The following is a 72,089-nucleotide window of genomic DNA, read 5'->3' as shown; positions in this document are numbered from 1 at the left end:
GATGAAGTGGGACTGCTCTCGCACATGCGCATAAGGGGCGGTGCACACTCACGCAAAACTCGGGTCTGATCCGCGTAGTGTAGCTTTACGCTACAAAACAGGACATCTGTGCGCACAAATTTCTGATGCTGGGGACGTTAATATCATTACGAGAAGACGACGACAAAGTGTTTCCTTCCCTTGCCTCGCGAAAGGGACAAGATGACGATGAAGTGGGACTGCTCTCGCACATGCGCATAACGGGCGGTGCACACTTACGCAAAACTCGGGTCTGATCCGCGTAGTGTAGCTTTACGCTACGAAACAGGACATCTATGCGCACAAATTTCTGATGCTGGGGACGTTAATATCATTACGAGAAGACGACGACAAAGTGTTTCCTTCCCTTGCCTCGCGAAAGGGACAAGATGACGATGAAGTGGGACTGCTCTCGCACATGCGCATAACGGGCGGTGCACACTCACGCAAAACTCGGGTCTGATCCGCGTAGTGTAGCTTTACGCTACAAAACAGGACATCTATGCGCACAAATTCCTGATGCTGGGGACGTTAATATCATTACGAGAAGACGACAAAGTGTTTCCTTCCCTTGCCTCGCGAAAGGGACAAGATGACGATGAAGTGGGACTGCTCTCGCACATGCGCATAACGGGCGGTGCACACTCACGCAAAACTCGGGTCTGATCCGCGTAGTGTAGCTTTACGCTACAAAACAGGACATCTATGCGCACAAATTCCTGATGCTGGGGACGTTAATATCATTACGAGAAGACGACAAAGTGTTTCCTTCCCTTGCCTCGCGAAAGGGACAAGATGAAGATGAAGTGGGACTGCTCTCGCACATGCGCATAACGGGCGGTGCACACTCACGCAAAACTTGGGTCTGATCCGCGTAGTGTAGCTTTACGCTACAGAACAGGACATCTATGCGCACAAATTTCTGATGCTGGGGACGTTAATATCATTACGAGAAGACGACGACAAAGTGTTTCCTTTCCTTGCCTTGCGAAAGGGACAAGATGACGATGAAGTGGGACTGCTCTCCCACATGCGTATAACGGGCGGCGCACTCTCACGCAAAACTCCAGTCTGACCCGCGTAGTGTAGCTATACGCTAGAAAAAGCACTAGACGCCGCTGGCGCATGAAGCCGGACGTCGTTTTTCTCACGCGTAGCGCTTGACCACCACTTAATGATTTTGCCGCGTTCTGTCTGGCTCCGCATTGTGTCCTCGTGCATTATTGTGTATTTCAAAGAAGTAGAAGTTACTTTTCATGGGGGCTCAACGTGACGTATTGTTATTTAGCGCTTCCTAATAATTAAATGAGCGATCACAATACCTCGACATTTATGTATTATGGCCTGTTGCCTGTCCGCTATACTTTCAAAGCTGGCTAAAATGCTGAACAGAGAAAAAAGTGTTGAATGCAAGTTGTGGGTAATAAAGCGGTCGAAAAAGGACAAATTTTGCACGCTTCATTTTTCAAGACTGTGCAGATAAGTTAAAGACGCATGCCAGGTCAACGTAAATGTTCAGTTATTGCCTCTGTTGTGATGCAAATGTTGGCAAAACACGGCGAAATGTTATACTGAACTAGAGGAAATAAAGAAGGTTTTATTCTTGCTCTAAAGTTCTACCCATGTCTCTACCCCTCCAGCATGATCTGAGCTTACTAAATTAAAGCAAAGAATGTTTACTAGCACGCAGAATAACTGGAGAAAGGCCTAGAGAGACACAAACAGTGGCAGTGTATGAAGCGTTTTGGCGTTCCCGAAATTGTGTCCCATAAAACGCATAAGAACTAATGAATAAAAAAAATAGAAGGTGCACAAAATGTCTTGCCAATGTTGCTCTCTCGCTGGCTTGCGCATCTATCTGATAACACATTCTAATAGTTAAGGAGTGCCTGTTTTGCCTTGTTATAGTCTCATTCAAAAACTTTGGTTCACGCGTACGAATCTGCCTAGACTACATGTCCATTAAACCCGGGTAGGCGAAAGAGCAACATGTGTGTTATTTGGTAAAATTGTGCGACGGAAACCTAAAATGCAAAAGCATCACGCAGCCAGGTGACGCGGAGAGGCCTGTGGCTAACGTTTCATTGCTATGCAGCCAAGGCTATGGGGCGGAGCTTTCGTCGCGGTTTTAATATATCAAGTAGTTCTGACATATCTAGACTAAGGCATGGTTACGGTATCGGTACCGTCTTTACTTGAAATGAACGTTTAGTTTTCAATCCCCCAATGGCGCGGAATGTCTTTACATCACAGAATGCCTAAGTGAACGTATTGTTACGGATGGGATGCATTTATTCACAGATAAACGCGCGTGATTGCGGTGGACTTGAGCAGAACATGCAGCCAGGCCAACGTCCCTAGCGCTTCGTCAGCCTCCTCTTCTAACCACACAATCTTTCACTTCTTTCGTAACATTCGCTGCGTAGCGCGTGGCAGTATATTAGCGGGCAATGAAAATTTCACCGTACGTATGTACGTTTTCAAAACAAGCGCTTTGCGAAAGCATACAGAAATCGGAGGGCGGGCCTTGTAGAAACAGCCGGCACGCATCGCGATTCTCGGCAAATGACGCAGCCTTCCCATTTGGGCGGCCGGGTGTACTAATTAAAAATACAGTACATTATTGCTGTACTTGCTTGTGTTGTAGTACAACCTTGACGTAATCATAATGCTAATATGTTTGCATGGGTACAATATTCAAGAGCCCGATCAGCGATATTTTTGAATTGACTTTATTATGCAGCGTAGTGAGCTCATGGTTTCGGCTCTGTAGTTTTGGCTGCATAGCGACGATAAGTAATCCGGGAGCATAGAGGGTAGGGGGCGATGCGACAAAACAGTGTTGGAATCGGTCTAGTACAATAGGGGCGCTCAAATATGCTATAAATATTGTCCACATGTCTATGAAGCGAACTTCGTATGTATTCGTTGCAAGGATGACCGACTTGTTGATGTCTAAATATGTCTCACTTTATAGCGTACATCGTCTCATTTTGAATTTTTAAATTCCATTGAATATCACCATGTCCCTATCTACATTGCCTGCTGATATTCGATGTGTGTGAAGCCAGAGTGATTTTCGCAAGTCGCTGTCACTATTTCCTCAACTTTTGTTCTTTTAGTTAACCGTTTGGAGCAGACAACTATGCTTTGAACAGCGTTCTGCCCTCAAACGAAATAAAACGGAACGAGAGTCAAGAGTAAGGAGGATGGTGTACTGAAGAGTAGGGAATAATTTACGATCCATCCGAACGGTGCGTTGGGCTTTAAACATGTGGAACAAATGGTAAATTAGAGTCAGCCAGCGGAGTTAGCGCGGTACAACATACGGGCTGTATTTTTAGACGTGAGAAATTACCGAGAGAAATGTTGTTGCTCTATTCAAGGCGGAGAGAAGAAAAAGTGTACTCTTATTCAGCGTCAGCATTTCCAATAGAACACAAACGCAACACAAAGAAAACACTAGAGTGGAACACAAAGTCAAAGTCCCTACACTTCAAAATATCGAGCAAAGCGAGGTTGGGTGTTTTAAGTTAAAAAAATAATGAATGAATAAGATTACGACGGCACGAAAAGAGAGTACGCAAACTATAGCACGCCTATGAACTGCCACGAGGAAGTGGCTCAGCGAGAATACAAATGAAGAAAACATCAAAGAAAAAAACCTGTCCTTGGGAAAACATGAAAAAAATAGCCGCAGGAAAAAACCCGGAACAGCACGATGACAAAGGTGTGCAGCCCATTGCGGTGTGTAGCGCAGCTGGAGAGCTGTACTACCAGGGCCATAACCACAAACAGCAAGCGCTTTCGACGGCATCATTAGGTTAGGCTTGGTTATTTGGTTTGTGGCGTTTAACGTCCCAAAGCGCCTAAGGCTGCGAGAGACGCCGTAGTGGAGGACTCCGGAAATTTCGACCATCTGGGGTTCTATAACGCGGACGGTTAGGCTTGGTTGCATAGGCCTGTACCTAACTAGAGAAGTTTATGTATTTTATTTATGTTTTCTACAAAACACAGTACATTTTTGAGGTGTTTTAAAGACTGTGTAAAGGAAGACAGCACCGGTTTACTTTTAAGTATCTATGCGCTCGAGTGGTACTGTTATTGCCTCAGCGTCAGCCTTTGCTACTACAACAAAAACAGTTGATAAGTGAAAGAAAAATTGAGCTGCCTTCTGGATAAATATTTGTTCGCTAAAATTTGCCCCTTATTCTGGATTATATAGCGGAAGCTAAAGCGGAAAAAATGCATCCAGGTGAACTTAAGGTCTTATTGAATTCAAGTTTATTTTCTGTTTTCAGAATGAGGGAGCACGGACATAAGACCAGTTGGCCTGAGACGTCCGGGCACCTATAACAGTGGCAACGGTTAGCAACACATGTCAAATATACACAACCGTGATAAAATTATGGCAACATAATGCAAGGGATTCGTGACATAATGCCCACAAAATTAGGCGGAAAAGCACCGCATTAGAAAATGTGGCCGTGGTATACAACACAAACAAAATATATATTCCCATACATGACAATGCAATGACATAAAAATGCAAGTAAATTAGCGCTACAACGTCAATGGAATACAAGATAAGCAATAAATATAATATTGGTTATAAGATTATACAAACTAGGTGAACAAGCACTGCACGCAAAATTACCACCTTTTCAAAGTCATTATTTCCGAGAACCGCAGCTGAGTAGAACGACTTTTCCCACCACATCGTTGGCATCATGTGACCCTTGTTGTTTTATTGCCATCCTCTGTAGAAGCAAGGGCGAGTATGAACTCAGGAGGGAAAGAGAGTAGCTATTTACCTTGAGGAGGAAATTAACATAATCGATTCCGAGGAGCAATTAGCATAGTCTAACAAAATATTTTAATGTAAAGTTGCAGCTGCCGTTAAATATCCATCTACAAAATTCGTTATCTTGTCTTGTTGTGGGGCCATCATCAAGTTATAAATGTCGAAATGCGCCACCTGAAAACGCCCGGTCACCTGCTCACCAATGCCGTCCGCAATTTTAAAGGAGCCCTTTTTCGAGGATATTTATTAATAACGTTCTGCCCATTTCACTATTGAAACATAGACGTCATTGTGCCAACTGAAGCGCATGTTGCTCAATAACTTATTTATTGATTTGCGGCTACGTCGGAGCATTGAAAAACTTGGATTTCGGTGGAATGACGTTTACTTTTTAAAGGAGCTGAAGTACATATACGTACCTGAATTGTTTATTTAGATCGGATATGAAAACAAAACCTCGCATAGATGCTTTTAGCAGGATAGACAGGAGCATGCATGAAAGGTGACTTGTTTCGAAAACTTTAGCATAGGCTAGACTACTGTGTAGCTCTTGCTCCGCATGAGGTGCAACTTTTAATTATTGATTGCATTTTTTGAAAATATTAACATTATAGGGGCAGTTTGCGGCATTTTCTGCATGAAGTGCCCATCAAATGAACGTAGACTCATGATGAAAGGAAGGCGCGACTACTGCATGCGGTGATTCGTTATTGCGGAGCCATTTTCACTTGATCTGATATGATGTTTCCTGCATACTTGTCTAGGCAATCTATACAGGCCTTATTTGTGGGCATCGATATACGCACATACTATACGGCTGCTTAAGAATGTTTTGAAGTTTGATGAGTCCTTGTTTATAGGTAAAGCATGTGCCTTTCTTCTCCGTTATTTACTCAAACAGCCAGATGTACGGTAGTGGAATGATTAGCACAGAAGTTTGGTGTGACCGCAGGAGCTATTTGTTTTCCCCAACGGCATTAAGGAGGTACTTGTGTACCACTGCTGAAAGTTTCACATATGTCGAGAGGACTGGGTTGAAAAGCGATATGCTACCGACTAAGGCGAACTAGGGAGGGGGAAGAATGACGGAAAATTGTTCTAGAAGACGAAGACTCTGATGTCAGCAGTAAACAAAGAGTTTGCAAGTTCTCGTATTTGGGTTAGAGCACTGCACGGGCAGTAATTATCGGCCCGGACCAGCCCGGGCCCGGCTGCCTTTTACGTTACCCGCCCAAGCCCGGTCCGGCCTTCTCCGATACAAACCCGGGCCCGGCCCGACCCGTGGAAACTATGACCTACCGTGACCGGCCCGGCCCAATAAGTGGGCAGGCCCGGTCGAGGCCCGAAAAACCAATTTATGCGCTAAACGCGGTTCAGATGCAGATGTTTTTGTCAGTTCCTATTTCCATGAAAAGATGCCCACGTTTGTATAAGCGTGGCGTGAAACTCTAATTCCTAGTTCACTGGCGTTGGTTATGTTTCTGTGTCCGAAGATTAGATTTCATGGATGCAAATTTGCCGAACCTAATGCTATATAAGTTGGTTTTAGTTCCGGTACTGCTAGGTACAAATTTTAAAAGAATATGCCAAACAACTTTTGAGTTCGAAATCGGTTCACTGCTAAAGGCCACGCGATCACGTGATCAAAGAAGCCTGCGAAGCCGCTCCTCAGTCAGATGTCTGTACGGTGGATTTCAGTGTGTATATTTAGGGGGCGGAGGGGGGGGAAGGGTTCTGCTGGAAGTCCTAGTTTTTATTGATTAACTTACTGAAAGACAAAATTTATTGAGGGCAAAAACGCACCGAGTGCATTCAACATTCCAGTCACAGCCTCAGTTGGCGTTTGGTTAAAAAGTCTAATAATATAATGTATTCCTCACTTCTACGCGCCGATAGTTGTTGCGTAAGTCCACTGTTATTGTGATATGGGCTTCAGTTATTCTGTCAGCCGGCAGCAATTATCAAAAAGCACAACCTCGTTTATTTCAGCTGTAAATGCGGTCTCGTGCTGCGAAAATATTAAATATGAAGCATCGCAGTGTCACGTGATGTGCGTGCACACATACCAATTCTCACAAATTTATTTGGACATCTCCGCTGGTCAACAATAAAACAGCAGTGCCAAAGAATGCTCAAAGGGCAGTTATTAAACCGTAGTAACTTGTAAGTGTAGAAGTTTCATGCTCTGTGCATTCTTATAGTGTAGTTCTTTAAAGCCTCCTGTACACGTATACTCCTATATATGAAGATTTGGGTCTGTCACGGTTCTCGTCTTCACAGGTGCTCTTTGTTGCGCTCGGGAACTTTGATAGCCAATCAGATGTTCAATGGTCGATTAATGCAGATTTTTCTTCAAATTGCTTGCGGATAAACTCAAACGCTGAATGTCCTGCAGTCTCCTGCAGAGCTATATTCAACAGGCACTGCCTTCCCCTCTTAACTACGTAAAAGAAAAGCAATGGGTATTCGGTTAAACCAGCCGTTGATTGGCAGGTCCGAGCCTAGCCGAGGCCCATCCTTCTGCAGGCCCGCGCCCGGCGCGGGCCCGCGGCTTTAAAGCCTGTGCCCGACCCAGGCCCGCCAATAAAGTTCTCTACGCGGCCCGGCCCAGCCCGCGGGCCGGGCCGGGTCCGGGCTTCCGGGTAAGCACGAGCCCGTGCAGTGCTCTAATTTGGGTGCGCTCCGCCAGTCTAGCAGGGAACAGGCATTTTTTTTTCTTTAAGAATTGGTGCGCAGTTGAAGTGGGCAAAATCTTAGGCGTGCAGGTGAACTCGTCACGTTGAAGATTTGCTAAGTCTTGGTCGCGTATGCGAACGCTTCGTCGCCGCGATACTTGCGGAAATTAGCGGCGCCAATTATCTGGTTCGTTCTGTGACTTTTCGTTCTGTTCTGCGTGCTTCAATTAAGAAAAATATTTAGCAGTCGTGAGAAAGAAAGAACAGGACGAAGTACAAGAAGAAGAGCCGCAAACGACCTAGCGGTAGGAGGAAAATGCAGGAGGACTCGCTCACCAGTAGTTGACGCACGCCTAGACCGTAAACTCTGTCAAAGGGTCGACACCGTGGCTGCCGCAGAAGGGGGCGAGGGCCTGCCATGTTTCGGGGGCGAGGAGGCAACGAGTGTGCGCTGGTGGAGAGTGCTCGTATTTTGAGCCTAAAAGGAAAGCTCCACAAACTTTCAGGTCACGAAACACCACTGCCGAGCACGTGGACGCTTTCCGCTAGCGAGGAATGGAGTAGAGCGCTGAATGGCACAAAACGGCGATGAAGTGTGAGCACGAGAGAAGCCTAAGTTTTAGTGTGTCGACAACGCAACAGTTTAGAGCGCGTTCTCACACTGCAGTTGCTGTTATCGCCAGAAAGCGCAACCAGAGTCCTTTGACTGCTCTTACTGGTGAAAACATCTCACTGGTGTATTCACACATGAACAAAAAGAACCGTTGCGAGATGTTGGAATTTACTCGGGAGCAGCAAGCTCGCGTAGGGCCATACAGAAAAATACCCATCTTGCTCCCAGAGACAGGCTTTTCTGTTAGCAGCAAGCTAAAGAAAACTTCTTTTGGCAAAAAAAAACGTAATTTTGAATTAAAAGCTGTGATTTTCTAGTGGCCATTCACATTTTCTACAGGATAAATGTTTCTGGGTGTTCTAAGGTCATATGCTCATTGTCAGCTGCAATTCACTCCTCCAATTGGGACGGCGTATATTGAGCATTTTTCGACAACGCGGCTAACGACCGGGAGGGCATTGAAGCTTCGCATTAGGAGTAGAATATCGTAACTTGGCCTAAATGTTACCCTATTTTAAAGGAAAGTGCATGCACGCAGACGAGGAACCCCAAAGAGAGCCGGCAAGCGTGAACCATAGATGCTAGCCCATCACGTATTTCAAGGTGAGCCATAAGTGTCCACTTCTCTGCTTCCGACCGCCGTCCACCGCGGCGACCAGTTTACGGAGCAACGAGTTCAATATGCTGTCGCGTATGTTGTACATTATGGTATAAAGGCTATGTGGTTGCTAAAATGCTGCATGGGCTAAAATGAACAAGGTGGTGCAAAGCACAACACAATGGAGTTACTGTCTGTGACGTCAGTGAAGTACTTCTACAAATATTGTTATTCGGCGCATTAAAGCAATGTCGAGGTGATTGGTCTTTTGTTGAGCTAGTCGGTAATCTATATTTACAGGTGGAATAGCCCCTACAGGTGCGAATATAAGGATGCATTTGTCTTTTTTCTTATGTCTGCGTGTATATGTGCTACGGTACCTGTATAAATAGTCTAGAAGGATCCTACAAGGCGGACGTGACTTTTATTACGGGAATGAGTTTCAGCAGCGCCCGCCTAAGCACAGCCGTACGGCTACAAAGGAAAACTACACAGCTGTATTGCTGCTCAAATTCGTCTTTGGAACGCTCAAAAGAAGGCAATGGAGCGTATATTCACGCAGAACCCACTTAGTAAGGTCTCAGATGAATGCGAAAAAGAAAAAACAAAAACGTGCACGTGTTCTAGTCATTAAGGCAAAGGAATAGACGACATCCGAGAGTCGCGAATAGTTGTCTCCACTTTCCAGATGCGGTTCGTGCGCGTTTAATTTTTTCGTCACAGTTGCAAATGTGTCGCAGCCATGTTGGCAAGGGAAACGGAATCACACGAAAGCTGGTCGTCCAAGCATGCGTTTTCTTTTTCATATTTATCGAAGAGGTAAAGAAGTGCAAATGCGCGCGAAAAGGGGCTTGCTCGCCTTTTGTCTTCAAAGCGTCCCATTGGCACATTTGCGCTGTCAGAAAGCACACATAGGAGCGCAACCATATTTTACCCCTTGAGTGCTCTACGGCTCCTTCGTTGTATACACCCTTTTAGGGCTACAACTAGAGCACATTAGGGGCGCTTGTCTAAGAGAGCAACGGGCAGCTGTGACAGCTGTGGGTGCTCTCGCCTTCGTTCTGTTTGCAGCCTTCTATAAACGTTCTGCAAGAACCGAGTTGGTCTCGCGTCTAATCAGCCGCGTTGTTAGCTCATATTGGAGCGCTTTTCTGTTGGTATTAACGCCGGATCGACCAAGGGGCCTGAATACCGTACTTCCTAGGGACTGGCTAGGTTCTGTCATCTCAAGAGTTGGGAACTGGAGAAATATACCTTGTTTCGGGCGAAGGACTGGGGGTAGGATGTACAGGAGGAGGGCAGGAAACCAGTTGTCTAGCCTGAAGGAATAGGCAGAAGGACTGCACAGAGAGGAAAGCTATGAAGTGATAAACAGATAATGAAACGGGAGGCCAAGTGTGAGGCCTTACTAAATTATTTTTCTTTCTTTTCTTGCTCACTGCGTTGAACGAGGTATTTCGCATATCGCAGTTAGATTTCACTCGATTGTCCAGAGAGATCCGCAGTGGGGCACGGAGAATCTACGCCCCGCAGAAATTTTCTAAATATTCGCGACTGTTGTAACAGAATGCCCTGAGCCAAGTTGCCCGTGCACTGTATAAGCCAGTGCATCCTAAAGAACGCAGAAGCTGAAATTACACCAGAGAAATGCGTGCAGTGTTCCTCAAGTACTGCCTGCAGCTTCAAGAATACAACTTTGATTGAACGATGCCGACACACTTCATGATTGTGACTCCGGTTATCGCTGAGTGCACGCGTCGGTATCGCCTTCCATCGGCTATCTTTGTAGGAAAAAGAGATAACTTAATTCTTCTGGAAAGGGCCTGGGCTTCTTGGCTTCTTCGCTCTCACCTTTTTCAATAACTCTATCGTTGCACGCGGTCGGACGGAATCAGGAGAGGAAGGCACGTGGTAGCCATAGTGCTCGAACGGAAATCACCCCAAATGTTCCTAAGAAACGAAACACCGTCCTGCGCACGCTCATTGAGAACCTGCGGCTCCGACTGTCTGTGCTGATGTCTGTCCATAAGAAGAGACATAATTTCTTTTAAATATTCCAACCCCTCAATTCAATATTTCGACTTTAGAATTGGAAAAGACTCCATGACAAAATTGCAGTCAATTGATCACTTGGATATAATTACGTTCTTGTGCACTTTGTAGTTAATTGATTACCTTCGAACAGTAAAGTTGTCTGTAAATAAATTATATTTTTCTCTAATTGATTAATTGTAATAGATTATTTACAACAACAACAACAATAATAAATAATAAATAAAAATAAATAAATAAATAATTAAATAAATAAATTTTTAATATGCGCAGGAACAACCATCTGGTCTTCGTGCTGCAGCACAAAAAAAAGAAAAAGGAACAAAAATGAAAATGCACAAACATGTTTACACACACAGAGAGAAAACAAAAGAAGAAATAAATAACGCATGATATGAAACAGAAGAAAAGTATCACGGAAAGAAAGCAGTTAATGAGTAGCATCACATATATACACAGTGAGAGAATTGTTGAGCACATCAGGAAAAAAAAAAGAACGGTAGATAGAGAGAAAAAAAAACAGCAAATAACTGACATTGGTTATAGTAATATAGAAATATACACAAAAAACAATCATTCCAGGCGCAACAAGTGCGTGGTACTTAAATCACAGGCTAGAAACACAGAATAATACAATAAAGGAATAGAATTGAACACGGGACAGTAAGATTCGAATATAAAGTTTAAAGTTGAAATATAAGTAAGAAACAGATAAAAAGCAGTTCAAGGTACAAAGAGGATTGAACAGGAGAAAAAGTAAAAAGTGAAGTAAATACAATGTTTTAGGCTAGAAAGTGGGAGTTATATGTGAGAAAGTACTATTTAGAATACTACGCTACGAACATCCAATATAAATGGACAGAGCGAGTTTTGGAAGATGTCAAGGTGAGGACAAAAAGAGTTAAATAACTATTGCATCCTGTCCAAAGGGGAATGGGATTAAAGAGACGGAGAAACTTGAAATGGTCTGAATTCCCTCATGCTCTTTCTCGGAACGCGCAGTAGGATGTGCTCTAAGAGCTGAGGGCACATAATGTGGCCATGAAGGAGTTTGTACAGAAAAATGATATCAACTCTGATACGACGGCAGTGAAGAGAAGGAAGATTCAGTTGGGCGCTCCTGGTAGAGCGAGAGGAGGAAGTTGCGCAACGAAAACGATAATGAAATATCCGTAAAAAGTTTGTTTCTACTCTGTCAACCTTGTCCAAGTTCGATTTGCAAGTGGCATTACAAACAACCAACGTGTACTCCAAGAGCGGCAAGCATATGGACAGGTACAGTTTAAAGAACGGAAGTGGAGTACGGAACTCTCTTGAAAGTCTGCAAACGAATCCCAGTGTGCGCATTGCCCGCTGAGAAATGCGCTTAGTTTGAGAGGAGAAGCTGAGGGTGCTGTCAAAAAGTACACCAAGGTCATTAATTTCATAAACCCTGTCCAACCGCACAGAATTCAAAGAATAATGGTAGAGAAAGCTATGTGTTTTACGAGTAAAGGAGACAACCCTAGTTTTGGAAGAATTGAGGGTAAGTGGATTCTTCGCTCACCAATCAGAAAAAGCAGATATGTCCGATTGCAACAACAAGCAATCTTGAAAAGAATGTAATACCTTGAATAGTTTTATATCATCAGCATAAAGAAGAAACGAGGAATTCTTGATCGCCGAGGAAACATCGTTAATAAACACGGAGAAGAGAAGCGGGCCTAGTACAGAACCCTGAGAAACTCCACTGGTTGGTTGCAGGGTAAACGAAAGAAGTCTGTCCATTGACACTGACAAAGCAGAAGCGATCAAGGAGATAGTTGCGTAGGAGGGCTACGAGTGAGACGTCGACGCCAGAGAGTAGAAGCTTTTCAAGAAGTAGTGAGTGAGTAACAACGTCGAAAGCTTTGCTCATATCACAGTACATAGTGTCAACCTGACCCCTCTGAAGGACTGCTGCAGAGGCATACGTCATAAACGTGACTAGGTTGGTAGAAGTAGAGCGACCCGACATGAAGCCATGTTAATTCGGTACTATGATATGTTTGAGATGGAAGGAAAGTACGTTGTGAAAAGCTAATCGAAAAGCTTAGAGGTTGCACATAGAAGAGAAATCAACGATAATTGGAAACATCAAATTTGTTTCCAGACTTGAAGACAGGAGACACGCGTGCCATTTTCCACACGCGAGGAAAGGCAGCATTTTTTAAACAATTATTAAATATAGCAGTCAGTACTGGGACAAAGATATAACTGAAGGCTTTTATTATGGCGGCTGGAATGCTATCAGGTCCAGGAGACAAAGATGGTCTCAGACGCTTAAGACTCTCAGTTATCAACTCCTCGTCAAAGAGAATGGGATTAGATAGTGCACCAGATGGGAGGCAAACGGAATCACAACGTGGATGTTTGTAAACGGAGGAAGAATGTTGGGCAAAATTGTCTGCAACATCCCGAATTTCCGAACCCTGAGAGTCAACTAAGCTTATACTCAAATCTGATTTAATGGAACGCTTGCGAACGTAACGCCAGAACTGACTAGGATGATTTGAGGCACTCCTCTCTAAAAACTCAAGATAGGAGTCGTAGACCCGCTTGTATAAGCGTTTGCAAAGAGAACGCAAGCGGCGAAACTCATCTGCCCAATTGTGAAACCCAGGGCGTTTCGCTTTAAGATGGGCCCGTTCCTTATGTTTTAACGCCGTTATTAGTTCCTTTGAAAACCAGGAAAAGTACTTCCTACGCGTAGGAGTATGCAAAGGTATGTACCGACGCATACCATCAAGAACTATTTCAGTGAAGCGACTGACTTGTCCGTCTGAATCATTAATGTCATTTAAAAGGGACCAGTCGACGGAAGAGAAGAAATTGAAAAGACCGACATAATCACCACATGCATACGCGAAACGGGGCGAATTGCTCACCCGATCTGAATTAGTAGAAGGTCAGGCATAATAATAATATTAAGTCAATTTTTTCAGTCAATTTTTATTTAATGTGCGCAGTAACAAGCTTATGGTCTTTGTGCTGCAGCACATATACGAACAAAAAAAATGCACACGCAAGCTTTACACACACAGAAGACAAAAGAATAAATAACTAATGCATAAAGTGCACTTTAGACAAAATGAGTCAAGGAGAGAATGAAACCAACGAGTATAGCTTGTTTTGTGGAGCACGCCACACAAACATGCAGCCCCCCCCCCCCACACACACAGATCAGTTCAGTTCAGTCGTTCAGTCGTGTCCGACACTTCGTGACCATATGGACCATATCACGCAACGCTTTCCGGTCTCTCACTATTTTGCTAACATCACATAACCTCCTCTGCAGCGTGTCGAGGATGCCATCTACCCATCGCGTTCGCTGCCTACCCCTTCTCCGGTGACCCTCAACATTTCCCAACATCAATTCTTTCTTTAGCGACTCCTCTCGTCTCATCAGATGACCAAAGTAGCTGAGCTTTAACTTTAGAATTTGACCTTCCAATGAGCAGTCAGGGTTTATGGTCGACAATATCGACTGATTTGATCTTCTGGCAGTCCAAACAACTCTAAAGGATCTCCGCCGGCCCCACATTTCAAACCCGTCAATTCGTCGGCGGTCAGCCTTCTTCAAAGTCCAACTATCGCATCCATACATCAGAACTGGAAAGACCATAGCACGAGTTATACGGATCTTGGTTGGCAGACTAATGTCTCTGCTCCTTACTAGGCGGTCAAGGCTAGCCATGGCTCTCTTTCCCAGAAGCAGGGGTCTCCTAATTTCATGGCTGCAGTCTCCTTCCGGGGTAATCTTGGAGCCCAAGAAGAGAAAATCTGTCACAGCTTCCACTTCTTGTCCATTGATGCTACAGGACTTTTTAGGGCAAGCCGCCATGATCTTTGTCTTTTTAATGTTCAGTTTCAGCCCAAACTTCTCACTCTCTTCTTGTACGCGCATCAGAAGTCTCTTCAGTTCCTCTTCACTTTCTGCAATTAAATTGGTATCATCCGCAAATCTAAGGTTGTTGATACATTTTCTAGCAATCTTCACTCCAGCTGAAGACTCATCCAGACCGGCCTTCCTCATGATGCAATCAGCATATAAGTTAAATAGGCAGGGCGACAGTATGCAGCCTTGTCTCACTCCTTTCTCAATCCGAAACCAATAAGTGAGACCATGCCTAGTTCGGACAGTGGCCTCTTGCCCTACATTCAGGTTCCTGGGGAGACAGATGAGGTGAATCGGAACTCCCATCTCTTGGAGAGCTTGCCACAATCTGCTGTGATCTATGCAGTCAAAAGCTTTTGCATAATCAATAAAGCAGAAGTAGATGGCTTTCTGGAACTCTCTTGCCTTTTCCATGATCCAGCGAAGGTTGGCAATCTGGTCTCTAGTTCCTCTGCCCTTTGCGAAACCCAGCTTGCACATCCGGAAGCTCCCGATCCACATACTGCTGCAGCCTACCTTGGAGGAGTTTCAACATCACCTTGCTAGCATGCGAAATAAGGTCGATACCCCTCCCCTCCCCGCACACACACACAAACGATAGAAAAAATTTACAAAGAACTATCGTTGACTATGGTAATATAGAAACATGAAGAAGACAAACAACCATTCTACCCAGGCAGCACCAGCCATCAGCACAATATAGGAGATTGATTGGGGATTACTGGCTCACAAGTGGCCCTATGGTGCCAATTAGCTACCAATAATGTGCAGCCGTGCTATAACATAATCAATATTGGCTTAGTGAACTTCACCCATATCCGTTATTGGCACTCAACCGGCTTAACGCGGTCAATAATGCCCATGCATATTGAACAGCTTGCCATTATTGTATACACAATGAGACAACCTGGTCATTATTGGCCAACCAGCGACAATGGTTTGCCAATATCTTCCACACCATGGTATAACCTCGTAAATATTGTCTGGTCAATGACAACGGCTTCTCAATATTGAATTTATCTAGGCATACAGTGGTCGATAATGTCCAACCAACTTTGGCGGCTTCTTAATATTGTAATATCTTGGTTTCTACTGGTCGATATTGTTTAATCAGCCTCGATGGCTGGCCAGCATTGCACATATCTTGGCATAGGTTGCGCAATAATGTTCTGCCAATACGGCTGTCTTGTTAACATTAAATATATATTGACATGCATTGGTCAATATTGTTATGACAGTCATACTGGCCTGCCAACAATGTATACAAATCAGCTTATAGTGGTCAATATTTTTGATGGACTGTGATGGCTAACCAGCATTGGACATATCATGGCATAGCTTGGTTAATATTGTCCGGCCATTATGGTTGTCTTGTTAACATTGAATATATCTTGTCATGCATAGGTCAATATTGCCCCACCAGCTTTGGTGGCATTTCAACATTGCATATATCTTGGTTTATAGTGGTCAATATTGTGTAATGAGCTTTGATGGCTGGCCAGCATTGCACATATGGCATAAATTGGTTAATATTGTCTGGCCATTATAGTTGTCTTGTCAGCTATAAATAAATCTTGGCATATATTGGTCAATAGTGACCCGCCTATCATGGCGGCCTGCCAACAATGTATACAGATTGCATTATATTGTTCATTATTGTTCGATGGACTGTGATGGCTAGCCAGCATTGCACCCTAATGGCATGGGTTGGGCAATAATGTTCTGCCAATATGGATGGCTTGTTAACATGAAATATATCTTGACATAGATTGGTCAATATTGTCCCATCAGATTTGGTGGCATTCCAGTATTGTATATATCATGGTCTCTAGTAGTCAATATTGTCTAACGAGCTTTGATGGCTGGTCACCATTGCAGATATCAGGCGGCGGCGGTGCTAAAAAAACAGTAGAAGCAGCTCTGACCGACACAGACCTTTTTCAATGTGCATGTATTCCAATATTACAGTGGGTTTGGTCTAATTTTGTCTCAACTAAATTTTTCGCTGGCCCGGGCATCAGTGTACGTTCAACTGTAGAAGATGTTCATACGCCATACGTAATTTGGGCCACCATATATATAATGTTTTTTTGGGATTAATGTACAGATTGTCTTAAAATTGACTGAGCTGACCACACAAAATGCACAGAAGCGCCCATCACAGAAAACATAGAATATATTTTTCTGAATATATTTTCCGTGATTCATTAATTGTTGCGGATGACCTGCGATTATATTTGACAATTTTGGTAGAGTACTCTTTTATTTACGATTTTAGGCACTATAATTGTTATATAAACTTCTGCATATAATATCTTCGAGACATTTCCTGCAGTCTAGAGGGCCGGATGTCGATCACGCGTGGACGTAGCCAACACAGATAGTGTTCCAAACTTTAGCCAAGTATTGAAAAAATTCTGACAGCACGGGAAAACTACACTGCAGAAATTTGCGAAGGCGAGATTAATGCTGCTGTATACGGTGCATCACGTATCATATTGTTATCAACTAAAAGCAGCGGCATTACCATTGATACTGTCATCATTGTCATTATCACTAATTGCAGCGTCATTCTCGTCGCTATAATCACGGTAGACAAGGAGAATTACATATAGTGCTAGTTTCGCGATCCAGGGTTTAGCGCAGTTGGTTAAAGTGCTAGTTAGGCTAGGAGTCCGATTCCCGGTGGACACGATTCCTTTTTCTGATCTCGTCAAACCAGGATGATTGAAAGTGATAGACACATCAGTGCACAGATCCTGAACACATCTCGGCAACAACTCTCGCGCATGGGATTTCGTTCCATGGGCCAATATATACGCATATGAGTGCACAAGCATACGCACACGCTCGAGCACACATCTGACAAGCAAAAGTTTAATATATTCGTGTCCGCAAAAAAGCTCCTACGCAGTCAAGAAACGCAAGGTACTCAAATGCAAAGAACGCAACAGAACGTGTGAGTCGCTTGAACAAACACCAGTGGCTACGTTTGGATAGTAAACGCAGAAACGATCGAATATATCCTGTGAATCCACATCCTGTAAACGATTGTCCATGATTGGAAACAAGCACGCGTAGCATCATTATTTCCGCCTTTTTTTACGCGATAGAAAGAAACCCTACATATGTTAAAGCGATAGCAGAGGTGCGAGAGATCGATCGCGCTTGCCAAACACGCACTGCATGATTCGCCATTATGCTAGCGGTTTCCGGCATTCAGCATCAGCACCGACTATACCACGCCTCAGTACTAGCTGTTCTTATAGACAGATATGTCGGGCTGCTTTCAAGGCCTTCGAGATATAATACCTACTAAGAACAAATTTGCATCTTATTCCTGTACTCTTTAGCGCTCGCTGTGAGCTTCAGCAACAGACAGATAAAGACTGAACGACTTTAGCCATCGGTGTAGCAGCGCATAAAATATTTCAACTCAAAGAAAAAATACAAGTAACATATATTCTACGCTATGTCTAGCTAATTCACTTGACAAGAAAAGAAATCTGAACTGTACTGGAATGGTTCGTATTCTAATGCGACGTAAATAGCACACTGCCAAAACGTTGTGTGCATGTGGAAGATAATAAAAAATAATCAACAGCACTACATGTGGCAAGGCAAACGAAAAAAATAAAAATTTAAAACAATTACCTACAGTGCAATGAATGCGCGCTCATGTGTCGCCAGCAGATATGGTAACAAAATTGAAACTGCATAATAACGATGCTCTCTATGGAAGTTATTTTTATTCAAAAGCTGCAATACATGGCTCATAATGCTGCATTTGACTACAGCTTTTGACAGCGTTTTCCTAAGCACCGATCAGAAACTATTCTTCAGGCATTCTATGCCTTATTATCCAACCATATAATCACCGCACCGAAGGCGTTTCCCTCCAGAGAACTAAACAATTCTATCCCATCGTGTCAACCAGGTAGCTAATGACAATTCATATATATTAAAAGTAATGCGAGTGCGTTTTTTAGGCAGTTTTGGGGCATTTTTAGAGAACACCACTCTCGAAGAATTTAACACATGATTGAGAATTAGGTTTCCTCTCTGTAATATTCTGCCGCTTTGACAAGCGCAGCGTCCGCGGGCTGAAAGATGATTTTACCGCGCTTCTTTCTGACGACTACACCTTGTCCCAAGTTCGTAGATATAGTTTCAATGTTGACCCTTGCTTTCTTTCTATTCTTTGTTTACTGCCAATTTAGTTCTTCAGATCTTAGCTCGTCGAGTATTTTGTATTTCTTGCTGCTTTATGTGCCCACGCTTAGTTCTATGCGGAATTTTTTCTTGCTCTAAACGTCGACCTGATTTGAAAAAAAAAATAAAACTGAATAACATGAGAATTTTAACCTTGAAGTACCCGTAGTTATGGTTGTTTTCGCTTTTCTTTTCCTTAATAGGAATACAGCAAGTATACGGGCTTCTGCATCGCTCAGTTGCGCATGATGACGTTTCAAGAGCACTCCGTCATGAACCTGTGTGCCATCTTTAGTAAAAAAATATGTCCATTTGTTCGAACCAAGAACAATTCCGTGAAAACTGAAGATTGTTTTACGTATGTGATTATTACTTAAACGCATAGGTGAAACGCCTTTCGCATTAACCAAAAAAAATGTAGCGAAATTATCACGCCACTGAAAACGTTACCCAGCCAGCAGCCGAGGCGACCAAATAGCTCCGAACGCACTTCTGGTTGTTTTAGCGAAGCCGAGGGCAAAACTCTGCGCATTCCTCCTCACAAGCTTGGCGCGAAGAACATATGGTTTCCATTCTCTCGTCCTTTCGTCGCCTCTCCGCCCGAGGGCCTTGACTAAAGCAATTTTCCGAACCGCTTTCAACTTAACGTCCTTTTCAAGCCTTTTCAAGCAGTCATCGAGAAGGGACAGAAACCTTCACTGCCCTTTCTTTCCTCCCGGCTAGGCATGCGTTGCTCACAATGCCCCCCACTCTACTCCCCCGCACTCTTCCCTTCCTTCCCGCCAACTTCTTCTTCGTCTAGGATCTGTGGGATATTCTTAAGGGGGGGGGAGGATACCGGACGCGGGTTATGCCGGCCTAATGTCGCGGCGGCACTCTTTTCTCCGGACACCAAGAGTGCCGCCGCGAATTAAGGCCGGCATAACCCGTGTCTGGTATCCCCCCCCCCCCCCCCGAGAATAACCCAAAGACCCCTACCTACCTACCTTGGCGTCCGGGGGAAGGGGAGATGGGACGTAAGGAGTGGTGGAGGGAAGCCAACTTTCCTGGCTGGCAGCCTTCTGCGCTGGCGCGGTCCTACGGGACCTCTTTCATTTCTCTCACCGCCTTTCGAGCTTTATGCCTTCTCTTTAGACAGATCTCAAGCAAAAAAAAAAAGAAAAGAGAGAAAGAGAGAGATAGAAAACACAACGACCCTTCTGCCCCTTTCCAACCGTGCTTCGAAACTCGACACAAGCGGTTGATTCAGAGGTGTCCGACCGGCCACACAATCCCCACCCGCTCGAGCTGCTCGAGCTCCGGCAGCTTTGGACAACAGAACCGAAAACCCAAGCCTTGTGAAAGTTCCCATTCGTTTTAATGACCATGCCTGAAAGAGGATATCTGTGAGTACCACCAGCATTTTAAGTTGTTTGTTCATAACTGAACTGAGCTTTCTGAGATTATTTCTTGCTTTGTCTCGTTGTAAGATCGCTACTTTTTCTTACCAGGTGTAATAAAGCATCAGATCACTGGGATGTACTTTGCGTGGCAACATTCATTTTGGATTGCTGCAACTGAGGTCTGCGAATCTGCGCTAGCCTTACGGTAGGATACCTTTTTTTGCATGATTTAGTGCTGTATGTTGTCAGCCTTGATCATCATGTCAATAACCGATATGCTTGCATGAACGGAAAGCCATTTATTTCGACCGCACCACGCCAGTCAATTCTGAACTGTATTTTCAGCGCACAATTTTGTATGTATAAACTCTGGTCACAACGACTAAATTTACGGCGCAGACATGGCCCATTTGTATTGCGAAAGAAAAATGTGGCCCTGTAAAACATGATGCGTGTTTTGTGTGATTTTCAGGTTACAACTTCATCGCGCGTGTTGTGTCTCTGAAGTGATCAATTTCTTTTACATACTATATTCAAAACTCATGGTTAAGTTGAGCTTTATGCAACATGATTTTTAGTTGCAAGCGAATATTTAATATTGTAATTTGCCGTTATGAATGAGCGTTTGGAATGGTCTAAACGACTTGTAGCTTATTCACGTGTTTGATCTTTCTCCTGCGCTAATCTCGAGTAGTTGAAGTGTCATAAAATAGCCAGCAGGTGCAGTTTTACTATCACTTGTAGAAAACTAAAATCGTCCGGAAAGATCTGCCGACTCACTTATTCTTACTGCTAAATTTGATTATTTGCGAAAATAATAAAAAAATCTTTTCGTTCAAAAATGCACTTATCCACAATTATAGATTGTTATATCGCGCAGAAAAAAGGGGCTTGCTTTAAACATGACTCGTTATCTTCTAGGTGCAAGAGCTTCTACTGTCCGCGCGAAGAACTCTATGAAAAAAAAGTTCTGAAAAGGAGATTCTTATTTACAGTTGCTACCATAGTTCTTATACTTTACCACACGTACAAACTTCTTTCCACAACAAACGTGATGCTAAGCTACGGATTTCTTTATTTTTTCAATTTGAGCATATTATACAAACCCCAAAAAATCTGCGCAGTACGTTGTTTTGGCTGCAGCTTTGACAGATTTTAAAATGTTCTGTTTGCAGTAATTATGCGATGTACACTAATCTAAGCAGCCGCGGTCGGAGTGCGGCTGCCATTTTTTGCGTCTCTTTTTTCTTTTGTAGTTTCTTTTAGTTCTTGCGGCAATCTACCCTAACGAACTATTCAAAGGAAAGCTATTGATTTGAAGCATGCAGTTATGACGACGTCTTTCTTTTACAGGTGTTCGATCACAAAGGCACTACAATAGAAGGGGGCAAGCACTTACTACCGTTTAACGAATAGATAACGGCAAATATCATTTTGTTTGATGTTTCAAGCGTCAACAACACATCCACATGGGAAGCCGTGCCCTGCCAGATGTCGCAACCAATGTAACCAAGTTTATATGGCCAGCCTCACCGAGTATGCAGCTTATTTCAACCTGAGTAAACCACACAAGAAAGTTGTCTGAGGGCCAACAGGTGGTGCTTTATTTTGCATTTTTACTCCACGGTCTAGCTGCACTTGCACTTTCCAAACGTTTTCTCTCTTAATGGGATTTATGAATGTTGCTTTTATTTCCAGGTGCCATCTGCGAAAGGAAATACATTGTTATGCACGCTGCTCAAGTCCATATCTTTAAAGGCTGCTGGGAGCTGCTGCCCCTACAACCAACCACAAAAGAAGCTGCGATGAACTCAGCGCCTTCCTCCAACCTGGGACCTGAGAACACCTTGCCAAGGGGCGCAAAAACAGGAGGAGCACTGAAGTCTAATTTCCATGCCATGTAACCCATGCGCACCTAATAAATCACCATGCGATGAACCTTTCAGCTGTATTATTTTCTGTGCATGGTTATTATCAGCATGCTTTATTTCAATAAAAAGCTACATGAAAACATCAGCACTGCATACGCATGCGATGGCTTTGTAGTTGCCTATTAGCCATAGCACGAAACAGCAACTATCTGTAGTACTGATTATTGAAACATTCAGCACTATAATGCGCCGGATTGCCAATTGCTGTGGCTGGATGCCAATAATGCAAAACCACTAGGCAAGATTGGATTGGAAATATTGTGTAGCCGATAAATCTGGCTGGATGCCAGTTGTGAATATCAGTGAATAAGCATAGAAACAAGATATTGGATGGCCAGTTAGCTTGGCGGGATAGCCGTGATATAACAACCAGTGAGTGAGCTTGGGTGGAAGATATTGAGTAGCCATTGAGTGCCATTGAATGCCAGTAAACAAGGTAGTATGCCAATACTGGTTTTGATAGGAGAGACACTCAAATTGGTTGGCATATATCTTGGATCTTTGTGCGCCCCATCAGACGCCAATATTGACCAATATTGGGACCAATATATCCCAATATTGGACCAGTGGCGGTCCATTGACGGCGTGTTGCTTGGTAACTGATGCCACGAACTGCATCTTGACTTTTATCTAAAACCGTCAGGTGAATCCCGATCCCAAAAGGGCTTCACAAGTTTTTTTCCAAATATTACAAAGGTATTTTTAATTCTGGTCAGCTACGCCTCACTGCCGTCCTTCTAGAAGCGTTTTGTACGCTTAACTTGTATTAATTTCATGTTATAAGTGCGCACGCCGGCTACAATGTTCTCTACATTTTCGTGGCAACAGTTTTAAGCTTAGGATCGTCATAAATATCGTATTTTGAGGTGCTATACTTACAACTTTTAGGCTATGCACCATTACGCTGCTAATTGGATACATTCACATGCACTGTGTGTGCCTTTCAATCTACACCCACCGATATATTTCTCATTTTCGAACATGTAATCATTTTGTTTAACCTGATAACATCCTTTGTGCGTGCGCGTTGGCGCCTTTGTGCTCATGGCTAGATAGGAAAGTTCGAGCGCCTCATTCAGTTTTTTCCCTCATTGCGATCCATTATGTTGACCCGAGACCTCTCGAACGCCGGCGGAGGCCTTGTTGACATCCCGCTCTAGACAGCATCTCAACACAAGCACGATGCTTTTCCCATTCAGTATGAACACATGTCTAAACAAAACAAACTTTGGAAAATTTCACTCGGGTATTTTTGTTAGCAAAGTATAAAGTATTATTTATCGCCTTGCCTTTCCAAAGGCGGTTCATAATGATTCCTAGAAATATGGGATATGGCAGACTGTGTTAGCACCCAGGACCTGTAGTGTTAATCCACTTCTCAATCAGGGGACTGTGTGCAGATTGTTGTTTATGATATCCAAAGTTAGGTCAATTGCTGAAGCATCTGAACTATCAGGCGTGAAGAATGTGCCATGGAACAGAAATCACCCGTGTAGTAGCTCAGCTTGAAGGCTGCGCATGTCGAGCAGTGTTCAGTCCGCTTTCCTAAAAGAAGGAGAGGCAAGATGCAGCACGTTCTGTCTGGAGAACATTCGGGTCTGGTCGGAGCGTGGGTCGGAGTGAGTGCGCAAAGTGAATGCCACCATGTTTTATGCTTGCTTGGTGCATAAATTTCAAACAAGAGGGGCTCTGCTCTTGACATCCCAAGCGACCTTTTCTGAGCGTGCTCCCTTGGTAAGACACTCGAACAACAGCGGTCATTCTCTGTTAGAGAAAAAATGTGACCACAGAAACAACTGCAATATCTCAGATACGGTTTCAAAAAGGTCAAGTCAGCTCATTTTAACAATCCGGTGCCATTGTTGCTTAAATCAGCATGTTCGCTCTGGCCGAAATGAAGTGATCCAGTTACGTATAGGCCATCGTGTTTCTGTCCAGTCTTTGTTTTTACTCGGCTGTGCAATAGGCTCGTCTGATTGAAAAGCCGTCGCCGTAGCCCAGACTCATAATATCGCGTTAAATGCAAGTCCGCAAATATATCGGATAAAAACACGCACGTATTTTCAAGTCAAAATTGTGACGCGATTGTTCTTTGTGCACGGTTCAGGGGCATATTGTACCCGTTACATTTCCCATTTAGCTTCCATCTTGCTAGTCTATTTGGAGGCTAGTTTGTGATAAGGATTAGGAAAGTCAGCATATGTACTTTCGATTCTACGACCTTAGTTGCAAGTGTAGTGTCCACTGAAAGCTAGGACACCATACTCCGCGTTCCTTTCCTAAAACAGTAACTTACGAAAAAAAATATTTTTCAAAAATCATCAGATGAAAAGGCAGTGTTAAAAGCGAAGATTGAGCGTACAGGGTTGACCACTTCAACCAATGACATGGTCACTGCATTCAAAGCAACATTGCTCATATGCTGACGCGTATATCGAAGCAAAGCGATGTAAGCACAAGTGGATACGGACGTAATGCTTCACATGGCCTACGACGTAGCTTTATTTCAGTGACCATGTTCTAGGTAGAAGTGGGCGAGGCTGTACTGGCCCCTAATATGTACGATTCGTCATTGCTTCCGGATACTATTGAAACGCAAAGATCTCCTGCACCATATTTTGTCAGTCATCGGGTATGATAATATGACCTGCCGTAGGAGGAACACCGGGGGTGTATTGTGGCATCTACCACGCGACGCGGTACGGCTGCGCCGGAACCTGTAGCGCCAGCTATGGCCATGTGACGAACAACGTGACTCGCAGCTAGCTTAAAAGGAGAGGGAGCATGTGGTTGGATGTGCATCTCACCGTGGAGATTTTCGGTGGCCCCGACAACCAGGGCCGGCCTTTCCTCATTCAGCGCCTTGGTTTGTTTTTTTGTTTATCCTCTAAAACTTTCACTGCCCACCTATAAATTTAGCCTTTGTGCCATTTTCTTTGACAAATCATCTTGCTTAAAACGGTGTTTGGAAGAAGACATGTGCAGCCATTGGTTGTCATAAAGAATATTAGTTTTTCTTCAGTCTTCAAAAAGGTAAGGAAGAGATTTCAAAATAAAAACAAACTTCATGCACTTTAGCGTAATGACAGACTCAGCAAATCAAACTCTCTTTCCGAAGTGGCTTCACCATTGCACGACATTTTGGCCACAGTCACATCCATGCACTACACATAAAAACCATAGTAGCATCAGAATTATTTACTCCAAAAATGAACTTTTGTCCACCAATTTTTCCTAGCATTCATAATTACATTCATTTCTTTTGTACAAAACTAATTTTGCAATCGGCCAAGTCATTGAAGAGTCACAGCCCAATCACCTGTTCTCCTCAAAAAGACGATCATCAAGACACCTAGTCGACGTTCAGATTCGTGTTCGAGAGCAAAATCACGGCCGCTCGATGGAAGCGCACTGGGTGCGGCCTGCCGCCGTCAATGGGCAAGCGTGTCCTCGGGGAGTTTACAGTTGCGCCCGCTATTTCTGCTGAGGGCGCCACTGTTCGGGGACACGTAGCCGCCGGGGTCGCCGGCTCTGAGCGCGCGGTTTGCTTCCTTTCTGGACGCGTTCGCCTCGTGTCTGCGTGGTAAACGCAGACTTTTTGTGTGCGCGTGTGCAAGCACGTTAGCGTTAAGACGGGATGCGTGTGTTTTTTAAGGCGAAAGCCGTTCTAGGCTCATGGAGCGAAAATCTGTGCGCAGAAGCTGTGGCTGTAATCTGTGCGTCGCATCTGCGCACTGGTTTGTCAGTCGCAAAAGCGGACGTGCAAGGAGGGAGATTAAGAATTAAAATGATTGATGGTGATAGGTAATCAATAAAATTTATAAATAGACATTGATAGAGGTAATGACTAATGCTAATGAATAATACGGGTAATAATGACAAACGATTTGTAATGACCAGTATATCAAACTATGACATGTAATGACCGCAACTGATTAGAATGAGTACAAGTGCTTACCGATGTGTGATAATGACTATAATAGCTAGGCATGATTCGTCATTACTGCTAATGACTACGAAATGACCAATATGTGAAAGGATGATACGTAATGACCACTGCTGATTCTAAACGAGTAACCTGCTTAGTTATGAGTGGTAAGGGTTACAATGACTACGCAGGAAGACTCATCATGACTGGGAAACGACCAATATATCAAACGACGACTTGAAATGACGAACTGTGGCAAACGATGAGAGGCAAACAATAGGACAAGGGTAGGCTTTCGCCGTCCTCCGCTTAAGAGACATCTAAGAGACCCTCAAATTTTATCTGCTGAGCTCGCTTCAGACAAAGGCAGTAGCAAGGAGTGGAAATGCACTCGCTTCCTCTGAAATGAAAGCGGCGCTGAGGTTAAAAAGTCCAGATGCTGAAGCATAATGCCCTATCAGCTGCCATTGAATTTGCTACAAGGGACAGCAGATTGGACTTGTTGGTGATTAATTATAAGTTAACAGTGAAAACAGCGTGACGGGAACACACGAGAAGAGGACGGCACAATTCCGCGCTAGTTGTGTCGTTCTTTTTTCCTGTGTTCCCGTCACGTTGTTTAACCTCTTTAGTTACCAGGGAACTGGTCAGTGAACTAGGATTTTTAACGATGTGTTCTGAAGCATATGAACACGATGAGATAGCACCAGAAGCTTTTGTCGCAGGTTATGTTGCGAGGACATATCAGAAAACGGTACGAAGCGTTTTTTTTTTATATAAGCATACAATTTGTTCTAAATTTTGCTGTGCTAGTCTGAGTGGCCTTGCAAGCATAGGAGCCTCTGCATACAACATATCTTTATACTCTTGAGACTGTTTGAGTCGATGTGATAAACTGAAAAGCCACATTCCACAGAAAATCTGGCTCCCGCTCTGTCGGCAGAAAGTCGGGAAAATACCTGTCTGGAAAGAGGCACGTTCGTTGGTGATATGGCCAGACACCTTTGGCGCAATGAGAACACATGACATGTTCAATGTGGCAGGAGCTGCCAAATCAGAGAGAGTCAATAAGATGTAAGGGTGAAATGGGAATTATTGAAAGTGGGACCCTTAGATCCTAAGTCAGGCACACTATGCTCCTATAGGACACGTTCGTACGGCTTCGGTAAAGAGGGGCTTTATTTAGCTATGTGTAGGGTGCTACTTTATATAATGCGGTGGCTTAAAGCTGCATTCTAATGATATGCGACAGAGGCAGCAATTACGGGATACGATGAATACGCAGGTAGCAAAGAGCGGGTACTCTAACGAGGCTCTGCAAGGAGATTTAAGAACCCCAAGATTTGTTTATCAATACGAGGTTGTTGCGTAATTTATGCGATATTTGGTAATGGTTTTTAGGCGACATGTGAGTCGTGCAACCTGTTGTAGGAAATACGAGTCAACTGGACCAGTTAAAGGTTGATGAAAACCAAGGACAATGGAGGCTTGATGTACCCCGCAAAGGAAGTAATCAAGCTTTGTCAGCTTACGAGCGCCTTCATTAACAGGATGATGAAGTCTGAAGAGGTCCGGCGAAGTAGCAAGCTGTGTAGACTTTTGATTTCATCATTGTTTTCTCCTTGTACACAGTACCTGCAGCTAATCTATAAAAACAATGAGCGTGTCCATGCTGAGGCGTTATGCAAGATATTGTTAAGTTGCGGCACCTACTGATAGCGAGCTGGGCTGGAAATGTCAACTCATCAGTCGAGCGACATTTATGGCTATGGCATAAACTCTATCAAGAAAGGGTTTCCGTCTGCGATTGGTAATTTTCTTCCTTTTTTTGTGTGGCCATTTAATTAGCGCACTCGGCCGCTCGCTGAATCTCGGCTGCAGTTGCGCCCTGAAGCGTGAACATTCTTGTGATCGCAACTAAGAGCTTCACAACAGGAACACTCGATGCGTGTTCTTCCATTGAAAATTACAAACCAGCAAAAATTGTACGGGTTTGAGAGCAGCCAATAAAAATGGTAATAAAAAGTTTCGGCGCATATACGTAGCACCTTGAGGCAGACCGGCTCTGTGAAGCGCGCTTAGTTCGGTCATGCAAAATGCGGGAAGCCATGACGGATAGCCTTCTGGCGTAAAAAGTTTAAGGTCTCCAACTGAGTCGAAGATCGCAGCTTATCATGTAGATTTAACCTAATAAACATCTTCATATTTCCAACGTAACATTTGTCAGAATGAGATAGAAAGATTGGTTACATGTCGCATTTTCACAGAGGTTGCTCACAGTAGGACAATATATTTTTATTGGATAGCGTTGTCAGCTTAGAACAGGTTGACATCAATTTGTGTATTAAAGCTGTATGCAGGAATGAGTAAATGGTAGGAAAATGACACACGGAATTCGCGACATAGTTAAGTGGTTATACATTAGGCTACCATGGCAGCTGAACAGCTTCGAATTGTTCACAGCCGGGTAACATTTTCGTGTGACAAACAACTTGATACGAATGCAACATCACGGTAATGCGAGCTCTCCACCGAGTGGCCTTGACCCACCGTCGCATTAAGTTTTTCGGGATACACTCCAATATACATCGTTGCCGAGCAATCGCTAAGTTCTGACATGGTCACACTAGACATGACAGTATTTACTAATTCGTGTTGCCAAATTGTGTGAAGCGAAGTTCTTATATCCTTAAAATAAAAGGCTTCTACCACGCCGACGCCTCCCTGAAAGCGCAGCCAGGCGCAGCTCTCCGCGCGCGGCTGTCCCCGAACAGTGGCGCCGCGGCTGTGGCGACGGGAAGTAGGCGCCTCCCGCCGGTTTCGGGCGACGTAGCAGGCCGCACCTAGTGCGCTTCCATCGAGCGGCCGTGGCAAAATCATGTTTTTTGTTTTTTCGAAGCTGCGCGCTCCAGCGATATGTTTCCACCATAGAGCATGCAGAAAGGAAAGAAACGACAATCATTAAAAAGACGCGTTGAAAAGAATTTGAAGTGATAGAACAAAACGCAATTGAGACCTGCATGGATCGATCGCACAGTGACGTTTTTCCCTCCTTCCCTCCCCCTGCCCCTGCTACCTCGCGGAGCTATGGCGAGCAAGTGCCGTGAAGACATTCCAGTGTGCCACACAAGAAAGCGGAAACCACGCCACGTCCCTAGGCCTCAGCAGGTGAACCCGTTTTCCATTCCTGGCCCTCATTTTGTGGGTTCTACAAACAAACATATCGCCTCCTTCACTTTACAGGGCACATGGCTAATTTATTTTGTGAAGAATGAAAGAAAGGGGGAGAGGGGCCGGGGAGGGGGGTGCTCCAATTGCAGTTCGGAGCCCCTTCATGCTGGCGCCCTATGCGACCGCACTGGTCGCTCACCCAAAAGGTCCGGCACTGCTGACAACGGTTCCTTTATCGAGTAGGCGGCAGGTTACTTCAGATCACCAGACATATTTGGCTCGCCGAGCTGCTTCGGAGGAAAAAAAACTGGTGTAACTCTTCTAAAAGATTAAGACAGAGAACAAACATCCGTTGCTCCTGGCTACGCTTAGTTAAGATCAGCAATATGTCTACACCCAAGCGCAACAGAACTTCTTCTGTGTTGTTTCATTCAGAAGATGTAAAGCACAGTGCTTGCCTTCGCCCCGTTTGAATTGTTTTCTGAGAAGGCAATTAAAAAAATCAGGGGTGGCGCAGTGGCTACGACGCTCGACTACTTTTCCCAAGGATGCCAGATCGAATCCCGGCCTCGGCGGCAGCTTTTCGATGCAGGTGAAAAGCAAGACGCCCGTGTGCTTTGCGATGTCAGTGCACGTCGATATTTTCGGAGCCTTCCACTACGCCGTCTCTCATAGGCCTAGTTGACTTGGTACTTTAAACCCCACAAAGCAAACAATGCTTTTTTTTCGCGATTGGTGTGACAGCGAGCTAAAAGCATTTCATTTTCAATACTCACAGACTTTTCAATGCTTACTACATGCGGCATTATTGCCTATAAGGTGGAGGTATTGAATGCACTGCACACCAACACCAGCTAAGCTTGGATGTGGCTGCAGGACAAGAAGGTTAGTGCCGCCAGGCACGAAATTGAACTTTGCGTGGTCGAGATTAGTCCTATACCCTCCGCAGTGGTGTGCATGGTAGCCAGTGGAGGAGGATTTTGAGGCAATTTTATTTCTTACATAAATCGCAAAGAAATATCCTACCATAAAAACGAGGGGGCGGACGAAATCTCAAATGCAAACGCCCATCCCAATAAGATATCATTCATATTTAAAGAAACTGAGAAGAATCTTACCCTTTCCATGTAATGTAGAGGTGGATTGTTTTTCCTTTTTCACCATAAATGTTTTCGCAGGAAATAAAAAACGCGAGTAAAGCGCATGAACGTAAGTATGGCAATTCGGACAAAGGCAGCCACAACAGTTCGGTTTATAATGAACCTATTTACAAATGTCAAATCCTAATATATTGAATATAAAGCACAAAATACATACGTAAAAATGCTAAAAAAGCACCTACTTCTCTATAAAGCATAGTTTTTTTCAATGCTCCGGCATAATGTCATACTATCAAAAAAGCACGTTAGGACCATCATTCCATATCAACGCAGCAAATGAACAATATTTTAACCACCGGTCAAAGCCGTCATTAAGTGACACTACGAAGTCCTTAGTGCCAAAACGGGCACCTGTGACCGCTCCACATGGCCGTGTTGACGGGGCATCTAAACGTCCTGGCGAAAGGCGCAAAGTTCACCACGACCGCCGCATGGCGCTCGCCGCAATGTCCCAGCGCCCAGATCACGAAGAAGAGTTCGGCGTTGCTGTATTCCGGGTGCAGCCTCACTTCGTCCCACTTCCTCTCGTAGCCGCCGACTGTAGAGCACCAGCAACGGCTCAAGCACACCGGACTCGAGGGCTGTTTCCGCGGATAAGGCGTGATGGAAGAAGAAGAAGAAGTGGAGGTTTCCGAACGTCTGAAGCTAGCGCTCTTCCACTTTTCTGGATTTTATATCGCTGTGAGCTATTTGTGATCTCGACATCCTTCGGGATGGCGGGCGCACGACCCCTGCGCCCACCCGCCACCATCGAACAGGCTACAGCGTACTCGACGGGTCAACTTGACGTCGCGGACGTGGAGCTTCCAGACTCGGCAGATGACTCCACCGTGACAGAGATGGATTCCGACAACAGCTACACGCCTGTCCAGTCGCGCCGCCTGAAAAGAAAGCTGCGCCGAACATCAGTAATGAGTGAGACACCAAAGAAGAACGCTGAAAAGCAAGGGATCTTCTCCGTGGCCTTCGTACCAACAACGGCAACGGCGAATCTGAATGTGATAAACAGACAGCACCTGACGCAGTTTTTCGACCAGCTGGTTCCCGGTGAAGTTGACGAAGTCAGAATTAATCCCTGGAAGAATGTCCTGACCGTGGATGTCAAATCCCAGGCAACAGTGGACAAGCTGAAAGGAATTGGTGCGCTAGGCACCATGGGAAAAAGACTACTGCAGGTGTAATCAGCGACGTTGACCCCGAGATAAGTGAAAGCGATCTCTGCACGCTGATCAAATCTACGGCGCGCATTGTGGATGTTCATCGATTCGGCCGCTCAAAGTGCGTTAAATTAGTCTTTGAAACTGAATCCCTCCCATCCCACGTTAAAGTGGGCTATGTGAGGCACCCAGTTCGGATGTATGTTCCAAGACCTGTTCAGTGCCACAAATGCCACAAGATCGGACATGTGAGCGCCGTTTGTCGAAACGAGGTATCCTGCCGTCGATGCGGCGGTACGCATCCTCATGACGCATGCGAGACGGAGACTGTCAGGCGTTCTAACTGCTCGGGTGCCCATGAATCGACGGCTAAGGACTGTCCTAAAATTCGGGATGAAAAACGTATACTAAAAAAGATGGTAAGAGATAACTCGACTCATCAAGAAGCGGCCGCGTCTATTCGTCGTCGCAAGCACCGTTCCCGACGCCGGCACAAGGAATCGGAAGGCAAGCCTAGCCTGGATAAGTCAACTTCAGAGTTAACGTCAGCTCAGGTGCCACAACAGATTGAGTCTAATCCCGCTAAGAGTACTCTTGCTGTAATGTCGCAGACAGTGTCACATGCCAAGGATCAGACAGAGGCTGTTGTATTACCTACCGCCTCTGATGCTGAGTGGCCAGCTCTACCATCAAAGGCCAACGCCAGGCCTAATCCCAGTTTGGTTGCCACACGTACTGAAAATTCCGACAACCCCGACAGCCAGCAGGTAAAAGAAATGCTGAAACAGCTGGTTCGTTCAATGCGGGTGCTGCTCTCCAGCATCAACACGCAAACAGCAAAGTTTGCTGTTCAGTTTTTGGACGCATTTGAGCCGCTCTTGGCGGCATTGCAATAATTCACAATGGCACAACAAACTAACCCCACCTCTGTGACGATGCACTTGCGCCGCAGTGTTGTGATGCAATGGAATGCCCGAGGCCTGCGTGGTCGGCTGAGTGACTTCCGACAGCGGGTACAGAAGTACCGCTTTCCTGTGATTGTGATCTGTGAGCCCAACATGCCGGCTGCTTTCCGCCTTTCTGGATATGTTCTGCTATGGTCTAGAGAAGCAAACGAAACAAGCAAAGTGCTGGTATGTGTACGCCAAGACATTGCGCACGTCCGCCATGCTCTGCAGCCCCACAACACGAACCACTACATTTGTTTGACGTTAACCCTGAAAGGACGAGTATGTTCTGTAATTGGCGCTTATATTCCACCGAGGGATGGCTTGGACAAATCATATCTATTTTCAACAATCCAGTGTTGTGCAGCTCCTCGTATTATTGTGGGGGACTTTAATGCTCACCACCCTCAGTGGGGTAGTGCAATAATGAGCAATAGAGGAAGAGACCTGGCAGACTTTATGCATACGCAAGATCTCGTCAATATAAACGACGGCTCACCGACGTTTCTACGCGGAACAACCTACAGCAGCTGCTTGGATGTGGCGTTTGTTTCCAGAAACCTCCATCCCTCCGTTTCTTGGTGTAGTGATGTGGAAACACATGGGAGTGATCATATACCAACGTACATATGCATCAAGTGGTTTGCACCTGCCACTTCACCTCGTGTGCAATACACAGACTGGCCCGCCTTTAGGGCAGCGGTGGAGACTTCCAGCGTGGACCTCCCGTCACCATCTCAAATAGAGGGACTCATTACTTCCTCTCTCAGTGAGAACACTCGCTATGTTAGTGTGCCGGTGTCAGTGTCCAGCATCGACGTGGAATTCGAGCGGCTTCGCGCGATCCGTCGGCGGGCTGAAAGGAAGTACAGAAGAACGAAATCCGCGCAAGATCTCGCACTTTCTCGCCGAGCTAAACGTCAAGTTTTGCGTCACCTGGAGAGGTTAGGACGACAACGTTGGAGACAGTTCTGCTCATCACTGGATCCCCGTAAGCCCCTGTCGCGTATCTGGCATGTTGCGAGAAGCTTGCGCACACCTCCGCGAGAAAGGCACCCTTTTCGTGCCCTGGCCCTTTACCAACGCCGCAATGAAATTGACGTAGCTGAAGATTTTTGTAAAATGGTTGTGGGCACAAACCAGGCACAGTTACCAATTTCAGAGGTTTTTGCACCACCTTCGCCGAATGATCAATACGACGTGCCCTTTACAATAGCTGAATTAGACGCCGCTCTTGCTTCTTGTCGGCATTCATCTGCACCTGGTCCGGACGGGATTACTTATTCAACCTTATCGAACCTAGGCAAGGATGGTAGAACTGCACTACTTAATTATTTCAATGATATATGGGTTTCTAGTACTGTTCCTGAACACTGGAAAATTAGCCGCCTGGTTGCTCTTTTGAAGCCTGGAAAGCCTCCTCTCGAACTTACCTCATACCGGCCAGTTGCCCTAGCAAGCTGTGTTGGAAAAGTTATGGAGCGCATGGTGCTGGCAAGACTTGAGTGGTATCTAGAGAGTAATGATCTTTATCCTAATATGATGACTGGATTTCGCCGCGGACGCTCTTCCATTGACAGCGTCATCGACCTTGTGGCGACAGTACAACACGAAAAGCGTCACCGTCGACTAGTAGCTGCTGCATTTTTAGATATAAAGGGAGCTTACGACAACGTCCTCCATGAAGCTATTCTTGATGGACTTGACGACGTGGGAGTTGGTGGCCGGCTGTACTTGTGGATTGTAAGCTATCTCAGCGGCCGTTCTGTTTACATGACTACGCCTGAAGGAGATACTACTCACTTTCAGGTCGGTCGTGGAGTTCCACAGGGAGGAGTTCTCAGCCCAACTTTATTTAACGTTGCGCTAATTGGCCTGGTGAGTGAACTGCCAACTAACATCCACATAAGTGCATATGCTGACGACATCTGCATCTGGGCCTCTGGTTCGACGCGCCCACAACTACGTGCGAGACTGCAACGAGCTGTGTCATTAACATCGATGTACTTACGGCGTCAAGGTTTATTTTTAGCGGCAGAAAAGTGTGCAGTGATCGCGTTTACGGGAAAATGTGTCAGCCACTACCCGATTACCCTTCATGGAGTCGTAATACCATACGTCTCCAGGCACAGATTCTTGGGAGTAATTATTGACCACCGACTATCCTGGTCGAAACATATTGCTATGGTGAAGAAGAGGCTAATTAATTTTTGCCATGTACTTCGTTACATAGCTGGCATCAAATGGGGTCCAACTGAGCGCTCCTTAATACGCCTTTACGAGGCTCTGTTTGTTGGCTACATCCGGTACAGTCTCCCAGTACTCTCTAGTATGAGCATTTCCTGCTTGCGGACTTTAGAGAGCGTGCAAGCGCAGGCACTGAAAATATGCCTTGGACTGCCCAGATGCACCTCTAACAAAGGCACAATTGAAGAGGCACACGCTCGCCCAATGTCCATATACTTGTCACACGAACCACTTCGTGTATATTTACGAGCACTTACAAGACACCGTTTTCACCCACTCAGCAAGATTCTGGATGAGAGGCCGGACTGCAGTTTTACAACTGCACTCCGCTGCCATCAGTCGCAAATACCGACAGGATATGCCCTCCCATATCATCCCACCCAACCACCATGGACGATGGATAAACCTTTTGTGCACCTCCGTGTTCCCGGAATACTAAAGAAATCAATGGTACCAATTAGTGGACTCAAACAACTTACTCTGGCACACATCTGGTCAGAATATCCCAGTTATATTCACATATACACTGATGGATCTGTGTCAGCACAGGCATCCGCTGCAGCTGTGGTCATACCAGCTCGGAAAACGACTCTGCATTTCCTTTTGGGACATACCTCTACATCAACCGCTGCCGAACTTGTAGCCATTCGAGAATCTATTCGCTATATATGTGGGGAACCACCTCAAAAATGGTGTATATTCACGGACTCGAAGACTGCATTACAAATTTTGGAAAACTTCTTACGCCACACTGCCTATCAGTCCCTGGCACTAAACATTATGGATCTCATCACATCTGCCCAGCTGCAAGGCCACACGATAATGTTTCAATGGATTCCTGCCCACTGCGGCCTCCATGGGAATGAGCAGGCCGATGTTGAAGCGAAAAGCGCTCTCATCAATGGCTTCCAAACAGCTGTGCCTTTTTCAAGAGCGGATACGACGTGTCTTCTAAAGAGTTATATGAATATTGCTACAGCAGCTTACTGGGCTCAACCAGACGCCCGACACATCCGTCTAAGAAGGCTTGATCGAACATTTAAATTTTATGTTCCGCGTGATATTCCGCGTCATCAGACATGCTTGATACATCGACTTCGTTTAAACGTGGCTTTCACGCGCAAATACTTACATTTAATTGGACAGCTGGACTCACCGGAATGTTTAACTTGTGGCATCCCAGAGACTGTGGACCATGTATTATTGGTGTGCCCAGAGTATGCGAACGAAAGAAATGTGCTAGCTGCTTCCTTGAAGCGTTTAGACAAGAGGCCTCTGTCGGAGGAACTGCTGCTGGGCGCTTGGCAGGACAAGGGGAAGGGCGTCCAGGCAGTGCGCGCTCTTTGCCGTTATTTGAGCGCCAGCGGACTTGATTCACGTTTGTAAAGCAAGCTGCTGTGTCTGTATATATATTTCATATGCCTTCTCCCACATCGTCACCCATCATGACCTTCTTTCTTCTCTCCTTCCCCTTCCCCAGTGCAGAGTAGCAGGCCAGATTTGAATTATTCGGGCCAACCTCTCCGCCTTTTCCTTTCAATAAATCCATCTATCTATCTAAGGCGTGAATGTCTGCGGAAACGCAGCAATGCCAGGGGAATATTTATTTGAAAAAGTATGTTATTCGTGTTGATTGATTGATTGATTGATTGTATCAATGCCAGGCGCAGCGCTGACATCAGCATTGTCATAAATCAAGTGCTGTGTATTGTACTGTTCAGGCACGCACCCTCTGGAGAGCCAGCGACGTCGACACCGGGGGCGACGCAGTTGACGAAGGCCTCCAGGCGTCGCTCGTTATGCCTTCGGCATGCGTATGGCCCCGTGCGCGTAGGCATGAGCTCGCGCAACAGGGGCCGGCCTTGCAGTGGAACCAGCACTGGCTCGACGATAGGCGAGGCATCTAGAAAGAGCCCCAGCAGACCCAGGGGAATCATCAGGGCATTGCGGTCTTCCAAGTAGCTAACCTAAGGAGCACCGAAAACTTGGATCTTTCGCCCCGGAGTACCGCTCAAGACAGCGATAGCGTTAAGCCCTTTCTAAAATGTGTGCATCGGCAGACATTCGACACGTAGTTGATGCATGATATCTGTATGCGGCATACAGTTCTCGATTAGCGTTGACCAAACGCACATCGTCCAAGTGCAGGGCAGAGAGCTCCATTAACTTAGCTCCTTCACTTTTCCATTTATGGGGCGAATGACAAGAGCCCTGTAGGAAACACCATGTGTGCATCCAGCTATGACAGCGCTGCAACGTGATTTGTCACCGCGGCTGCGAGTACCTTCCCTTGCTGCTTCAAAGTGGGCTCATATGGTGGGCTCTACTCAACCAGAATATCGGGGAGCACGCTCTAACGTAGCCTTTTAAAAAGCTGTTGTTAGACCACACAGAATGCTATAGACAAGTGCAGGACAAGTATATATCCTAAGTTGCAGAAGAAGAGGGGAAACCTAACAAGAAAGTAACGAGGAACTCCGAGCGGGGCAGATTAAAATCTGCAAACGCTGGGGGAAGAAGTAAAGGATTAGAGGGGGATTATTTTAAATCCCAAACAAAACCACGCTCTATATCTCTACAAAAGACCAGATTACAAAGTAGACACTATAGGGTAAATAAAGAGACAGAACCTTGCTATTTAAAGCGAAGTCTCGGAGCAGGAGTGGGGCTGTTTCTATAACCTGTGAGAGATTGCCGAAATTAATAGGTCAGTAGAAACGATTTAAAATATTTGATTAGCTTCTCACAGTAGTCTAGTGGTCGATGCTGACCAAACTGACTCTTTCTGAATCATCAGGATCGAGAGATATCAAAGGTGATGCGGATGAATGTTCAGCTAGCGTTACCAAAAAACGTTTCGAAGATTGTTTATTAACGCAGGAACATAACGTATGGGCAAATAGTGCGAATTCAAAACCAGGTCTGATTCAAAGCCGGTGTATTTATTTGGGTTTAGAGGAACAGTGCCGAAACCCGCCCCCACCTCGTTTCAAAGGGACAGCTGCTAATCCTTTCCGTCAGTACATTCTTGCGTCCGAGAAATTAACACGGCGGGCTAGGCCACCCCGATGTCTCAGACCATCGTATAAAATGTTACCGATGAAAAGGTGTTTCTCAACACGGTCTCAAACTTATATCAAAACTTCGGTCTTTCAAAAAACTGTCTACTTTCACCCTTACCAAGATATGTAGACTACCGCGCGGTACCCCTAATGAAAAGCGAAATTGCGAGTACTTTAATGGCAAAGCGCTGAATGCAGTATTGAGCTAAATTCGACCTAACTATTTAAGGCATTGACGAAGTACAAGATAGAAAACACAAAACAAACGCTAAAAATAACGGGTGCACGTGCATTAGCTCTCAGTGTAACTCCACTGAATTAATCTTATTCGAATATGCGGTCTACTTCGAGTGGAATGTTGTTGCTTAAGAGGAAGCAGGGGAGACAATTATTACTGAAAATAAACTACTTTCTCCCTCAACTGATTACAGCAAGCGAATGGCGTAACCTCGCAGACTGCAAATAACAAAAGTCGTTTGCCCTAATCTGCAACAAGAAACGTAAAAAATATAAGCTTTAGTTTATTCTATTTTCTTCGTTTGCAGGCTTCTAGCATTTTGTATCTATGGTGCGCGTCGCGCCTTTATCAAAATATATCATTCACTTTGGATTGAGGCCAACTTCGGCTTGCATCACATTCCCCATAATTACACAGCTCTATTAATACATTTACGGCATGTTTGTGCCCGGCGAACCGCGCGTAATGCATACTGCCACCATCAATGTGTTCCTCATGGCCTTAAAACACCGCATATAGGGCCTTCACAGGGGTTAGCGAAATTTGTGCCTCAGGGCAACTTAATAAGTATCAGCATGATCCTGGCCGGAACTGCCCTCTTTCTGTCATTAAAATAAAGTGGTGTTGCATGTGAAACGAACAGTTTTGGTTTTGCTGCAGTTTAGGACTCTGTGTAAGCTTAACCACTTTTCTCCTTGCTTCTAGCGGTCAGCGTTCGATTAAATGCCCGTCTCTCACTCATGCTCAAAGATTTATGTTCTAAATAAGGATTCAGAAAACTACATTCCCAATACCAGCATTAATGCCCACTGGACCGATACAAAGAGATCGCAGAAATCGGAGGTTTCTCGAAACTCGTTTTGAAAACACTTAAACTGTAAGGTTTTACACCTAATACTGTAACGTGCCCGCCACGAGTAGATGCTAGTATTTGGCACCAGTGGGCCCGAGTCTTTGGTCACGAGGGCCTCCATCGCACTCATCTGCTGAGCGACGAGCTGCTTCGTCACGTCCCTTTACAGTGCTTCGTCAATGACTTGACCTGTCGAGTTGACGCTGTCTGTAGATAGCCACGTAGGCACCAGGTGACGCATCACCTGCGAAAAGAGAGCTGATCTCAATTTGGGCGCATCTGGTTTACCGCTCTTCCGGTACACAGTGGCCGACCACGAACTTAGAATGTTAACCTGACTGCTATGGGTTGCGCGGCATATATGCTGTTATAGATTATACTATCTGTACTTATAAAACATGTTCAAAATATTTGTGCTTCTCACGGGGTTTCTCAACTTCCATATTGCCGCTGTGACTACTTCTATTACAGTGTGGTTCATCTTCCGCATCCGCGATTACTCTCTCTCTCTCGCACCTATCTTCATTGAACATATTGCGCGTCTCTTCCCAAGCCCCCCCCCCCCCTTTCCCCAAAATTAATCCATGTGAATAATAATTTAGTCCCTGCCTTCAGCGCCCTTCCTATGTTGCCACGCTTACCTCTTCAGTAGAATAAATATGTCCTAAATATATGGTAACTTCAAGTTTCAACCATCATTCTCAGGCCTCAAATTTTATCGGTTTTTATTTTTGCTTTAGAAATCACGTAGGCAAATCAGCTACCGAATTTGGATGCTGATACTGCTATGTGTAGAAAATGTAGGACAAAAATCGCACTTTTTCTTCATTTCTTGCCTTGTATACCAATATGCTTGCTATAATTAAGAACGTATTTGCTGCGTGCATAGTATTTCCTCCCTTTTTGTGACGTCAACCCTTTCTATTATTTTTACTTTCGCAAAATATATTAGGCACACAAAAGTGCAGTGGTTCTACTTTACAACTTCGCAATAAACTATTATTCTTTACTGGATGTACGTTTCTCGCCCTCCCCCCCCCTCCCCCCCCCCCCCTCCTCCGATTCTATCCTTGATCTAATGCCGTTTAAGAAGCCGTCAAAGGGACAAAAATATACGTTGATAAGGCAATATACAACACGGTTCAGGATATATGCATAATAACATTTTTAAAACGTTCTGGAACCAAGAATAGCTTTCGTGTAGCGTGAGGTCCAGCATTGCAGTTCGGAATTGCGTGATTTTCTACTATTCTTCTCGGAAATAACACTAACTCCTTATATTAAGGTTAAGTTTTATTATAACTGATTCTGAAAACCGTGGTACAGTAAACGACGTGCGGCTCTTCATCAAATTCATATTTGGTGAATGCATATCGCGTTTCATGACTGTAAAAATCATAAAAGTCTAAGCTTCTAAATTCCTTTTAACACCAAGATACACTCCAAGTAGAACAAATTTTGAAAAGCTGAAAGCAAAACAGAAGCCCAACGACGGAGGTCTCACTTAAAGCTAATTGTCAAACAGATAGCGGGGGAATTTGAATCAGGAGATTGTGAAAAAAATGGTAAATTATTTCAAAGCATTCCTATCGTCCATGTTTAAACTTTAAATCTGCTGATGTGTCCAGAAGGTAGAAAATTTCCTGTGCTAAAGCATAGTCCAACTCTTTTAGTGAACCTGTACGAACAGCGGTGTGCAAAATATGGCAGATTCTGTTCGATAAGCCTTTCACAGCAGCTGTGGTACCTTATAACCGGCCGACTGACTGAATAGCATAACTTAGCAAAACCAAACCCGTTTTCAAATTACCGTATGTATTCATTAACCTCATTGACTTGTAAAATATTGTTTCGTACACATTGATAAGCTTATATTTGTTTCAAATAATTAAGAAAGATAACCTACTCAGAGGCCCCATGGCTCTACGTCAAGCAGATCAATGAGTTGACGACTTCTCCAAAACCTTGATATCATTGGAGCTAATTACGACGAGGAACGCATATTTTCATAGCAAATACTTATAGAACAGACATTACGGTACACGGCACGATAAAAATGTCTCACGTCGCAAATAAGAGGAAGCTGTACAAGCTTGGTTACATACAGCAAAATATAACTTTTCTCACCTCGATAAATAACGGTTTGTTTTGGTTACGACTTTTAAGGTCCCAAAGCGACTCAAGCTGTGAGCTGAGGCTATTAGAGACGCAGTAGTGGAGGCCTCTGGAAATCGCGACCACCTGGAGCTCATTAACGTGCACTGATATCGGCTCTACCGAACAGCGACCGCCGCTGCCGGGAATCGCTCCCGCATCTTTGGGCGCAGCCGTCAAGCGCCCTAACGACTGCACCAACACGGCGAACCAGATAACATATTATTTGATAACATATTATTCTGGTAATGAAAATAGTGGTGTTAAGGCGCTATGGCATGTACACAACACGTAGCTCAAGAGGCTTTGTGTTGTTTACGTGCTTATTTATTCATAAATTTGTCAAGCAAACCGCTGGCAGTTCCCTTGGCCAAGCCTAACCTATCAACGGCTGGTGGCACTAAAGGCATGTCAACAATATCAAGCCCACCTCAGTAACAACTGCAAATGTCTGAAGAAAATGCACACTATTGTTTTCTAGGTACTTAAGTGCCATTAAAACCCAACTGCTGATAATTGTTTTCTTCATTGTATCATCTGTTGTCTCCACTTATATAGTGGACAATACCGAACACGTTAATATTTCTGTTAGGACTGACCACTCGGAGAGCTAAGCACCACATGCTTCAATGGTGATTTAATTTTCTAAAAAGTTATCAGCGCAAAATAATTAACACAGGGAGAGTAACAAGACTAGGTTATGTACCATGGAGCATCGCCCAAAGTCGACTGGAATTATCGCCAACTCACTCACTTCTACGCACTTCTCTCTGCGAATTTACACTAGTTATCTCCATATTTATTTTTTTTCTTCTAAGGTTATAATTACCGAGGAACCATGGGCCGTGGACGCTTGCCTGCCGCGCGTCCCAGGCGAAGTGAGCAACGGTGTTCTGGAGTCCGTCCACCGCCTCTAACAACGTCGCTCTGGCCACTTGAACCGTCCTGCTCCTGAACACACCCTCGATGACCCGAACGCAGGCTTGGAGCTGAGGCTGTGGTAGCTCCTGGTATGCCTTCCTCACCAGGGGCACAGACTGCATCAGCCAGAATGACAAGGAAGTTTATTGCGTTATATCATGTTCGCATCTCTCACGGTCGCTTTATTCTGACTGAAGAAAATTTATTGAAAAACATAAAAACCCAAAACACAGGAACAATATGTGAGACAAAAAGTACACATTACTAAACATATAAGGCAGGCAATAAATAGGATACCGTAGGTATCTGGCCATAATTTGTATAATAATAGTGCGAGCACAACAAACTCGTTATTCTCATGAATTAGATGCACTCGGGTGCCACGATAAATGTTTATACTTCCGTTCCGCAATTATAGTCCCGTTTGTGAACAATCGATGTCGGATCACTAAGCACCACCATTCGTATAAATTTTACGGACAACCTGTTCAACGCTGAGGTATAGGAATGGTGTGCAGCGGTATCAAACAATTCATCGTGCTACGGATCCCAATTTACTAGCTGAGTATCAGCCTAGTATACGCTGCTGACTTCTAGTATACGCTGAGCCTTCGTACGCCCCGTGCCAGATGCAGTGGAGACGGAAGTCCAGGTTGGTGGTAGTGGTGAAAAGCATTTATTACATTTAGCCGCCCCTAGTGAGCCGCTCCCCATACAATAGTAGGCGGACCCCTTATTCGGGACCCCACTGGTCTGAGCAGCCACTCGAGCTCATTGGTCCAGTGCTTGTTGACCGGTAGGTCCTGGCTGCCGAGCAGGGCCGCCTCCTAGTCCTCTCGGGTAAGGGAACAAGTTGTGGATTCAGCTGGCATGCTCAGATCATGTGAAAGGTGTCAGCCACCTCTCCACAGAAAAGGCAGAAATCAGAAAAGGAAGGGTCGAAATGTTTGAGTACTGCCGTGCGCAGTAGACTATTAATAAATTGTCTAAGAAGTATTCTTTCGCCCGCTTACCCTATCCCCTTGAGAGGACCCAGTGCGAGTCCCAATTAAGCAGAGATGTATTGAAAAGTTAAGAGATGATATGTGTCCTGATCCAGATCAGTAGGGTCTACGTCGGGCCCCATTTAGTGATTACGCGGGTGGCCGAGTTGGCGACGTGATTCTTTGGTAGGCGCTGGTGAGCTGGTGTCAAAATGAGAAATCGGGCCTGGTGATCCTGATCCCGAGCAGCTCTCCGACTTATTGGTTGTGCTATAGGCGGTATCCAGCCCAACTAAGAATTCCGACAGGCCTCTGGCGAGTTCAATAAGATGAATTTATATTGCAAGTGGGAGGCAGCCAGGGTAATTGCCACCTCGTTTGCGTGGGTTGCGCTAGGACCTTAAAAGGGAGGCCATCCATCTGTTGGAGGATGGTACACAGCCGTGTATCATTCTCCCCTTGAATAATGCGGGCCCGCAACGTTCCCATAGAAAAAAATGTATTTGGGACCATAATGGCGGTGCAGGGCAATCGCCTGCACCTGACGCCGTCCATTTTGGTCTTCTCTGGTCATATTAGTAATGTCTTCTTCACTGGGCCAAGCAAAGCAAGCTTGGCAAAAGTTGTAAATGTATACCTGGTTAAATTGTATACTTGGCTTTTAAGTAATAAATTGAATCTAATGCAACTAAAACAAAGTACATAATAGTCAAGCCCCTCAATAGGCGAGACTACACAACTATAAATATAGCTTATGATGGGGCTCTGATAGAGCAGGTAAAAGAACAAAAATGTTTGGGCGTATGGTTCAGCGAAGTGTTGTCATGGACTACGCATGTTAATAAACTAGAACCTGATTTTGCGATAGCAACTGGGAGCACCTATAGAATTAGAAACATTATACCCACCTCTTTAAAACAGGTATTATATTATTCTCTTTTTTACTCTAGGCTAAGTTATGGAATATCAGTTTGGGGAACGACGGCAACCTAAAACTACAATAAATTAATTGTCGCACAAAAAACTGTTCTACTCTTTTCCGAGAACTACAGAGGCGATAGACGCAACTTACGGACCGCACCACTTTTCATTAAGCACAACATGCTAAAAGCAAACCAGGTACATTAATTTGAATTACTACAGTGGATCCACCTAAACAGACTGCTTATCACCCCAGGAGAACATTGCAGTTTCAGTTTAAATCCGATCTGCGATCTTAAAAGGAGAGTGCCTATGACACGAACTAATCATGGTCGCCAAACGCTGTTTTCAGTCTACCAACCTATTGAACAACTCTAGTATGCGCATCGATTTGAACAAATCGCTTACTGTTTTTAAGCGGGAATGCAGACGCTTCTTAGTTACTTCCGCAATTTCATACATGACACAATGATGTGTATGTTATAACTATGGTGTCAATAAAATAGCTGAATTGCCAATCCGAGTTTTTAGAGTACACATGGGAATTATATTATATAAAAAATTGTTTCTTAGAAAATAAAAAAATTGTATTATATGCAAATTATATACAAAATTGTTGCTGTGTTTTAGTATTTTTTCTCATGTATTGATTTTGATGTTTGTTATGCAGGCTTTGAACTTAAAGTTTTCTGTGACTGGAGAACCTACACGTGTTACAAGATGCCGATTTTCTTTCGTGCATTCACAATATTGGGTCATTTAATCTGTTGTAGAAGGCGGTACAATCTTCTCCTGTAATGTGGTTTTTAGGTTGTATTCCTGCTACTGACCGAAGTGTTGTCTTTAGTTTTGCTCTTGATGCAAAAACCTGTAAAAGGGGCCAAGGGCTTCAGCCTTCTAGCCTTGGCCTCCTCTTAGATACTGTCTGAGGAACAAATAAAGGAAGGGGTTGAATCTGGAGGGCTCCTCTTTCATAGCTCGGGTATTCGTTGTTGTGACCGTGCAACTGCCGAGGTGTTTTCCCACGCTTCGTTCGACTGTTGACCCTTCCAGTCGAGGGGCGCCCATTGTTAGCGAGGGACGATCGGAAAGAAACTTCCGCAGACGTTCGGGAGAAGAAAGGAGCATGGGGATTACGGAAATTAGAGGCCGCTACCAGTGACCGTAGGAAAGAGTTGGAAGTCCGGCGATGATGGGAGCCGTCTCCTTGGCGCCGCTTGTATACATGCGCTTCTGAGGTGGAAAACACACCTGCACCGTCATGGCGGATCTTTGAAGAAGAAGCGGAGTTTACCTCCTCGCCGTTCCCACGCTCTACCCGATGGCAAGTGACCACGCCCCGATGAAACAATATTGGAACAGTCAATGCATCAGACCATCAGTGCGGTGATGTGTTCGATTGGTTGCCGATGTCTGGGGGATGTGCCCTCGAATTGATTGGCCAGCATCTTTAGAGAGGGGCTGGGCATAAGTGGATTTAAGGACGGTGCAGAGCACGAAATGATGCTCTGAGCCCTGGGTAAACGGCTCATTCAGACGCGTTTTCGCTATGAACTAACTCTTGCCATTTGCTGTTCCCTCTTTTTCATTATGTAAATAAGTTTTCTAAAAGTGCAACTTAAAACGCTTGTTTTTGTTTTACCAATTTCGAAGCTTCAATCCTTCCTCAACCAGAAGTCTCTGCACGCTACCAAGTGAAGGCCGGGTCGCGTTAGTCCCAGCGTCACGACCTCGTACCTTTTCCTCATTGTGATGGTAGTGTTGTATATGTAGCCGGTCCAAAAGGCGACTACCGGACATGTTCTGGTCAAGACGCGTGTACTGATTAGTAAGGTGTGCCTAGCGTAGCTCCCGATAGGAGTTCACCACCCCCAATGCAAGGAGCCTCGAATCGGAGGTAGAGATCGAGAGTTTGAGCGCCCTCTTGACCATCTTGCGGAGAGTACCCTCCTAGATGTCTTCATCATGCTTGCGCAAGTGCATGTATAGAGTCGAATAAGAATTAGATTCGTCACAAAAGCATGAGCGAGTTGCATCACGCCCTTGCATCTGAGGCAACCACGCTTGTTGGAGACGCGACGGGCGATGGGACCATCTTGGCCTTGGTCCCCCACTTTGCGAAGCTTGGCTAGCGTTGTGCCAGCGCAACGATTGTGGTGGATAGAAAGTTCGAGGACTTTAACTTTTTTTGCTTCGAGTACGAGTCTACTAGCAGAGAGAAAAGTACTAGGGCCCTGCATCTCATCGAGGGGCGAAGTTTGGATAATTTTGATTTTTAAGGAGAGCACTGGTGACAACAGCACGTAGCATACCTATCGACTATGCCCGCCGCTGTTTGTAGGCGATCCTCCAGTTGAGCAATGCTGCTCTTTGTTGCCCTTATGGTGAAGTCATCTGCATACAGCGCATGCTGTACACCTTCAGCCTCAGCCATTTTGGCAGGGAAATGAAGCGTTGCGAAATAAAGAGTAATGAGGACAATGCTGCGCCTTGTGGCGTGTCCGGCGTACCCATAGTATAAGGACGTGCTCCTTGTCCTGATGGCGGATAAAGGCTTCACGGTAGGTTAACAACTGTTTTATGTAATTAAAAGTGTGTCCGCAGTGCGTCTCGCTAAGGTGAGCGAGGATAAGACTGTGTTTCACGCTGTCGAAGGCACCTTTCAAATACACGACGAGAACCACCTTGTCACTGTGAGGTTTCTCGACAGGCGTGAGTGTCTCGTGGCTGAGGTGACGCAAAATGTCGTGTGCTGACCTTTGAGACCAGAGTCCGAAGATCGTCTCTGCGAAAGTATTGCGCACCTCCAGGTATTCAGAGAGGCGAACTCGAACGTTGGCCTCCATGAGTTTGGCCAAACAAGACGGTAAGGAGTTAGGCCAAAGGTGGTCGGTATTGATGGGCTTGCCCGCCTTGTGGATGAAGGTGACAAGCGCTGTTTTAAACTCTAGGGGGACGGGTGTTTCTTCCTTCCAGGTTGCCATAATATATTCTCCTCATACGCAAGGTCAGGAAAGTTGGCCAAACGTTTGACCGTAACATTATACCTGCCTGGAGCGGTACCCCGCCTCATTTTAGCAAGAGCCGTCCGTAGATCATGGAGCTCGATCTAACGAGCCATAACGGATTATCTCTGCTTACATAGAGATATTCCTGTCCTCGGCGGTCTTAGACTTGGCACAGATACTGTTTTCGTATAGACTGTCCAGGTTGATCCGTATTGCACTTGAAATTATGAATTACTTGTAGCAGAAATTTATTTCTTTCTGTGCGGATATGAGTGAGATCTATGAGGCAGCGGCATAGCCTCCAAGTATTGCGATGAGACTTTTGTCTCGCAGCACAGTTACAACGATCCACCCCGTTAGAGCTGGTGAGCTTGGCAGCGTAATTAGCCGCTTTTGGGCGAGATTGTGAATCCGCAAGCGGAATTTGACGTTATGTTTCTGACTACACAAACACGAGAAGCAAATACCAGTCAGAGAAAATGTAACGGACGTGGAATATACGGACTGTAAACACGGACTCACTTTCCATAACACGCGCGGAAGAGGTTGCCATCGCGCTAGCCGCCGCAGATTGTGAATCACGGGTCATCATGACCGACTCGAGAGGTGCCTGCCGCAATATCAAACAGGGGTACATATCGTAGTTCGCCAGCAAACTTTTACAAAACAGCGATTATCTCCGTGTCCCCGCGCATCGAACGATGATTAGGACTCCGGCTCGGACTATCCTCGAGGGAAACGAAACGGCCGATGCCGCCGCCCGCGCGCTCAATTTAAGAGCACCAACCTCGTCTCCCACCGATCCTTACTCCAAACCCAATCCCGCCTATACATTAAAAGTAATAATTCAATTCTATCAATCCAGCAATGCAATCTATCCTAAGCCCTGCAAGGGCCTCGCAAAGGTGGATGAGCGCAGTCTTCTTTGCCTTTACAAGAAAACTTTACTGTGCCCGACAGTAATATAACACTCTGACCCCGCCTAAACGGAGAAATGCCCGCACTTTCAGGAAGAGTCGCGGATATTTTCTACATAATGTGGGCATGAAAAAAAAATCTACCCCCCCTACCCAACACTTCCCAGGAGGACTGGAAGGAGGCCCTGCTCGGCTGCTCTGATCTGACGGCGCAACAAGCCTTGGTAGAGCGGACTAGGGCCGCGGCCAACACCAATGGGTTCTCGTAAGAGGGAGACGACCCAGTAATTGTAAGGGGTGGCTCCTTAAGGACCGCTCCTGTACCCTCCTTGTATATAAAAAAATAGATGTCTCTTCATCATCATGTGGAAACCACCTCCTTCATCCTTGAGAAGTGTGGCGTAGCCTCTCTAAGAGGTGTTGCCTTCTGAAACGTAACCAGAAGTCTAGGGAGTGTCCATGCAATGCCGCTCTTATGATGGTGCAAAGTAAAGGTGCGTATCTGTCATACTTTTGTGTTGACCCGAGCCACAGAGGAAGGGAGGAAAGAAGGATTGAAAGCAGAGAGAAATGGCTACCATGGTGTTGGAGGGCTCCGGAATAATCACAATTTGATTCTTAATGCACGCCGCCGCGATGCCGCGAAGCCCGACTAGTGTACCGAAGTACACGGGTTCGAAACCAACCGCCGGTGGGTTTGTTTCAATGGAGACAAAATGCTACCGTGTGCTGTGCGATGTCAGCACACGGTAAATGTCTCCAGGTACTCAAAATAACTCCGCACAGCCCACAGTCCTCCACAAACTATCTTTTTCTCGCTTCCCACTTTCACTCTTACCTTCCTTCCTTCTCTTAAGGTGCGTTTTATGGTGCCCGTTAAGAAAGGGTGACAGATTCTGAGCCTTCTCTTTCCTATAAAACAAGTACTGTAATTATTAATATCTGGTCAGAAAGTTTACCAATCGCGGACGCGACCCAAGATAAAAGCTGTAACAGCGCCTGCGGCTACGACTGATAGCTAACACTCCAGAAACTAGGATAAAAATAGTTGCACCTCTACAATGTTTCCTAAAAGACGAAAATAGAGCTACAGAGTGACAACAAAGACTATAGACGCCTACAGCACGAGTGCTGCAATACCGATTGAATGATAAATCATCGCAAACATGGACAATCAATGGGCATGCCGACATCGATGATAGGGTAATAAGTAAAATATTAGGCAGACACATGAACCGTGTTCCTGGGGCCTGACGCGAAACTATACTTATATATCACTAACTACTGCCTGCACCTCCCATTGCGAATTCTCTTTCGCGCACCTCCACTTTGCAACTTAATAAAGAAACGTGTTTGTGCTTCTTTCGCCTCACACTTACTCATTAAATACAGCGTTAAGCTGTCGATCACTGAAAGGCCACCCGAAACCGACATAAAGCCTCGCTCACCAAGTGGTACGTAAGTACCTGCATGGGCTAGGGACAGCGTGTCGCGGGATAGCGTAGATAGTTAGATTCGTGACTCATCCATTTTTCTCGGAGGCCTGACTAGAATTGGCAGTTCCTGCCGTGTCACGTTGTCTGTTTATATCACACAATCCGCCGACCAACCAGTTCCTTCCCGTAACATTTGCCAACTACTACGTACTCAAAATATGCTGCAGTTTTGTATTTGACACTATACGCTTCCCTTGGCACCAAACATCAGGCGTCGTCGTGGCCATCGTCGTCTTTCGTGGCGGCGTGAGCAAAAAAAAAGGAATCCTGGGGACATTTGGATCACTAACTGCGATGAGGCGAAAACCTCTATCACGCGGAGGTCCGAAGCCCTCCACTAGGGCACCTCTCTCTGTTTTCACTCCCATCGCGGTGACGCGATAATGTAAGCTACCAGCCAACATATTAAGCTTCGCTTAAACTGACCGTATGAACGTGCCTGCGTGGCCTAGGGATAACGGGATTGCAAGATTCTTGACCTGTTTATTCGGATATCGCCCTCCCGTATGAAATGATCCGCCCGAGTTGGCAGCTCCTGCTAACAGTAATATTAGGAAGCCCAACGTCCAATTAGTGCTCGGCCATGTCAGCGCGCCAGCTACCGCCTCTCACGACTACTTCTTCTCCTTCTCCTTCTTCGTCTTCTTTTCTTCCAGCCTTTGTATGTAACGGACGGATGGTCACCGCTAGTATGAGCACTTAAAGGCTTTCGTCGTAAAATCATAGATGCACAATTTTAAGCTGAAACCTCTTAGTTGACGCCGGGATTGATCAGTTTGTTTTTCTGTCTGTCTGTCTGTCTGTCTGTCTGTCTGTCTGTCTGTCTGTCTGTCTGTCTGTCTGTCTGTCTGTCTGTCTGTCTGTCTGTCTGTCTGTCTGTCTGTCTGTCTGTCTGTCTGTCTGTCTGTCTGTCTGTCTGTCTGTCTGTCTGTCTGTCTGTCTGTCTGTCTGTCTGTCTGTCTGTCTGTCTGACTGACTGACTGACTGACTGACTGACTGACTGACTGACTGACTGATTGACTGACTGACTGACTGACTGACTGACTGATTGACTGACTGACTGACTGAGTGACCGACCGACTGACCGACCAACCGACCAACTGACTGACCGACTGTCTGTCTGTCGGTCGGTTGTTAGCCCAATGAAAAGGGGCACGTATCCGCCATGGGGGATAGGCCAAAGTGTAGTGTCGTACACAAAGGAATTTCCATTGGTGGTTACAGTCAAAACATTAGCGCACAGCGAGAATGCAAACAAGTGTAACAATGCAAATATAAATATTCTGGTTTTAGTTTAGTAAGAATCATACTAATTTTGATGAAAAAAACTTAAAGAATTCAGAGAAAGGTTGGTTGCAGTTAACCACCATTTTCTTCTTTGTCCCATGCAGAGCAGCCGTGGAATAGCCACTCACAAACGTCGTTTTCTTCATGCCAGCTTCATCATCGTCTGCCGGACTATATCCACTGCAGAGCTGGACTATACTCCTCCAGTTAACCCGGTCCTCTGCTAGCTGCATCCTCTTGCATCCTGCGAATTTCTTAACTCCATCCGTCACCTAACTATCTGCCGCTTCCTGCTGCTCTTCCCTTTGTGAAAGACTACTGAGCAAGGGTTGAGGGGTAGCCTCAGTTCGCAAGACGAGCCAACGTTTCGACAAGGGCGCTTGTCTTCGTCAAGGAAGATGTACAGGGCGATCCACTTCTAGCTATAACACGGCCACTGCATTCAAAGCATCATTGCGTCCGACCCGGCCTTTCCATAAAGCTAGGCGGCAGGCCATGCGCAGCATCACCACCACGTCCCACTGTGCATATACCGCTTTGCTTCATTAAGCGCCTGCATCCGACGCAATGCTGCTTTGAAAGCAGTGACCGTGTTATAGCTAGAAGTGGATCACCCTGTACGTACCATCACTGGCGGTGTTTAAATGTGCATTTGCTTCCGAAGAAAAAAAAGCCAGGGAGTGGAAAAGGAGGGGAGAGAAAGAAGCATCGCAAAGAGTGAAAAAATGTTTTTGGGGTATGGATTTTATGAGCCTGGAACCGCTGCAGCCATGTCTTATGAAAAGACAAAAAATTAAAGAGCACTGCAGAATCTCATTAGAGTAATACAAAAGCACGGATGCCGCTGTTGATTGCTTCTGGTATCTCCTAGTGGCTTAATTCACTTCTTGTTTGCCCATTTTAGTCTGGTACTTTCAAACTGCGTGCCAATCTCTTCCTATGGCCTCTTTCGGCTCTACTTCCGGTTGTGTGACGTCACATTCTTGATGTCCCCCTAACTGACTGCCTTAATTAACTTCATTAGTCTTTGGTACTTTCAAATTGCGCGCCAATCCCTTCTTATGCCCTTTTTTGGCTCGACTTCAGGTTGCGAGACGTCACATGTTTGACGTCAACTAAATTGACTTCCTTAATTAACCATTTTAGTATTTGATACATTGAAATGTGGCGTCAAGTCATTGGCTAATGCGACAATTTTCGCCTTTGCTTCTACATTTCTTGCCTCTAAATAATTATCTAATTACCTTATAGGCCTAATTATTTTTAGGACACAATATTACCTCTCCGTCTATCGATTTACACCACTCATTAACCTCTACCAGTTCTGAATTACTCACATCTGCTGCTGACACGATTTTGTGTGTTTGAATCAAATAATTACCTAATTAACTTATTGGCCAAATTTTTTTATTTTTTTCGAACACAACATTAGGTCACCCTCTATCGATTGACGCCACTCAATAACCTCTGCCACTTCTAAGTTACGCACAACTGCTGCGGACACTATTTTGCGTGTCCTGCCTCTAATTAGTTACCTAATTAACTTACTAGCCTAATTATTATTCGACATCACGATACGTCACCCTCTATCGATTGACACCACTCATTAACCTATATCACTTTTCAATTACTCACAACTGCTGCGGACAAGATTTTGCGGACACGTTCTGCGAACAGAAATCTGTGAGCATAGCGAAGTAATGCGTTCGCAGTAAAAAGCGGCAGGACCAGCAGGAAAAACTACAATGCGAGGTAAATGTTGAGTCAGCACCTAAAGCAGGTTCGATGCTGACACGTTTTTCTTGAAATCGGACAGGCATTACAAAGAGTTCTAATAAGCAATGCAGCTGCAGGGGAATAGTTATGAAGAGCTTTCTAGAAGGAGGAGAGAAGGATAATTGCAAAAAAAAAACAGAATAATAACAAATCAGAATAAACCATATCTGCCAGTCGAGATTATGAAAACAAGTCCCCTCGCCGAAACGTTGGCTGTGCTTGCGAACTGAAGCTCCCACTCAATCCTTGTTCAGTGCCTCTTTCATCCTGCGTAGCCATCTTCTTTCTCTCGCTTTACCCCGCTGTCATTTCCTTGGAATACAGTCTATCACCATCAGCAACCACCGGTTATCCACTCTTCGCACTACGTTTTCTCCATTTACAATACAATCTGAGTTATTTATCTAATCCACACTGCACACTTTCTATCTCTTAACGTTACACCTAAGAGTTTCCATTCCATAGCCCTCTGCGCTCTCCTCAACTTCACGCCAGCATACATGCCACAAATCTCGACCTATGAGACGGCAGCAATGTTCAATAACCACTGAAAAAAGCATCAGCGAAGGAGCAATGTCAAGAAAATATCATAGTCGTATTCTTCGCGGTATTTGAAGAAAAAGAAAATTGGAGGCCGAAGGGGCTTCTATATAAGAGGAAAATGTCTGCGACGTGGTGTGTTGGAAGTTCCGGACCTATGGGTAGTTATTACCAAGCTCAGCCTTACGCATTCTCACCGCCGTTATTTATTCATCATAGTGTTGTTCAGACGTCCATCTCGACTGCCACAGTTACCGCGAGTTTAATTTCCTTCTGAAAAAAAAAAACTTAAACTCTACAGTGAAGCAGGTACTAAGCAATCAGCCGACAACTGATGCTCTCCACTGCCCTCGTGACGGCAATAATCAGTACATTGCAAAGCTCCTGTTGTGTCATTAAAAGCAAATCAAAACCAAGAGTCGGTGATGTGATACCACCATAAGTCAAAACACAGGGCAAAGCAAAATGAGTGCCTTTAACCTGAAGGCCAGCACGGAGGGGCAAATACTTTCTGTTCATATGTCATTGGCATATACGAATTCATCAAACGTTTTGTCTGTCATCTGCCGCAAATGACAAGGAAGCAGGAAAAGAATTCCCTGAAAAAGCATTATAAATGAGCAATACACAACTTTAATAAGTAATATATTCACGACTCACGTTCTTTTCAGAACAATCTCGTTTTTTTTCCGCAGTTTTCGATTATGATTTCGATCATGTGATGATCACAAAAATGTCAGCATAGAAAGCTGTGAACACAATTTAATAGCTTACACTTTTGAAGAAAGGGCTTATAGTTATTTGCACAATCGCGTTAAGGACCTCTGAGTCGCTGGTAATGGACCTTGGATAGTCAACGTTGTCACAAACTGCAGAAGCGACAACTTCAGACATCAGTTCAAAGACTTCACATTCTGCGGTGCAACTGCACAACTGCAGTGCGGTGCTAAGTTTAGTCCGAGTTACAGCGTTTCTGCATAGGGCCTCGAGCGTTCGACCTCGTGGCCGGGAGCGCCCCATCGCTTGAGCGGTAGCAATCAAGTTGTTTGGGGAATGCTCCTTTCGCTCGTCTTACAATTTTACTTAGTCAACAGTTTTTGAAGTATTACAATAACCGGCAATCTTGTTGCCAGTAGGCCTGATTGACTGGCGGGAAGAGAAGAGAGAGAGAGAGAGAAGCAGCCTCCTAAATGGGAAGCAAGCCTGCCGAAAAGTTGGCAGCAGCCAAGTCTGTCTCCCGTCTCGCCCGCGTTGATGTTCGCCCTAGGTGCGTTGAAGAATGCGTCGGCGTCCTCGAGAAGACGAAAGGCAGGCAAAGAAAGGTAAAGAGCACCAGTTCTCTCGTTTATTTCCTTGTCTCGAATGATCTGAGAGTAGTATGCGCTGACAAGGAGGGTTGTTTTGTGGTGATGCCAGATAGCACTTTTGGGGAAAAGGCTGCCGATGCCATCCAGAAGAACTTTAAAAGGATCGTGTTCAAGGGCAAGAGAGTTCAAGAAAACGCTATTTCCTTGCTCCGAAGCCACAACTTGGAAAAGCTGGCGAACTCCGTGAAGAAGGCAGACGCTGGGCAGTTGATGGTGTTTTTCACAGCTAAGTCCCACAAAACCGGCATGCCTTTCCGTTCTATTGTTTCTGAGCGTCACACTTGGCAACACTCGGTCGCCCTTTACCTGCAGAAGCATCTGACATCATTGAACGTGCTGGATCCATTCGTCATCCCAAATTCGGAAGCGCTGGTTGACTTTCTGAGGACCAAGAACCCAGGGCAGTGTGGTGTTTTTAGCATTGATGTCGAAGATTTGTATTATTCTATGCCTCATGATGAGTTAATGAAAAGTGTTAAGGGCTGTATCATGAATGATAATGATGAACACGCCTTTGTGAACAGCTGCGGTGTGTCTGTAGACTCATTCATGGAAATTCTGTCCTTTTATCTTTCATCTACAGTTATCGGTTGGGAAGGTAGCTGCTACATTCAACGCACTGGTGTTTGTATTGGTTCTTGCGTTGCCCCCGTACTAAGCAATATTTTTCTCGCGCAGGTGGACAGGAACATTCTTCGTAATTCAGTCGGATTGGTTTATAATATTTGCAGATATGTGGACGGCTACCTAGTGTTTACTGTTCAGTCTGATCTAAACCATAGCATTCCTGACATTTTAAAGGTTTTTATAGATTGCAGCTCAGGCCTGAAGTTCACCGTTGAGCAGCCTAAAGATTTGGCACTACCGTTCCTCGACTTATCCCTGTCCGTTTGCCGGGATCACGTTTGTTGGGCTTACAGCCCCCGATCTGCTAAAGCACTTCTTAGTTTTTCCTCTGGACATTCAAAAATTATTAAGAATGGTATCGCGACGTCCTGTCTCAAAGCAGCAATCACAAAATCCTGTATTCATTCCTTACAAAAGAGCGTCTTTGCACAGGTCAACAGGTTGAAGGAATCTGGCTATCCCATGCATGTTATTAAGATGACTTGTGGAAAACTGGTGCATTGGATTAAGGATAAGTCAAATCTTGTTACACGGGAGCGTCAAAAGGTTGGGGTCGTGCCGTATGTCCATAGGATGGCACACGGACTAAAGAAGGTGGGAAGCCGCTATGGTGTTTCCGTGGTTTTTTCTGGACCGACAAAATTGAACAGTTTGTGCTCTCATATTCGAAATCGACAGGAAACTGGCGGCGACAAGAAAAAGAGGCGTGGGTGCTCCGTTAAACACCGCTGGCCATTTGTACCCTGTGGGATCGGCGTGGTGTATAAGTTGCCTTTGTCTTGCGGAGGCGTTTACATAGGACAAACGGGGCGGTGTCTCAACGTTAGGCTAGGGGAACACCACAACTCTTTAAAAGAACAGTCGGGTAATCTTCCGGAGCATTGCCGCGCTTGTAGCATTAAAGAGAACCATAAGGGGAATCAAAAGTGCACACCGCTTTTTTCTATGGCCACCGTTCTTTTTAGACATCGTGACAAGCTGGTTCGTGAAATTATGGAGGCTTACTATATTAAAAAATGTCAAAATTTGTGTGTCAGCGAACCGTCGGTTAACTTGGTAGATTGCGAATTTGATTTCTTAGACTCTACTTTACATTAACTTTACTTATCTATACTTAGCTGTATCTCCCCCCCCCCCCCCTCCCCCCCAGCAATGAGTGGCACATGTTACTGTGTATCACTGTCTATGTTATGACCTAGCTTCCCATTTAGGAGGCTGCTTCTCCCTCTCTCTCTCTTCTCTTCCCGTTTGTTTTTTCTGTTATTTTTTTCATGTGACCTGTATTTATTGCGTGCTTCAGCAATAAACCCTGCAGTTGCGAGTTAGCGCTTGTCCGTGTCTTACTTCCTTCCGTACTTCGTGTACTTTCGCGCTATTTTCCATCATGAATGGAAATTTAAATGGCTAAAATTCGTAGCCGCAAGGAGTGGCTCATGACTCAAGGAGTTTAACACTTGAAACCGTTCAAAACAGGATATATTTAGCAAGATATTATTGGATACAACATCGGCGACAGGTCCATTGAGAGCTGAATTTGCTAAATAATTCGCCGTTGTATTAGAAGCGATGCCGCAGTGTCCCGGAACCCACTGAAAACGTACTTCCTGGAAATGTTACGGAAGGAAAAACATCAGGGTTTGTTTTAAAAGACGCATTTGCGGGCTTTCTAAGGCTGCTAAGAGTGACGGGCAGTCAGAGAGTATGATTACCTGAGTAACGTTACCGGGAAAATTTTGAAGGGCCAAACCAATTGGAAGCCATTCAGCAGTAAATATTGGTGTATAATCAGGGATCCGTAGAGAAAAACTCCAATCAAGTGATTGGGAAAAAGTCCCTATTGCTGCTTTTTCATTCCGTTGTGAGGCGTCTGTGAAAATAGCTACGTGTCGGGGGTACTGTAATAGATAATCTTCACGGTGCCGATTTATTACAGTGCTGGTCAAGTGTTTTGCATTAGATGACGACGACTGGTCAAAGCACAGTGCGGAAGTAGCTTGAACATTGCCAACACGTCTTACTGACATAAGCGAAACTGCAATTTCGGACAGCAAGGACTGAGTAAATACAAATTGTAGATGCTTATATTGCGGCCAATGATAATCTAGAAACTGAGCATGGTGTGTAATAAAAATGGGAGAAGCCACTCCAGACAGAAATTCCAGTGCTCCTAAAAAGGTTCGCACAGGGAGGAGCTAAAATCGAGAGTTGAAGTCACGTACACGGGCCTCTAAATAAAGAACTGCATTTGAAACCACTTTTGGCAACCCCAAACATATTCGTAAAGCTCGCCTCTCTAGTAGCAACAAAGGTCGTAGTTTGTATTTAGGACTGCCCGAGAAAAGAACCCAGCCGAAATCCAGAATTGGTCTTAAATACTTTTTATAGAGAAACAAAAGAGTATCTCTAAGCATACCGAATTTCTTATGGCTAATTTGAATCAGGCAACCAAAGGCTCGCTCGCCTTTCAGTCAATTACTTTTGATATGAGGCCGCCAGTCTAACTGGGAGTGGTATGATACACCCGAGCACTTTATGGATTCAACCTGTGGGATTTGTGAACCGCAATACGCAAGGGAGATATAAAGAGGGCGTGCCGGTGGGAAAACTAGTACTGAGGGTTTCTTCACGTTATGAATTAATTTAACTTTACCCAGCCAAACTTCAAAGGCATTCAAGTAGGCTTGCAATATCTCGTATAAAGAATGAACATCTTGTACACAAGAGAAAAAGGCGATATCATCCGCATACACGTACACTTCTATATTTGAATGAAAAAGAATACCCTCATTAATTTTATTAAATAGCAATGTAGATAACACCGATCCCTGAGGCGCGCCTCTAGTTTGGTAATAAGTTTTAGAAGTTATGGAACCTCTAGTGCAGAAAAATTGCCTATTGCTTAAGAATTCTTTTAGCCATGGAAAAAATGTAAAATGGTGGCCTCATTTCGTTTATCTTATTCAACAGTATAGAGTATTCTACGCTGTCATATGCTTTGGTGATATTCAAAGTGACCAATGCCGACACTTCTTTTTTCTTCATAGCTAACCTTATTCTACTCTCCAAATCTGTATGAGCCGTCCAAATCGAGCACCCTTGACGAAACCCAATTTGTGCATCACTAAATGCATTCAGGGTCATCGCATGGCTTTTGAGGCGCAGGTAAACTATGCATTCAATAAGTTTCACAAGATTTGAAGTCAGAGAAATCGGCTTAATATTATCCAAATCAAAACCTTTTTTCGGATCTTCGAGAATTAGTATTATTTTAGCAACTTTCCAGTCTTCAGGTAACCAAGCAGTTTCCAGGGAAAAATTTACAATAATCAACACTTCCGAGTTGTGGTCTTGCACTAAAGCTTTCAGCATAGCGACTGTAATACCATCACACCCAGGAGCTGCAGGTTTGAGAGCAGCCGCTATACAATGCAATTCCGATGGCTCAACTGCAATGAAACCAGCACGTGGCGCAGGTCGAAGTAACGGAACCACCGTTCGCGCTTGAAAGCGAATAGCAAGACCGTTCGCAATTTGTTCAAGTTTCGCTTTTGCTTCATTGGGTGATAACACCTCTGACTCGGTTACATGTGTTGGAGATGAACTTTGGTTGCGTTCCATGAACCTATACAATGTCTTCCAATTAATTGGATTAGAGATATAAATTTTCGTATTAGCATTATACTCATCCTTTGCTATACGAATAGTTTTTTTAAATGGAGCCTCATAAAATGTATAGTTTATCCAATTTTGGGGACACTGGTTATGGGAAAGGCTCTTCCATGCAGCTTTTCTACGACGGAATGCTTTTTCACATTCTTCGTTCCACCATCGGAACCACATTTTGTTAGGGACAGACGATTTCACAGTGAACACTGAACGCTCAGTGGCATCTAACACAGAAGAAAGTGCTTGTTGAGCACGTTCAGAATGCTGAGATGATGCTATGGAGGAAAAAGAGGAATTCATTAACTTTTTAAAGTGTTCATGGCTGACAAATATTTGTTCACAGGTAAATTACTCTAAGGGGAGCAGATTCTATATTAAACGTAACTGGGAAGTGGTCGCTAGATGTACCACAATCCACCGTAGCCCATGATGAGACCCATAATCCATTTGTTGCTAACGTTAAATCAATTACTGACCTAGAAGCTGCTCGAGAGTTGGTTATGCCTGAACTATTACAGAAACGCACATCATTTACAGGCATCTAGTTACAAAGCCGCTGCCCACATATAGCTGAACGGTAACCGCAAATAACATGGTGTGAACTAAAATCGCCAGCAATAATCAGTCTGTTGGTTGGACTCAATAAATCACTTAAACAATCTGTTGTACGGACACCTGTTGGGAAGTAGACATTTGCAATAGTGACAGGAGCCCACTGTGGAATTGCGATATCAACTGCAAGCAGTTCGTAGTTTTGTCGTAGAACTTTGTGTGACACCTTCGCCCGATGAAATGTTTTTGACGAAATTAATGTTAGCAAGCCGCCTCCCCGACCGCTAGTGCGATCTGATCTAAAAGTTCTAAAATATTTTAGAAAAAATGGCTGATTTGGCAAAAGCCAAGTTTCTTCTAATAAAATTATGTCTGGGTTAAAATTTGAGATAAGATTCTACTTCTACACACAACCCTTTAGTGTTGCAGCCTTCTTCATCTATGCTTGCATATGCGACAAAGTGACAGGTTACCTGCTAACATCCTTCTTTTAGCGTTATAACAAAAACATAGGTTCAGATGTTTTTTTTAACAAGCACGAAAACAATTTTTAAAAATCTGCGCAGCCTTCAATATTATCAGCACTAAAGAAAACGTTCAGAATGAGGTGACTGGCCAGTGAAGCGGGAAGGCAAAAAAAAAAAAAAAAGATCCAGATTATGCGCGCGGAGGTCTCAATCTTCTGGGCTCTTGGTGTGCACTTTTTTAATTGGTTTCTCCACGCCAGTTTTTTTTTTTCTTTTTTTTTTCAATACTTCAAACAGCCCTGCGAAGCGGTTTTACATAAGGGGTGGGCATAGAGCGCAGATGAGTTCTTCAATAAAACGCTTCAAATAGCCGTGATTTCGGGTGAAAGCAGTAGAAGCATGAAGTTCATTGCTGTCCTCGGGCATTTGTGCAAAAAACGAAGCTTATCAACGGGCTGAAGGCGTGAGCGCAAACTTGGCATGGCTGAGGCGGCAGGATTGGCGGTGTGCTGTAATATAGTAAGGTTTTGAAGGAATTCGCTGCAAAATTTATGCAAGAGAGAAAGGCGAGCGACATTGCGTCGATGAAGAAAATTGGGAAGCTATGACACTAGAGATATATAAGCAATCAGACGAAATGACACTTGAGCACGGTTCTGCACAGATTCTAGAAGGTCTAGAAGGTTAATGTGTTTAGCTGGATAGTTGCCCCAGATAACGTATGTGCATTCAAGTTTTGTTCAAACGAGGCTGCATTATGAGAGTATTTTTACAGGAGAGTGTAATTGAAGGTTACCGCGTAAAGAGAACCGACCACGCGGTAACTTCGTTGGTCAGTTTCGTTAAATGATCGGTCTATCGGCAGATAAGTATTTGTACGTAGTTGTAGATATGATGTCAGAAACGGAAAGGGTGTATTTTTGGATTGTATGGGACTCTCTGCGATAGAAAATAAAAAAGGGCTGTTTCTTCTTTTTTAGTATTAAAGGACATGAGCCGTTTTTTTCCACTACGGTTTGATGTTATGGAGGTCGGACTGCATTGCATTAACACCTGTTGTGTTACAGACAGGGCGATATATCCCGTAATTATCTGCAAATAAGGGGATATTTGAGATGTTAGTAAGGAGATAATTAATATTGTTAAGAGAAGATGAAGTGTTTTCTTCTCTTGCCTCGGCGGAAGGGGCAAAGGTAGATGATGACGAAGTGGAATTGTTTCGTGGTGCTGCTCTCTTCTTTGTCAGTTGCGGCTGTGTTTTAAATATCCTATAAATACATTAAGTCTCCACGCAACATCTTAGTGGAGGTGCGGCCGTTGATCCCGACATCATCCTCCGAATGACGGAACTCCGCAGCGGCCGCCTGATTTCCTACAAGACGATGCCTCGGGATGCCGTCCCAGACCAGCGGAGGCCTTGCTATCAGTCATCCTCATCCACCGGCGGGATCCTGGCTGTTTCAGTTGTAAGGACACTGCAGACGTGGAAGAATGAATACGGAAGTTCGCACGTGTCATCACATATAACAGCTGTGACCCCACACTCATGCTGGCGAATGTTCTTTTCTATCTCGATGGCACGGCGCTAGCCTCGTACGAGACTCACGAAGAGCATTCGATAATTTCCGATACTTGCAAAGAGAAGCTCCTTGAGCTCTTTGGAAAACCTCTTGGTCGACAGCTTACCGAGAAGAGAACCCTCGTGACCCGTGCCCAGACCTCTACCGAATCATGCAGGATGTACTCGCCCTTTGCAACAAAGTGGATGACAAATTGTCAGAATCCGATAAAGTTGGTCACGTCTTGAAGAGGCATAGCAGACGATGCATTCAATTTGTTTGTGTACCAAGACTGCGGCACAGTTGATACCATAATAAAAAAATGCCGTCGTTTTGAATACGCCAAACGCCGTCGCATTGCACCGTAATTTGCCCGCCTCTCTAACATTGCTCCTACATTTTCGGGTCAAGATTTGCCGCCAACACAAGCCGACATCGACAGAAAATGTGACCCGTATCGTCCGACGCGAAATCGAGGCAATCTCGCCCGCTACCTTGCCGCCACATTTTGCCTGCAGTCGCCACCCGGACTCTCCCTAATTCAGGTCGTTTTTCGCCAAGAGCTCGACAACTTGGGTCTCAACTCCGTTGCTGCCATCAACCCGCCCACTGCCGCCGGCGTTCGCAGTTTATCCTGACCGACCTGTTCATGTCACCCCGCGTCGACGTAATCCTGACGACTGGCGCACATCTGATAACAAGCATATTTGTTTTGCTTGCTCCTGCGTCGATTATATCGCCCATTATTACCTAAACCGATGATTCCAGCCACCAAAGGTTACGCCTTCCGTCCTCGTCCACCTACGATGAACACTCCCGTCCCTTCTCGCCTCGTCACGGCCTTTCCAGGACTGTCGTTAATACCGAGCCTTCCCACATCAACCGATCGCCCTCCGCACACCGCCGTCAGTCCCGTTCGCCACAACACCGTTGCTTTTCACCCCCAAGTCCCTATGGCCGCTCCCCGGCTGAAAGCTGGGTGCTGCATTGTCTAGAGGAGATGCTGCAGTAGGGAGCACGTTCTCAAATCGTCGTCTAGCTCTTTTTGCGCGCCGTAATTTGCTCAACGTACTCATCATGTCAGGTCATAAACAGATTGCAGTGGCAACCAATTATGCCACACGTTACGCCATCACACAGGCTTTACCCACCAGCTGCGCTACAGATGTCGCTGAATTTATTTTACATGGCGTCATTCTTCGTCACAGTTCCCGTTCGCCACAACACCGTTGCCTTTCACCTCCAAGTCCCTATGGCCGCTGTCCGGCTGAAATCTGGGTGCTGATTCGCCTAGAGGAGATGCTGCAGTAGGGAACACGTTCTCAAATCGTCGTCTAGCTCTTTTTGCGCGCCGTAATTTGCTCAACGTACTCATCATGTCAGGTCATAAACAGATTGCAGTGGCAACCAATTGCGCCACACATTACGCCATCACACAGGCTTTACCCACCAGCTGCGCTACAGATGTCGCTGAATTTATTTTACATGGCGTCATTCTTCGTCACAGCACTCCGCGCCAGTTAATCACAGACTGCGGTTGCTACTTTTGTCCCGAGTTATTGAAGACATCCTGCGTTTATTTTATACGAAACATAAGCTCGCGACCGCGTACCGTACCCAAACCAACGGCCTTACCGGGCGCTTCTACCAGACACTAATGGACGTGTCATCCATGTATGTATCACCTGACCAACAAGACTGGGACCTCGCGTTACCATATGTCACCATCGCCTACAATTCTTCGAAGCACGACACTACTGGCTATTCACCCTTCTTCGTGCTCTTTGGCAGGAACCCCGCCTTCCCTTTGGACACGCTGGTCCCCCCTGCTGGTCACCCCATAACCACCTACTCAGTCAAGGAAAAAGCAGCGCACCAGTACAAACACGAGGGAGGCAGGGTCAAGACACTAGGCTGACCAACACTTACAACTGATTGTTTTATTCAGAGTTGTTAGTCAGAGCTGTGCCTTGGCTCTTCCTCCCTCGTGTTTGTGATGGTGCGCTGCTTTTTCCGACAATGTCGTACCAACTCGCCCATCTGCCTTCGCTATTGCACCTGCGCACGTGAGGTCATTTCTCAAGTCGCTGAAACGCACCAGGCAGCACGTAGCCGGCTCCTAATCACTCAGACATCCAAGATGTGTGCCTACGATAGGCGGCATCGCCATGTCTCCTATTATCTTGGCTCCCTGGTTTTTCTATGATCCCCTGCACGCCGCTTTGGCCTCTCAGAGAAACTTCTGTCCCCATACAGTGGCCCTTATCTTGTGGTGCGCAAAGCCACCGATGTGATGTGTGAACTTGCCCATCTTGTTCCTAGGTCCTCTCCTTCCGCCCCGCCACTGACACAGTACATGTTTCCTACGTTAAGCCATACGAATTCATGCCTTCTTAGCGAGTTTGACGCCGGCATGGCGCTTGCACCGCCGGGGGTCACGTTAAGAAAAAGTGAAGTGTTTTCCTCCCTTGCCTTGCGGAAGGGATGAAGGTAGATGGCGACGAAATGAAACTGTTTCGTGGTGCTGGTCGCTGCTATGCCAGTTGCAGCTGTGTTGTATATATGGTATAAATGCATTAAGTCTCCACGCAATAATATAGAATATTAATAGAAGAGCACCGAGAACAGCTCCTTGCGACACGCCTTAAGTAACGGGGTACAAAGGGGAACAGCCCTTGTTAGCGTGCACGAATTGGTGACGGTTGGTTATAAAGTCCCGTATCCAATTCAAAACTAAATTGTTGTTCGTTGGGTACGTCATCAATTTTTTTAAAATCCAAGAATAAGGCATCAGGCAGAATAATATCGAGGCTGGAGCCTATTTCGTTAATTAAGAGGGCAAGCTGGGTGTCACACAAAAATTCCGCGCGGAAATAGTGTAGGCTACGGTGGAAAACGTTTTAAGAAACTTTTACGATGTGAGAGTATACAATACGTTCCATTAATTTCGAACGGACGTTTGTGAGGGATGGGGGGCGGTAGCTGCTAGTACAGAATGTGTTACCTTTCTTCGGGAACTGGAATGACATTCTCGACTTTCCAGTCGTATGGAATGATATGAGATGAGGATGAGTGCGGAAAACTGTGAGATAATAGGACACTAGTAGCTTGCTTACCAGTATTTTGTAAAAAATGCCGTCTATGCCTGTTGACGAAGTTATCTTCAATGAATCGATTAGTTTAGCGATGTCGCTACAGTCGGATACAGGTCAAGAAAAAAGCGGCAAACAGCTATCAAAGGACCCTCCGGAGTGGCATCGCTCCAAATCTGTGACATCGTGGTACACATGGAAAAAGAAAAAAATACGATCAGAAAAACTGTTCTTCCGCGCTCACGGGCTCGCGGACTTTTACCAAAACGGCAGCCTCCGGTTGTTGGTCCCGTTCGTCAGTGCAGGCGCTGGTCGGTGTCACCAGCGGTGTCACCTCGTAGGGCTCCATGGCGGAAAAGAGATACAGTCAAGCACAGAACAACGAAGCGGTTTCGTGAAAACTCGACAGTGTTGAAAGTTACCATCAGAATTTGTTATTTTACCTGCTTTACTCTGATGAGCAAACGACTGTCGATCGAATTGAGTAAAGGTGTGTATTTTTGCTGGACTCAGGAGGAATTTATAAACTATTTGCCAGCTCGGACTGACTCGAAGAAACCACGCTCCAAACGCTACGCGTAGATACAAGGCGGTCGGCTGTGACGTCACGGTATTGCTCAGCAGCTTTTGGTTGGAGGGAGGTCCTTTGACAGCTGGATGCCGCTCTTTTCTTGACCGGTATCCTACTATAGCGTCAAATGGTATTTTAGGCTTGGTGGAGTCGTCGGAGAAGGAAATAGTTGCATTTCATTTATTTATTCCAACATCAACATTACAGATGTTGATGTTGAAATACCTTTGGCAGTTCACTTTCAGGTTTTGAGGTGAATGCTGAGGAGAACATAATGTACAGGACGTTCGAAAAATTCTTGCTCAGATATGGGAATGTCATGGTCATCTTGCAATGATAAGCTCCTGGTGGGTTTTGGCTTAATAGTCTTCCAGGACTACTTGGGGTTAGTAAGTTGCATGTTAGGAATAGCCGAAGCGTAAAACGGACGTTTCGTTTTCTTTGGAAGATTCGTAATTCTTTTCTGCGTTGTGATATTTCTTCTATAGGGCTAGGAGAATCTGCACACTCTGTAGGTCGGAAATGTACGTTTTTGTTGTTAACGCATTTAAGCGTTAGGTTTAACCATAGAAACTGCGATTTCTCAGTAACGGTAATGCCGGGGATGTTAGTTTGCATTAAACTACGCGTCTTGTTTTTACACAGAGTTTAGAAGCCAAAACAGTTAGTTTCAACGTCGCTCTTTGCGAAAGCCCATGTAAAAACATGTTGCAAACGTTTGCTAGTTCTTCGTTAATGGAGGTATAGTTGTCTTTGTCGAAGAGCAAGGGTTCCTAAACTTTTTTGCTGTAAGGAACCGCAACAACTATGAAACTGAAGAGAACAGAAGGTGTGAAATAACTTGAAAAACGATTGCTTCCCCACCTGTCGTCACATGGCAAAGATACATGATCTCATTTTTTCTTCTCAATTTACTACCGGCTAGTGATATGCTCATACAGGTTGGTCAAAACGGGGGGGGGGGGGGGGGGGGGAGGGGGGCTGTGAAAGAAGAAAGCCTAATTGGCACTATGGGATATAGAGGACTAAATTTACCGTACCGTAGTAGTTGTTGCCGTGAAGCCAATGATTCTCATATAGCTGTCTTGGCGCGCCTGCACCCTTCAAACCTGATGAGCTGAAGAATAAATAAAAAGACTTAACTTGAAAAAAACGTTGTTTGCCGATCAAGATAAAGATATTCGTTTCTTGGATTTGCAGAACTACGAGCGAACGGTGTCGAAGTTAACTGTATTTCGAAAGAGCGTTCGGGAGCAGAGCGCCTTCGTTGTGATTCGTCACCTTTACAGTGCTGTCGAGCAAACGGACATTGTCTAAACACACGCATTATCACTAATTCTGCTTGCCCTCAGACGGCGTATCCAATCGCCAAGTTACAATGTAAAATCGGTTTCAGCGCACGCGATAAAGATATCAAGGAACTATAGGCGTCGGGCTTTACTTTTTTTTTTCATTAGTCCTGCAAAGTGGCTATGTACTGCCAGATTTGTCTGAGTATCAGTGTGTAAACACAGTGAGCAACAAGAGTGTAGGAAGCTGAGAAAAAAAAAAGGTAAGTTCATTTAGGTGCAGTAACACGAATGAGTTTCTTCTAGTGATGCCGATTATGTTGCTACATGTTTGTTTCCTCATGCCTTTGCCGTTTCTGACGCGCGTTTTGAGGTATAAATCAAGGTAAATTGATCCTCGAGGCACATTTCGTGCTCCCAGGCGAGAGCCGCACGAGACTGTTGTTCTGTGGTGTTTTATGTCAACCTCGCCAAATGGCGCAACGCATCTGTCTTGCAGATTCACTTTCGTTGTATTGTTTTGAATTTTGCTTTCGCCAATTTCTAGACGCTCTCGTTGTTCTCCGTAAGCTATACTCTGCGACGGTCCTTTTCCTTCATTTTTATCTATTTTTCTTACGGGTACTGTTGTCCTTTCCCTCAGCGTCCTCCTGCGTTAGACGATTAGAGATACAAAGACGTTTTCAGGCAGGATTGGCGTGGAGTAGTGGTTTGCACAATAGGCTGGCGAGCGGAAGATTGACGGTTCGGTTACTGGCTGTGACTCGATTTGTTAAGTGTCAGGAAAAGAGGCAATATCGGTGCTCTAGACGGTTTTGAAAAGCAGCTGACTAAACTAAAAAGCTACCGTTTACGCTGAGTAAATCGGCTTACCTGTCTTAAAATGGCACGAAATGCAGACAAAAATTTGTACTACTGCTTAAAATTACTACTCACTACTAAAAATTACTACTTTTCTTTTAAAAGCTCATATGGCAACGGCATCAACTCCTTATTCTCTTCTACCTCTGTATTGTGTGTGTTTCTACTTGCTATAATTCATTTCTTTTCTGTCTCTTCGTCGTCGGTGACATCGGAATCTCAGGACTCCTCTCCTCGACATTCTAGAATGAAGACCTAACTTGCCGAAAGGGGAAGCATGACGACATCAGAAGCTATTTCGACGTCTCGTGGACACATCTCGCGATTGCTAGATTTTCACCATGGGCGTAGAAAGAGTTTGGCGTTAAAAAACTACCACGTGGTAGAGGTGACACTTCGCCGTCCGCAGACGCGCCTCAGAGAACAAAGTCTGCTTTTCCCAGCAGCGTTACCCACACAGTGGGTCTTTGCAAGTGCAGTGGGCGATAGATATAGACCTGCAAGCGCAATAAACAAAGCTGCTTAAATGTCACCTTGTTGTTAGCTGGTTGTTTTTCAAGCCATTCTGCAGCTTTTAATTTAATACATTTTTCGTCAAGTCAATAATTAAAAATTTGGAAGACGCTTAAACTCCGCTTTTCAAGGTATAACATTGATGATCATTCAATATCAGCTAATGAGCTTACTAATTAACGCTTCCTGGCTGTGCTTTGGTGCAGTATACCGCTGACAGTGTATGACAGTGTATACCGAAGAAAGCGGTCTTCTAATTCAATAGATATATTTTGTGAAATGACTTGTATATGCGTTTAGTCATTTGGCATCAAGGGGACACTCTGCTGACTAATCGCTGTACCTAAACAAACTGTGAGCATCGTCACCTTCATGGGCGAGAATTATGTTTTTTACAGCACTACCATGTGTTGCTCCGAGCTAAATGTCCTGACTTACGCATTCAACTGTACATTGCATTAGGCGACATTTTTGGTTTGTCTCGTGCGATCATTTTATTTATCGCATGCGGAAAGTGAGATGAAAAAAAAAAAAACATTGGCGTGCGCTCGGTGTAATCTTGTTTTTTTTTGCCCGTCAGAACATTTCAAACACCTTTCTTTGTTTTTTTCTACAGGTGACTTATCACATAAGCGGAAGGAGGAGCGCTGTATTCATGCTGTTGTATGCGACCTCCGCAATTCGACGTACGCAATTGCGCTGATAGTTTTTTTTTTCCGTTCTTTATCTAAATCACGCCGGGAAGGTGTTTCTTTTTTTCTCTTCGCTAAATGGTGGCATTATCCGAGCGACGGAAATTTTCTTCTCAATAAAAAGTTTCGAAATGATGTGGGAGTGCGCAGGTAGAGGCCATTGCAGCGACGTTCAACAACGCCGAAGCCAAACTTACTGTCTGCCAATCTTGTTTAATCCTCACATTCTTCTTACTTTTCTCTTAGACGCACTTTCGAAAAAAAAAATAGCAACGCAAGTTCATTATAAGGAACCAAAATTTTGCCTAGAAAGCGCTGAAATCTATCGAGGCATGTATATCACGCTGGAGCACGCCCGTAGCTGCCGAACTTTTTGGAGCACTTCTGTTCACCCAGTGCACCCCACAGGGACTGGACTACTTATACTGCATTAAAGCAGGCTGGGTTTCACCTATATACATTTATTTTAGCGTCGCTCCTGCATATTGATTTAGAAAATTTATTCACCATTTTCTATACCACCTTTTAAACGTTTTGGATAGCGTGCACCCAATAATCTGCAGCAGCCTCCAAGAAAAGGCGTTACATGTTAATTGTCGTGTTAGCCCAGGCAGGGGGGGGGGGGGCGTTGCACCCGCGCCGGAACGCTGCCAGAGAAAGCAGTCCAGACACCGAGCTCCCAAGCGACGAAATGAACCCCCGTTTATTCTCGCACTCCGCTTTTATACACTTGCGTCACACTTGCGCCACAGATACCCTAGCGCCACTATCGCAGTCGCAGCTGCCAGCCAAGCCGAGCCAAACCAAAACAGATGATAACAGCACATCCCCCTTTTCAAGCACTATTAACTTTACATGCATACACTTCAAAATAACATTGGAACACACCCAAGAAAACACGACAGAACACAGTCACTCCAGCATCAGTCGTCCACGCCCAGCCTTATGGGTTTGCGAACAACTCTTCCAAATCTGGTCGTAGTTACAATTCTAGCTTGAGAATTGCCACCGTCAGTCTCCGTCTGAGTTAGAGGCACCAAAGCTTCCGGAGCTTCGTCGAATTGGTTGTCTACTCCAGTTACCAATCCGGCCCTGCTGGGCTGTTCCTGACTATCCGGAAATTCGTAGTTCCCGCTATCTACCCAGTCTTTTGGGAGACGGTTAAGCATTCTCCTGTTTCGACGGACTTCAACCCCGTTTTCCGTTTGAACACGGTATGAACGCGGCTGTGGTGCTGCTCCGCGCACCTTTGGTACGGAGATCAGTCACCCACACCACATCACCTGCTTCCAGCTTTGGGAGATTTTTAGACCGGTGACGTCGGTCGAAGTGGCGGCTTTGCTCCTTTCTGACTTTACGGTCCTTGGCTGCCGCTTCTTGCAGACAGCATTGTCCCGGATTGCGGTGCGAAGGCAGCATTGGGACTCTCGTCCTAAGCCTTCTACCCATCAGTATCTCCGCTGGGCTGACGTTCAAAACACCAGGCGTGGCCCTATAAGCCAGCAAGGCTAAGTAAGGGTCGTCCGATTTTAGAATGAGATTCTTAACCGTCTTTACCATACGTTCGACTTCCCCGTTTCCCTGGGGGTGCCTTGGACTCGAGGTGACATGACGGAAGCCATACAGTTTTGCAAATTTCTCGAACTCGGCACTGACAAATTGGGGACCATTGTCGGTCACCACACACTCGGGAATGCCATGTCTCGCAAAAATGCTTTTCATTCGGCTTATCACGGTAGCAGACTTTGTTGACGGAAGAATGGCAATCTCTGGGTATCGCGAAAGATAGTCTACTACGACAAGATATTGCCGTCCCTGAATTTGAAACAGATCGACCCCTACTCTCTCCCAAGGAAAAGAGAGCGTTGGCGATGCAATCATCGGTTCGATCTGTTCTGGCGCATGCCTCGCGCAAACGCTGCACTGTTTCACGAATGACGCTATCTCAGTGCTAAGTCCCGGCCACCAGACAGAACCTTTAGCCACACTGCGGCATCGCGAGATGCCTTGGTGACCGTCATGCAGTTTGCTTAGCGCTTCCTTGCGAAGGGTCTGAGGAATGATAAGCCTCATACCTTTGAGCAGAAACCCGTTCACCAAAGTAATGCATGCACGTTCCTGCCAGTATGGCAGAAGATAACAGGGAACATTTTGTTTCCTGGGCCACCCTTTTTTGCACACTGTGCGCAAGCTTCGACACACTTCGTCTTTTGCTTGACCTTCTTTTACTCTTTTGGTTTGGTTTGGTTTGTGGGGTTTAACGTCCCAAAGCAACTCAGGCTATGAGAGACGCCGTAGTAGAGGACTCCGGAAATTTCGACCACCTGGGGTTCTTTAACGTGCACTGACATCGCACAGCACACGGGCGCCTTGCTTTTCGCCTCCATCGAAAAGCGGCCGCCGAGGCCGGGATTCGATCCCGCGTCCTTGGGAACAGTAGTCGAGCGCCGTAACCACTGCGCCACCCCGGCGGGTCTTTTACTCTTTTCAAGAAATCGTCGCCTGTTTCTAAACCCAGTAAACAAGCTTTAGAGTAAGCGGTTACCTCTGAGACAGGTAAACAGCTTTCCACTTTCGTACGAGCTAACGGCGAACGTGAAAGAGTATCAGCAGTGGTTAGCGATTTGCCTGGTACATATAATACAGAAAAACTGTATCGCATCAGGCGCAGACGAAAACGTTGAATTCTTGGCGGCATAGCATCGATTGCCATGTGACCCAACAGCGACACCAAGGGCTTGTGGTCAGTTTCAAAAACAACTTCCAGACCACGTATATACTCATCAAACCTTTCCGCTGCCCACGTCAACGCCAGCGCCTCCTTTTCGATCTGGGAGTACCGTTGCTCGGTTTTGGTGAGCGAACGAGAAGCGAATGCAACTGGTCTACGTTGCCCGTCTTTTTGCTTTTGAAACAAAACTGCTTCCAGACCGAAAGACGATGCGTCAGCTGAAAGAGTGGTTTGTAGCGAAGCGTCGTACAAAGCCATGCATTGCGCTGAACAAATGAGCTCTTTGAGTTCTTGGAACGCTTTTTCCTGATTGCTGTCCCAGACCCAGTCCCTATCCTTGTGCAAAAGAACACGCATGGGAGCAGTCACTTGGGCTAAATGTGGCAGGAAGCGGCCCAAATGATTCGCCATGCCCAAAATGCTTCTAAGCTCAGTAACGTTTCTGGGTGCTCTCAAATCTTTTATAGCACTGACCTTCGCTGGATCAGGATGAATACCTTCCTCATTCAAAATGTGACCCAAAAAACGCACTTGCCTAACCCCGAATAAGCATTTCTCTTTGTTTAATGTCACATTTGCCCTTGCTAGGCGTGTGATCACGTTACTTAAACGCTCATCGTGTTGAGCTTTGCTTTCGCCAAACACTAGGACATCGTCCATGAAATTAACGACCCCCGGCAGGCCACCTAGTATCTCAGACATTCTCTTTTGGAAGTATTCCGGAGCGGAGGTAATTCCAAAAGGTAGTCGCGTGAAACAGTATCTACCGAAGGGTGTTAAGAACGTGGTTAGCTCTTCCGAGTCTTTACTGAGTCGCACCTGGTGGAAGCCTGAGTTGGCATCGAGCTTTGAAAACCATTTCGCTCCCGACAGTGACCCTAGAGCTTGATCCACAGTTGGTAACGTAAATCGCTCTCGAACTACGCATTTGTTCAATTTAGTGAGGTCTACGCAAACTCTCAGGTCGCCTGAGGGTTTCACTACCGGAACTATTCCGGCGCACCATTCGGTGGGCCCATCGACTTTCCTGATTATGCCTAACCGCTCCATTTTATCTATTTCGCGCTTCAGGGACTCCCTCAGGGGAATTGGTACCCTGCGTGGAGCGCTTATGGCATGCGGGATAGCGCCAGCT

General features: G+C 45.2%; 1 pseudogene; it reads right to left on the bottom strand.

Annotated features, from left to right (window-relative positions):
• Nucleotides 1–30,792: 30,792 nt before the first annotated feature.
• LOC146188234 (uncharacterized) lies at nucleotides 30,793–64,646 on the bottom strand (annotated as a pseudogene).
• Nucleotides 64,647–72,089: the final 7,443 nt, after the last annotated feature.

The sequence above is a fragment of the Amblyomma maculatum genome, chromosome 5 (assembly GCF_055883805.1).
Source record: "Amblyomma maculatum isolate TAMU_Amacu chromosome 5, ASM5588380v1, whole genome shotgun sequence".
Classification (NCBI taxonomy): domain Eukaryota; kingdom Metazoa; phylum Arthropoda; class Arachnida; order Ixodida; family Ixodidae; genus Amblyomma; species Amblyomma maculatum.
This window is presented reverse-complemented; position numbering and strand designations above follow the sequence as displayed.